General features: G+C 35.0%; 2 protein-coding genes across 3 annotated transcripts; both read right to left on the bottom strand.

Annotated features, from left to right (window-relative positions):
- Positions 1-34,618: 34,618 nt before the first annotated feature.
- On the bottom strand, positions 34,619-58,351 carry LOC121264468 (heavy metal-associated isoprenylated plant protein 3-like). The gene is made up of 5 exons (XM_041167646.1): positions 58,233-58,351; positions 57,955-58,129; positions 57,528-57,790; positions 35,489-35,570; positions 34,619-35,155 (listed from the first exon to the last, which is right to left on the bottom strand). The coding sequence occupies exons 1-5, from the start codon at positions 58,239-58,241 to the stop codon at positions 34,737-34,739; spliced, it is 948 nt and encodes a 315-aa protein (XP_041023580.1). The 5' UTR covers positions 58,242-58,351; the 3' UTR covers positions 34,619-34,736.
- An 11,321-nt stretch (positions 58,352-69,672) lies between these two features.
- LOC121263974 (heavy metal-associated isoprenylated plant protein 3-like) lies at positions 69,673-71,294 on the bottom strand. 2 transcript variants are annotated; one of them, XM_041166984.1, is made up of 7 exons: positions 71,230-71,294; positions 70,972-71,098; positions 70,612-70,817; positions 70,522-70,524; positions 70,285-70,366; positions 69,862-70,163; positions 69,673-69,812 (listed from the first exon to the last, which is right to left on the bottom strand). In XM_041166984.1, exons 1-6 carry the CDS (start codon positions 71,236-71,238, stop codon positions 69,904-69,906), a joined length of 687 nt encoding a protein of 228 aa, XP_041022918.1. In that variant the 5' UTR covers positions 71,239-71,294; the 3' UTR covers positions 69,673-69,812; positions 69,862-69,903. The 2 variants fall into 2 exon arrangements, with proteins under 2 accessions (XP_041022918.1, XP_041022919.1); XM_041166985.1 differs by lacking the exon at positions 70,522-70,524.
- Between the last annotated feature and the right edge of the window lie 795 nt (positions 71,295-72,089).

Here is a 72,089-nt window from a genome sequence, read left to right as displayed (position 1 = left end):
GGAGAGGTCCGGTGTCATATGGGCCGAAGCCCCTGTGTCTAGGTACCAATCACTGGGCTCCTGGCCATGAAGAGAACAAGAGGCGTTAAAGGCCTCAGCGAGATGGGCTGTGTTGCCAACAACATCTCCTCCTCGTGCATACCTCTGGTTGCACTTGTCGGCATAGTGCCCTTCCTGCCGACAAATTTGGCAGCACGGTGGACGGCGTCCCAGCCCATGGTGGGAACGGCCATTGCCATGGTTTGAAGAGGATCCTCGTCCCTGTTGATGGCGAGCAAGATGTCTAGAATTGGAGCGATGGTGACAGCGATTTGTGGCGGTGAAAGCAGTGGGTGAAGAACCAGAAGATTCAAGGGACTTCTGGAAAAGGTCGAAACTTTCAGCCTTGGAGACTAAATCAGTGAAGGAAGGCAGGGGAGTTTGAGCCATTTGGGCGGTGGAAAAGCTGGTGAACTCCGAACCCAGTCCTCGGAGGAACCAGTGAACTTTATCAGTGCCGTCGACAGGTCTTCCGATGGCATGGAGTTGATCACAAAGGGCCTTGAATGCCCGAGCGTATTCGGTTACCGAACGCGTCCCTCGTTTCATCAACTGTAAATCGTCCTTGAGACGAATTTCTCGAGCTTTTGATCTGTGACTGACGGTATTTTCGAGGGCTAGCCAGACTTCCCATGAGGTGGAGAGACCCACAACCTCGGCCATGGCTTCCTCCGTGAGGGAAGAGAGCAAGAGGCTCAAGAGTCGCTGGTCAGTATTCTTCCATGCCAAGTGTTTGATATTTGGTGTTTGAGAGCCAACAGGGTCAAACCGTGGAGGAGGTGCAAGAGTTCCATCCACATGTCTGAGTAGTTCTTGGCTTTCAAGGAGAGGAAGGAGCTGACTTTTCCATAGGAGATAATTGGAGGAGGATATTTTGATGGTTACCATGTGAATCATGGTGTTGAAGGGGAGAAGGGTGGGTGAGATGTTTTCGGCAGCCATGGAAGCAAGAGGGATCGATGGAGGTTAATCCGTGTGGGCTGCTGATACCATGTGAATGTTTGAGCAAAGTCACCACTATAATCGTGGTGAGTATTTCTTCTATATATATTATCAATTGGAGTAATTACAAATCAAGGTATAAAGACGTATTACAATAGAAATGGAAAGAATTGATCTGTATAATTAAATCTCCTAAGATTAAGGACAATTGATCAAGCCGAGGATTATGTTGGTAATGTATCCTTGACAACTATAGCCCATGGGAAACTCAACACTCTCTCACGTCTGGAGCCGCTATAGGTGGACAAAAAAATGCCGCCCAAGCAAGTCTGCATTGACCACCGTCTTTTTCCCTACTTCTTTTCTCCTCCATCCCGCACGATTTGTGTGTAAGCCAAGTTGGTTCTCTCCCTCCTTTGCTTCTCTCTCTCCTTTGCTTCTCTCTCTCAGTTACTCTCTCAAACCCTCTTCTCTTACCCTGGCAGTAGACTAGCTAAACTTCCTTTTTCCATCACTGTGAGCAGGCGAGGCCAACCCAAGCCATTGTACTGGAAGCCACAACTGAACCGGAGAGGAAGATTATGGCATACCATCTTGCCTCTTGGTAACACTGATAGGCCTCGGCATCCAGAGAGAGGCCTAAAGCCAAATCCCAAGTATATGGGAAGAGGTTAAACATGGGAGACGGTTGCATGCATGTAGCGTGGACTGGGTCAATAGCTGTTTTGATCCATTAGAGAGTTTCAAGCTCTACGTTTGCTTTTCTGTTGTTGCATGATTTCCTTTTATGTAGTTAGTGTGTTTATGCTTTATGTTACTAGCTGATAGGACTCTTTTATTTCGGCAATATGTACGTAGGTTTGCTTATTTAAGCAGCCAATGCTTTCGTTAATGGAAGTCAAGTATTTTCATCCAAATTGTGGTTCACTCTCACCCGAAGAGAACTGTTCCTTTGTATTCACTTGCTTAGTCTTTGAGCGAGACCTATCATTGGCATCAGAGCAAGGTGATTTATGGGAACCAATAAAGAACGCATTGAGCAGTTGGAGGCTGGGCTCGATGGAGTGCAAGATGGGTTACACAGGATGGAGCTCGGCATGGTTGACAGGCTTCGTCATTTGGAAGAAACTCTCAACCGCCTCTCTGATGTCTTGCTCGCAAACCAGGAGAACCCCAACCACGGCAACCACCACCGAGAAGGCAACGATGGAGGTCGGCAGATTGTCTCCTCCAAAACGGTGAAGCTGGAATTTCCATAATTTTCAGGGGATGACCCAACAAAATGGGTTCGACCGTGTGAACTAGTTCTTCGAGTACCAGGGCATGGCAGAAGCCCATAAGGTTTCCATGGCAGCATACCATTTGGAAAGAGAGGCAAACCAGCAGTGGCAGTGGATTCACAGACCATTTTGGGAAGAAGGACAAGTGATTTCATGGGGAAAATCTAAAAAAAGAACTCTGGGTTCGCTTCGGACCATCAGAGTGTGAGGACTTTGATGAAGCTCTCTCCCGAGTCAGGCAACTATGGACTTTGCGTAATTATCAGCACAAGTTTGAGAAACTCGGCAACAGGGTTCAAGGATGGACTCAAAAGGTGTTAGTGGGAACATTCATGGGCAGCTTAAAAGCTGAAATCGCTGATGGGATTCAGATGTTTAAATCTCAGTCCCTCAAGGATGCCATTAACTTTGTACGAATACGAGACGATCAACTTACATGACAGCGAAGGTTCGTGCAATCCCCACCTACAAGAGCTCCTTTAGCTCTTCCACAAGCCACTTGTGTAGCTCCTGCTACATTTACGGCCCCTATTCAACATTTATCTTGGGAGGAAATGCAAAAGAGATGAGCACAAGGCCTCTGTTTCAACTATAATGAATGCTTCACAGCTGGGCATAGATGTCAAAAACCGTAATTATTACTCTTGGAGGGGCATGCGGGTAACCTGGTATGTGAAGACATTACTGATCAACAGGTGTTAGAGGAAGACCAAGGTGGAGGATGCCACGTGGGAGAAGAAGTAGTCATTGTTGGACCAGTTTCCTTCTGTGGACCTTGAGGACAAGAGTCCACTTGATGGGAGGGGTATTGATAGGCCTTGGCGTTCAGAGAGAGGCCTAAAGCCAAATCCCAATTATATGGGAAGAGGTTAGACGTGGGAGAAGGTTGCATGCATGTAGCGTGGATTGGGTCAATAGCTGTTTGAAGCTCTATGTTTGGTTTTCTGTTGTTGCATGATTTCCTTTTATGTAGTACGTGTGTTTATGCTTTATGTTACTAGCTGATAGGACTCTTTTATTTCGACAATATGTACGTAAGTTTGCTTATTTAAGTAGCCAATGCTTTCGTTAATGGAAGTCAAGTATTTTCATCCATATTGTGGTTTACTCTCACTCGAAGCGAACTATTCCTCTATATTCACTTGCTTAGTCTTTGAGTGGGACCTATCAAACACCTGTTGCCGATACTTGGTGTTAACTGTAGTTGGTTGACATGCATAAAGGAACAAGTTCCTACACGTTTTTAAAGTTATATATTACGGCCCACGGGTTTAACATTGATTATAGAGAAACTTGGTTACCAGCTAACATGTTATGATGGTATGTTTTATGGGAGATGGTTTACTGGCTGATACGTTGAACCATCAGGAACTTTATGATATAATTTAAATGCCGGACGTGAGGTTACGGGGTATAGATAGGTGTAACGGGCTTGAAGTGATGCTTTGGTACACATGATTTTTGGTTGACATACCAAGAATTACAGATTATTTTCAATAGCCAATTAGGAGGAATGTTAGTCTTTAAATTGAAGGTACATGAGTTGAAATTGATATGGAGTTTCATGTGATGGCATGTATAGGTGCTTATCGACACGCTAATTATTGTTCAAGAGCTGCGAGGAAAGCAGCATAATTATACTTGTATGTATATTGTATGTTAAATGATATCATTCTTGTAAAGTATTATGTATCATGTATGACCGTTCGTTGGAAGCTCCTTTTTACATACCCAAGTCATGAAGAAAATGATTTTGAGTGCCATGATAAATTGTAAATGACATGGTTAATTTTATGCATGTCCTGTTTTATGTTGTGTTACATACTTGTATGTATATTATATGCTTCACAATATGTTATGACGTGCCATAATTCTATGTTGTTTTCATGCATCATAATAAGATGTGATAAGACAAGGTATAATAAGAAAGCATGCAAGTATAATCATGAAATGTATGACAGTTAAGATAAGCAGTAACCTATGTTATGATAAGTATATATGGCGGTACCATAAGGTAATGGTATATTATATTGTTTGGATAGGCACACTAGTAGTGCACGTAGTGATGTAATCCTCATGTATGGGTTCTTAACACATGGCCGTGGGAGGAATTAGGATCTTCAAGATTGCTAACCCTAACTCATGGGGTCATTAGTTAAGATAAGCAATTACCTTTGTTGACAATTCATGTTACATGTTTTATTATATATTTACGAGAATGCACATTTTTCAAGAAAAACTTATGTTTATATTATATTTGTAACATCCCATACCTCTAGAGTTTTTAAAGTTAGAGGAACCAAATATTACTAACCTTAGAAAGTTTACTTTTTCGTGCCAGGTATAAAAGATTTTATAGCATTTATAAAAAATTTAGAGCATTTTATTAAAATAAAAAACCCTCCGTAATAAAGATTGTTAATAACACTTATTAAAGGAGATGAAAACACTCATGTGCTAAAATATACTGAATATGAAAATAATTCGAAAATATCCTCAGTGCCTCAAGCTCTAGTGTCATCCCCTTGAAACGAATCTTGTTCCACAATATCCTCATAACCTTCCTTACTTAGGGTGGAAAAAATATAAAAACATAAAAATGAATCGAATACTCAATACAAACCATGTCATTCAATAAATATTATAGTAGTCTAGGTTTCAATTAACATTAACATTCTCAAGAAAACATCACCTCATATGATACGTAAACGTTAATCGCAAGCATAAAAGAAACATTTATTTCCTTAACCTCATGTTCTTAATGGCTAGTACACATTATTACCCCCGTATGTAAGGGCTAGCGACCCTTGTGATGAATAGTTCTTTTCGTGGCTAGAGGATAAGAACCTAACCTCCTTAGAAATGGGTCATCACTAGATGCACTACTAATGATGCATTCCGGTGTTGTAATCCACCTCGACCTCATCGTATTTCACTGTCATGGCCAGTACATTAACCTCATCAAACACATGCAATCATACATTTTCGTTTTCTTTTCTTTCATCTAACCTTACCTTACTTTACATCGCCTTTCATTCCTTAAAGTAGTTCTAAAATCACATGCAATTACCTTCATCATAGATAGGGTTCATGAAAATGGACTACCAATGAAGGATCGTACATATATATATACATTTATAAACATGTACATTACATATATAGTTGCAAAATAGACCTTTTAGTTTACATAAAATAATGTATGAAAGAACATGATCATAGTCACTTACCTTGATGCTAATGAAATTTAAGATAGCAGTGCATATCACCAATCTTTAAAAAGAATCTATGCATATCCATGCGATGGAATAAGCATCCTTTTCGTTAAACAGTACGGAAAATATGCATAATGCAACTAGACCTAAAGGTAACTCGTTCCGAACGTCAACCCTAGTTTGGACATGACCTTTGACCTAACTCATAGGGTTTTACTGCACTTTCTGACACTTTCTCCCGTGATCCTCTCATGCTAGTACTGTACATTACTATACTCTAAGATTCTAAATTACCCACATGTAAAATCCACATGCTCGTAGTCTACTTACATAACACGCCCACATACAACCACACAATATCATAGTATCCCAACACACCATTTGCTCTTTCCTTGACCATCTGCTACATGGTTTCAACCGGAACACACCCATCACTCAAATACAAATGCAACTCTTGGTCCTATACCCGTGTACCTCCACTCTTAAGCATAACATTCACACCTTCTTTCCCAACTTCACTCTCTCTCTCAAGCCTCTAATCTAGGCTCTTAAAGTCTGCCTAAAGGTCAACATATGAGGGGAAGGAATAACTCAAATCTGAGAACATGGGAGTAAACTTATCGTAGGTGGTGCGTGTGGTTGTGGAATGAAGGTGTGGCGACTTTTCTTCGAACGTTAGGAAAACGTCTGTACGTGTGTTGGTGGCTTCCAACCCTTATCTTGTGGCTTGGCTTGATCGGTGGAGGTGTAAGAGCTATTCAGTGGTGTTGAGGAGGTTTGACAATGGTTAAAGTCTCACTTCCATGGTGATTTCTGGGAAACTAAGGAAAACTCGAAATGATCTGTGTGTGTCACATATGTGTAATGCATAGTAATGCAATGTGTAACACTCCGCCTAAAAAGTACGTTAAGACCTAGCCATTAGCTCCCTTAATCCTAATTAGCTTAAGATTGCATTTTTTATTTTTAGAGTTAATTTTTTTTAGCTTGAGAATCACATTTTGGGTTTAGTTAGAAGTAATGGGAGAATTCTAGTATGTTATTTTTAGAATAATTTCTAAGAAACCAATTGGAGATTGACACTTGGCATCCTTGGTGGGCTAAGCAAAAAGGCTAAGTATGGATGGATTTAGAGGTAAGCCCAATAGCGTTTTATCTTGGGTCCTCAATCAGGATGTGATGGGCTAGGAATAGGCAATAAGCCTAAACCCATTTGGATCTATAAGATTTTAGGCCCCTTTTGAACAACCTTAGAGATTAAATCCAAACACGTAGAAGGCATTAAGCCTTTGGGCCTAACTTGGTGATAGTAGAGGCACTTAGACATGCCATTTTGACCCAATCTTAGTAGGCCTTGGGATGTTGTATGAACTCTCAAATCTAAACATAAGGCCCACTCATTGACCCACACCAAAAGCCCACATTAAAAATTTACAAAAGGCCCTCTCAAGCTCAACAATGCCCAAAAGCCTTGACTTTCATTTTTTTTTTTTACACTTCTATTAGAAGCCTACATACACCATACTACTGGTGTCCCTCAAGCCCATTTAGTACCCCACGCCCTAAGGATTTCTTTGGACCTAAATTAAGTTTGCAACTTGAGTTAAGAGCATTAATTAACTTACACATGATTTGTGATCTCTAAACCATGTTTTAAGCTTAATTTCCTTTGTAATTATTTCTCACCTTTTTTTACCTGAACCCTATTATTTTTATTATTATTTATAATCATTCTTAAACTAAATTAGAAGTTTAGTCTTGATCCAACACATGTCATTAGAGGCAAAGACATGTCATTGCACTATCACCACCAATCGGCTCACATATGCACCTTCATGTGCATTGCACTAAATCAGCCCCCATAGCCCACGCCAATTCCATCTTATTTTTAGTTCTAATTTTAGCAATCACCCCTCATTTCATTCCTTTTGAACCAGCCCAAGCTTTTGACAAAATCCCTTCAAAGAAACCAATCAAAGTCCAACCAACTCCATTGGACACCTAGTTGAACTAAACCGAATGGCCTTGCATTTTTGTTTGAATTTCTGCACCTGGTTGAACTAACACCACATGCCACCTCCCTTCTCCTCCAATCCCCAAAAGCACCTTAAGTCATCATGAGGAGTCTTGACTCAAGCCACCCCAAGTAGAGCCAAATCCAATTGGCTTTTGTGCACAAAAAACATCACTCTGGCAACCACCTCACCCTCTTCCACAGGTTGCACACACATCATCAATTGGCAGCCAATCCCTTCACCATCCACCACCTGAAAAAGGCATCAAGACGTATCATTGTAACTACACAAAATAGCCATGGAGATAGTACAAACGAGTGATGAAAACTGGCCAGCCTTGAAGACCCCTACCCGATGACATCTTGCATGACATCACCTAGCAATCCTTTGCATTTTGTTTTGAAATTCTGAAACAAATCAGCCCCTGCACCCATAGCATCCTTACAACACTTGGTCTGGATGAAATCATGAAGAAATGGAACACTATTCTTCTGCACAAGGATGACACAATCGATTCTTGTTGGCACTCATCACCCACCGCCAACCTCCACCAATCCCACACCTCTCCATCGCCGCGCCTCTCTCTCCTCACCAATCCAATGAACCCTATAAATACCTACCTCACTTCCTCATTTCTACGCACCTCTTCTCCTAGCCTTCTCTTGAGTTCTTGAGAGCTCTTCTCCCCTTAGTGTGCAAGTGAGTGGAAACCTAGTGAGTTGGGTGAAGTTCTTGAGTGAAGTGTGTTTGAGAGCTTTAAGGGCCACGACGTTTGTAAGTATTGTTACTTATTCTCTTGCTAAGTATTATAATAGCATGTTAGGTTTTAATTTGTGGCATAAGAATGAGTTTTTGATTGAGTTTAGTTAAGGTTTAGCATATAGATATCAAATCGGGTTAGATTTGAAGTTTTGTTGAAATAAATTATTTCGGGTGAAATTTTAGCCATGGCATGATTTGTTATTATTTTTATCTGTTGCATAAATGTCTTAGTTTGAGTCTTGAAGGTTTTATTTTGAATTTAGATGCATGCTATGATAGGTTTTAATTCTAATTTGTGTTGATCATTTAGCATGCATCGGTTTTGACTAGTTTGAATTAAATCATGGAAGTTTTTATTTATGTTACCTAGGCTGGAGTAATAAGCATTTAGAAAACCTTGTGATTGGGATAAGAAGGAAAATACATGATTTGATTTAAGTTTTTGAAACATTTCTTGATGAAAAAGACTAAGAGACATCATGTATGCTTAATGGATGATTTAGTGGTGATTAAGGTATTGAGCCATGTTTAAGTGTTAGGATGAACTTGTAGGACCTGAATCTAAGTTTTTAATTCATATTTAAGTTTGTACTTATTCATGGCACTTGATGACTTGAGTACACATGCACCATGGGGGTTAATTAGTTGAAATAACACTTAGGCATCAATGGGATGCATGCCACGGGTTGGATGTGATTAGCATATATAGTTGCACTTTTAATTTTAAAATTAATAGGGCACATATGGTTTTATAATACGGAAAATATGAGGTTGATGAAGTTAGGTTAAATTTGGGGTTTATTTACAAATAGTAAAAATTTAGGGCCTTAGTGGCAATTTGGGCCTTAGTAAAAATTTTGATCGAGGCACGGCTCCTCTTCAATCAGTCAGATCCACTAGTCCATCACGTCCATCCTTGTCGAGTCCTGATATAACTTTTTTCATTCTAAGTAGAATGATAGTGGGTCTACAAGGGGTGAGGTTTACTTGAAATCTCAGTAAGTTAAACAACTAACGTGCTCAAACATAAATTATGCATGATAAATGATAAACCTGAAATGCATGCTATGCAGAAAATCAATATTTGTCTCACATCTAGATTCCTCAACATTTTCAAAAAAACTGATGCACATTTCTTACATAGAACATTTTCAATTTAACTTTCAAAAAACATAACAACTCATCATCATTAAGCGTCATCATTAACCAATCATCTTAATATTAACCATAACATTAACATCATATAGTATGGTATCATCCCAGTTTTCCATATACACTGTGAGTACTTGCTAGTGACTGTAGCACAACTCATTTTGAAACTACGTTGTCTGCAGACTCGTTCTCAATGTATTGGTAACATAACAATTCATAACATCATAACATCATAACATAATAACATATACACCTACCAGCCTTAGGTGGTATAAAATTTGACTTCGCTCTAGCATTTCTTAAAAAGAACTCATTCGAAGCTTATTGACTATTCTTCGTCAACTTAAGAGTTACCACTCCATTTTTAATCACTCCAGAGTGGACAAAGGAATTCCACTAGGATAATCCTCTGTCCTAGCCTTTAGGGTCTTGACAAAAATTAAGTTTCCATACTATGTTTGGAAATATCTTTCATGGCATACATTTGTAAGTATGCTTCTTGTAAAAATGACAAATTTTGTATAACATGCTCAAATGATGAACAATTGCACTTGTCATGTAAGAAAATAGTCATATATTCAATGTATCATATAACATGATGTTTTATGCTTAAAATGACAATTATAACATGAATGTGACATTTATCAATAAATCATATATAACTTATCATTGCATAAGTTAGACAAACTATCCGAGTTTGGAAAACCATAGAGGCTGCAAATAAGGCTATATTAAGTTAGGAATTGAGTTTCTAAAGAGGATGTTCATAATCAAAAAGGTTTTACAAATAAAAAAAATCATATTCCAAAAAACTTTAGCAAGTGTTTGACTTATATCCCTCATTTTGTGTCATATTAATGTTATATTTATTTTATGATATAAAATTAAAATTTATATGTTTTATCAAAATTCAAATGTTATATTAAAAATCATAAGATTAATTTATGTTATATCATAATCAAATGTTATATTAAAATTTATAAGATTAATTTTACGTAATATCAAATGTTATATTAATTTTACTTTGGAAGATTAACAAACATGAATAATAAGATTAAAATTTTATGTTAAATTAATTAGAAATTAGCAAATAATATATAATATAAAAAATCATATAAAAATATTTTTATATAATATAAAAAATTAAATATATATTTATATCTACGGGTCTAGTTTGGTTCGGTTCAAACCAATGTTCTAAATATCAAAATCAGAACCGGTCCATTTTCTAATCGGTTTTGATTATTAGGAACTAGAACCGGACCGAACACACCGGTCCGGTCCAATTTGGTCAGTTTTATCGGTTCATTAGTTTTTTTACAGCCCTAAATTGGAAACTACTAAAACCAATCAAAAATAAGAAGATATATATATCTATATATATATATACACACATATATGTATATGTATATATATAGAGAGAGAGAGAGAGAGAGAGAGATCTGCTGGACGTGCGGGCGTTAATGTGTTACGTTCGGTGTAATTTCTCTAGCAACCGGGTCGAGTTAAGTGAAACAGAGCACAACTTGGGTCACGGTTTGGGCCATTCAAAGGGTCTTGGATCTCAGCCTTGGATACTGAGCTATACCATAACCCAATGTTATATCTAACCCCACTCTAAGCTACAAAAATGTAAACACTAAAATTTCCTAAGGGTCCAAATTTTAGCCCCCTTCTAACTAACTTCACTAGTTACGCATAATATAATATCATCAACCATAACAGACAATCATACAATATTATAATAATATAATAATTTATTTATAAACAATATCGAGAGTTATAATGTTTATTATATGATTGTTGCTTATTGAGTATTCGACTGATTTTAATTGTTTCTATGTTTTAACCATTCTAGCTGATGATCACTATGAGGATGAAACTAGTGAATGATGGTTCAGGGATAGAGGCCTAGACAGTTCATGAAATACTTGGTTTTATATTTTTAGTTCTTAAGTTATTTTGTTGAGCATATAACTCAATAATAAATGCTTCTGTGGTCTTTCTTTTAAATTTTTAGTATTTTACAAAGGGTGATTTTTATTTGTTTGAGTTTATAGAATCTTTTATATCCGAATTTTGAGTAATAACTTTTAAAGGCAAGTAGCATTCTAAATCCCATTGATTTCTAAATATGGCATTACTCTTAACCTTAGGAGGGACAGGGTGTTACATATACAAATCATATGCAAGTTGAAATTATCAAGATGAAAACATCAAGTTCATATGAATCAATGAATAAAAAACTCAATTTATATAGCAAATAATACAATTGATATTTGAAAAAAATAAAATTTAATGCTCTTTTACCACATTGATCTTCAGTTCAATTTCTTTGTAACAAACAAGAAATATAATGTGCTCTCTCATTAGAAGAAAAATGTACCAAAAACTCCTATGGCACTGAACAAGTCAAATGAAAGCATAAAAAAAGAATCATATAACCCTTTTTCTTTTTGTTCTTAGTGGCAATTGATAAAGCCAAAAGTCCAAACAGAACTTTTTCGACTTTCCTTTGCTCATCCTTTGATTGAATACGGGGAACCAATTTATAAGTAAAGAGTTCTTCTATCACTACAACACAATTTGTCTTTTGTAACAGAGGAAACCGTCACAAAAAATTACCAAAACGTCACTAAAGATATTTGGTGACGGTTTGAAACTGTCACTAGGACCCCACCTAATGTGCATCATAGAAAAAAATTGGTGACAGTTTACTGTTGAACCGTCACTAAAAATATTTTTAGTGACGGTTGGAGGTGTTCCGTTTGGTTGAACGTTCGAACGTTCCCTTTTTTTGTGAAGGTTGAGATCTGTCACAGAAAGTAACGTTCAGACGTTCAATTGAACATTCGAACATCAATCTGACCGATCGGCATTCGAATGACAGAAGTTGACGTTCGTTAATTATAGTTCGGACGTATCATATTTACGTTCGAACGTTTATGCATCTGAATGTTAATTACAATAAACATTTGAATTTTCATTTGAACGTTAACGGACCAATGTTGAAACGTAAAGGGTTTAACGTTCGGACGTTATTTCAAATGCAAACGAATGAGCGTTCGAATGTAAGTGGTACATTCAGAGGTTTGTTCGAACGTTAATCATTTAATCATTTGAACGTTTTGTCCGTTTGAGGGTGAGTACGTTCGAACGTTGAGGCCTACGTTCGAATGTTACTGTATAATTTTGTGTTTTCATGTTCGAACGTTGGTTCTAATGTGAACCAATGTTAGAACGTTTTTAATTTACATTTGAACATACAGATCAGAAATACTAATTTCATAAAATTTAAAAACATAACAATTGTATCATATTACATACCATCAATTAACAACTAACAATGTCTTATTAAATTTCAAAATTAGATATTAAAATTAGTTATATACCCTGATAAAATTTATTTATTCTTTTTCTCTCAACCACTGCGATTTTGTTGCAACGACATAACAAGCTCCATTTGCACCATCATCTCCCGCTGCACTTGCTCTTGGACTTCACTGCATATTCTTTCCTCCTGGTCTCTCTGTTGGTCCTGCCAATGCGTCTCTAAATGAGATTGTCATTCTAAGAGAGACTCTAACTCTTGCTGTCTCGACCTAATATACTCATTCTCACGCCGTGCATTTTCTAAATCTTTAGTAAGATTATTAATTTATGAAGTTGATGAGGTTTAGGAGGATGAATATCTATACTTGAAAGATCGTCTCAAACCTCTTGCCATACTAGACTGTGGCCCAAGCACTTGCGTGAATATGTCTATGTCACTAGGAGAGGATTCCCTAGAAGCTGACTGCATCTCCATCATATTTTCTTGCAATTTGAAAGGTAATGATCGTTAATAAGTAATGTATTAAAAGAAATAGAAATAAAAAATAAATTATTTACATGTTGCATAATTTATTTAACAAAATTAACACTGCTTACAGAATTATCTGCTGCGACAGGATTCATCCACTCACTACGCTCATTAATGTGAGCAGCACTATAGACATAAATGATGGAAAAGTTTTTAGGATCATCATGTTTCTAATAAAGCAACATTAGCAATTTTAAAAAGATGATGTTAGTACTTAAATAAAAAAAATCAGAAACATAAATGAATTCAATAATTTTTTAATTACTATTTTTTCAGCAAGACGGTGGAATGACCTTGAACCGGCATGAAGGTGGACAGTTAGAGCGGATCTATTACGTGCATTTCTAGAACTCAAGTGCTACAAAATTAATTAAGAATGTTAATTGTAATATATATACATACAATATATAGAACGAAAATAAATGTAAATAATTAAAAGATATAAATGTAAAATACCTGATAATTTGGAGATGTGAAAAGATTACAACACTTTCTCCAATCATCTAACTTCATCTGCTGGAAAGGAGACTGCGCAGCCTCTTCCAATGTCTCAAACTTCTTGAAGTGGTCATGATATCGACCCTTGTGACGACAGAATAGTGTAGCCATCAACTCATTCATGGTTCTCAAATCCTCACTATGGCCAAAATCGAGGTTGAATTCATCCTAATAAGTGAATCAGGTAAAAAATATGATATACTAATCTAGTGAAAAAAATGTACTTTGAAAGTAAACTTATCAGCACACGACTTCTAATGTGCTCCTTAATCTCATTCGGAATATCTTGCTATGAGTGCACATAAAATGGAGCATAAGCTCAAACTATTGTGCTAATAAAGGAGGAAAGAGCTGCTGCACTATCATCCACTCCTCCAGTAGAATTATCAGGAATGGTGATCTTGAGTTTTCTGTGCCTTCTATTTTTATCAAGAGAGATGTCACGTGTATAGCCATGACCGCGACATGCAGATGCATCAACTATATGATAATAGTATAGTTATAAGTTATATAGTTATTGAGACAAAAGTATTAACTATATAATTGATTATCAATGACAATATTTCCTTACTGGTAGGTGTCGACTAGCTATTGTTCTCTTGCGTGTTAACTTGATCTTTAGGAGCAGATTCCTCAAATGGGGAGTCCTCAATAGGTTCGGGACTTGGACTTGGCGGAGGCACATTTCTTCATTGTTGTTTTGGCGGTATCCTTGAAAATGATTAATTATATCAAAGAAAATTAATTAGAAGAAATTATGAAAAGTATAATATTTTATAGTCACCTATATGAATAAAATATTTAGTACTTTTATTCTTTATCTTTGGATGTATTTTCCATATTTGTTTCAGAATCTACCTCAATAACATTTTCATCATCATCATCAACCTATTCTTTGTCCTCCTTATCCACCTCCTGCCGGGATTCTGATTCGTCTTCATCTTCTGACTTTTCTTATTCTTCTTCCTCTTCACTTACTTGGATTGAATGATCATTTAATGCGGTTGTGTCGAGATTGACGGGTGGGACATCATCTCTACACAAGGGGAGCAACTTGAGTGCACCGAGGTCAACAAACAAGTTAATACCCTCTCCATCTCTTGGTATGCCTCTACAATCAGAGTATCATTTTCATCTCCACTATTCTCGTAATATGCACTCGTTCCTGCTTCATATATATTTCGAGGGACAAATTTTTGTACGACTCGCCAAGTTATTTGTCTACTATCTTCATCAGCACTTTTCATTGGATCAATTAAGTAATAGACTTGGGTAGCTTGATAAGCCAATACGAATTAATCATTTTCGTACCATTTAGATGCAGTATTGACACTCGTAAAGTGATTATCTCTATGTATTGAAATCCGACCACTACCTAGATTCCACTAATCATATTTAAAGACATATGTTACAGACCCACCAAGATATTTCAATCCGATAATATCACGTATGACACCATAATAGTCAATATCATTTATTTCATGACTCCCCTCGACCAACACACCAGAGTTTTGAGTCTTTCAATTACGTTCACTGTCCAGAGTATGGAATCTATATGTGGCGCCCTCGACCCCCACGTATTATTTTTGTGGAGTTCGTGACACCGGGATGATGACCACACGGATCACGCACCCCAACAATCAGTGCTCAAAGTGTGTACAACATGCAATAAATGTACACAATAATATTCGCAGTGGAGAAAATAAAAGGTCTTTCTTAAGTACCAGAATTGTTCAAAAAGCAGTAAAATAACTTTACAAGAATTTTACAGTCTTCCAACAGATAATTTAAAGAAAAAAAATAACATAAGGGAAACAAATCCCAAAACGCTAAACAACATATCAGCAACTTAAGCTTCTGGCGGAGTCGGTCCTTCAGGTTCATACTCGGGCTCTGCGTCAAACTCTACGGCACTATAAAACGGAACCATAGGGTAAAACACCACAATGAAATTATGACATCTCAGCAAGTAATTAACCAAAACAACATCCAAGAGATTTTAAACACATTTATATAACCACGCGTCCCCATACGGACAGAATAACAACCCACATTCAATTTCTCAAAAATACCCTTTTTATACTCACACCAAAAATTCTATTTTTGGTCCCAATCATAATTGTTACGAAATTACGCATGCACCATGGTCTCCCCTATGGACCGTCCGCACACCCTGGCTCTCTTCGTCACATCACGGGTAACGCCTGTGCATGAGACTTCGTAACGAGCGATGCCTAGTTCCGCACTCAGCGCGTACATGGCCAAGCATCCTCTAACCTCGCCAGCCAAAAGGTCACGGAATCGGTACGAGAGCGTTACCGTCTAGTCCGTTCCCGTCGTCACCCTGCGACAACTCAGGGGATGTCACGTCAGTCTGTTACGTTCCCAAGTGACTAGAGGAGCTCCACTGAGATACTACCCCATCTCAGCTTGGGGTCGTGATACACACGCACCCACATATTCAATAACCAATGCAACAGACCACGTAACATCACAACACATTTTAATAAAAACCATAAATATACAATTCAATCATTTAATAGGAATATACAATTAACTTAATTCATTTATAAAATTAATCCTTTATTTACAATTTCACCATTTCACAATACACGTCATAACCTGTCCTCCAAACCAGCCCATGGCCCAATTCTAACAAATCATTACAATTAACAGTTACATAAAAAATGACAGTTTACAAAATACAATTACAACAACTTTATTAATAAAACTGGAAAATTACATATACACGAAGATGGGTATTTTTGAAAGATCAAGCGAAAGAATGTTTGCTCAAGGTGGCGGCTCAGCGGAACGGTGCCCAAAAATTGGCTTTTATCACATGACAACAACAAACACCAACCGATCGATTTTCCCTCAATTAGAACAAAACCAAGCACAACAAAATCTCAAGCTCTCGGTTTTAACACCCAAAACTCACAAATTTCAGAATCAAAAGCACTCGGCAAAGCCACACAACCACTTAGGTTCACTCAAAAATTCATAGACCAAACACTCCAATTACAAAGGGATGAAAAGTTTAAGAGAGACATAGATTGAGGAACTCAGAACCACCAAAAACTTGAGGAACCCGTGGCCTTAAATAGGCCAAGTGTGGCGGTTGGAGGGACCGCGTGTCACACGGGTGGAAGAAAAGAAAACGGCAGCTCAAGCCGTGCGTGGCAGTGCGGGTTGACAGCAGACGAATGATGGACACGAAGAAACCATGGAAGCTCGAGGTGGAAGGTGGTGGTGGCCGTGTGAAGCCACGGCTTGACAGCAAGGCTTCGGAGCCTCCATCGAACGACACAGAGAGGAAGAAGCAAGATGGAGGTGGCGACAAACGGCTGAAATGCGTGAGTAAGGTCCGGTTGGCGTCGGCAGCTGCTGCGTGGAGGAAGAGGAACCCGCTGGAAGGAAGAAGAAGAAGAAAGAAGAAGAAGAAAGGAGGAAGAAGAAGAGTTGCTGCTACACGGTGCAAGAAGAAAAAGGATGAAACCCTAACTCCATCAAAACGGTGCCGTTTGATTTAAGGGAAAGCTGGTTATCAGATGCCTCACGGGCTAGGCTCATTACGGGTTGGATCAAACACAAGGGCTGGGCTTACACTTTGCACGGGCTGGGTTTAATCAAAACACACACACAACCCAAACAAAACACACACACAGCCCAAGAATAAAAACAATAAAATTCACAAGCCCAAACTAAAATAACACAATAACATAATTAAAATAATACACTAAATTTAAAAGTATAAGGAAAAATACACCAAAATAAATTAAAATAAAATAACACAATTAGAATAATTAAAACTTATTAAATTCTGGGATCTCACACTATAACCTCAAACCGTGCATGCAGAGTATCAAAGTGCTTTATTTGAGGGACCACAGGCTAATGCATACAATTCAGGAAAAATTGATTTGGGATCACAACCACGTTGTTCCAAAATTTAACAATTGAAATAGTATATATTTATTAAAAGTTATCCAGAGTTAAAAGTTTCAAAATGTAATATATATATATATATATAATATTTTAGTTCATACACGTTCTTCCAACCATTCGGGAAGTTCTTCCTCGTGTCTTGCCTCTATATTCTCTACGCCTTCCGTCCTAAGTTTGTCCAAGTGCTTACTGTTATAAATAAGTACAAAAGAAGTATATTTTGAGCATAAAAGTTATAGCTAAACTTGAAGAAAACTAGAATTATTCAAATTATGCAACGACATACTTGAGATAGTCATCAATCTCTTGGCAATTATTTAGCATATACCACCGAACTTTACCCAACTCTCTATAAATTAAATCGTAACCGGTTTGTGCACCCAAGGGTCGTACATTCTGAGAAAACACTGATAACTCACGAGGAGGCGGAGCAGCAAGATCAGCATTTCGTTCTTGACAATTAAATCGTGTCTCAATACCACGAAGATATAGAGAGCAAAATGTTAACTATTTATTGTGATATAGGTATCTGCTATTGAACCCTCAACTCTGAATTTATTCCCAACAGTGCGCTTCAGTCGACCAAAATATCTTTCAACTAGATATGTCCAATGGAATTACACCAGTCCACCCAACAGTACCTCTCGTGGTAAATGTATTACTAAATGGACCACGACATCAAAAAATGACGGTAGAAAGATCTGCTTGAGTTTTCATAGTATAGTAGCAATGTCTTTTTTCAATTTCTATAACACATCTCGATTTACTACCCGAGTGCGAAATCCTTAAAAAACATACAGAGTTCGGATATGGCGACGTGTACATTAGATGTCAGCTTCCCACGAATTCTTATAGGTAATAACTTATGCAAAAATACGTGACAACCATGACTTTTCAATCCACTGATTTTCCAGTCATTAGGGCTCACTCATCTACCAATATTTGAAGCATAATCATCTGGCAACTTCACACCTTGCAAACATTTGCAGAACTCAATCCTCTCCTCCCTCGTCATGGTAAAACATGCATACGGCATGACCACCCTATTGCCTTACACCCGCAAATATAGATTATGCTTAATTAATATTCTCTCAGAATCTTTTCTCTTCTTGATCGTGTCCTTCGCCTTTTTGTTAATGCTCATCAATGTATCCAGTATATTATCACAGATATTTTTCTCTATGTGTATTACATCCAAACTATGTCGCAACAAGCTAGACGACAAATACAGCAAGCCAAAAAAATACTACGCATTGTCCAATTCAATTCTGTTGCGCCTATTTTTCTCTTGTTCTTTCCCCGACCTTTGCCAAAATTGTTTGCTCTAACATGTACCAGTTGTTCCACTATCTCTTCCCCAGACAACTCATTTAGTGCAATTTTGTCTTCTACTCTCCCATTAAACTTAGCACATTTTCTTCTCCATGCATGGTTTGTTGGTAGATAGCGTCGATGACCCATGAAACACAACTTCTGAGAATATTTTAACCACTCACTAGCAGTTTCTTTATTACACATCGGATACGCTAACTTCCATTTCGTACTCCAGCCAGAAAGATTCTCATATGCTGAAAATTCATTTATAGTCCACATTACCGCAACATGCATTTGAAAAGATGTCGACGTGGATGCATCATAAGTTCTGAGGCCTGTTTCCCATAACTCTTTTAGCTCTTCAATCAACGGCTACATGAATACGTCAATGTCATTCCCAGGTGATCTCTGGTTGGGGATAAGTAAAGTTAACAAAGAGTTGGGTGCCTTCATGCACCTCCATGGTGGAAGATTGTATGGAATCAACACTATGGGCCAAGTGCTATAACTTGTACTCATATTCCCAAAAGGCTTATCGGTTGTGAGGCCCAAGCACATGTTCCAAGCTTCTATCTCAAACTCTGGGTATTGATTATCGAAAGATTACAGGACATGCTTGTTTCTTCTCGTTCTCCTTTTCAAACAAAACACAATCATTCTTGCATGCATGTATGAACTTGTACTTAAATCCTAATCATTTTCTCAACTAGTTCACTTTATAAAAGTTCTTCGGCAATGCAGACCCTTTGGGAAGCACCTTGTTAAATAAGTCTAATACAATGTTTGTTACTTTCGTCGACATCCCACACAATGACTTAATGTGAAGCAACCGCACAATAAACGACATTTTGGAATGTTTTGTACAACCTAAATAAAGCTCGCGTGTTGCATCTTCCCACATTAAAGCGAAATTTTCACAATCAGTCCCTCGGCCACTTGAGGCTTTGTCGTCAACCTCATCCATAAACATCCCAGATCCAATGTCACCCAACATCTCCTCCATCTCATCCTACTCATAATCACCATCCATGTGCCGCAAATAATTTAGGTGATCGACTAATACATCTGCTGACTGTTCATACGGCTCACCATGCAGTACCCATCGGGTATACTCTAGATCCATACCGTTCACAAATATATGACTTTCAATTTCATCCAACCCTATCACACACAAAATTTTACAGCCATGACATGGACACTTAATGTAACCATGACTATCAGCAGAGGCTCGTGCAAAATCAATGAAGGTTCTTACTGCACGCATAGGGTATGTAATCCTTTCCAAGTCTATCTTCCATAAGCATCCAACTTTTGTCCATTTCTAAAAACATTATCTATTAATAACATGTACATAAAAAATTCACATGTATGTCATGCTCCAATTCTCATTGCTTTTTTGATAAGGTAGTTGGTCATAACCCATTCAAGATTATATTATTCATATTGCACAAATCTCGTCACTCTACTACTTTCCGCGTTAGTAGAAATTTTGACAGCACCTCCCTATAGTTCTCCAAGTATATATGTTTAAATAGAGGGATTGTAATCCTACGAATAATATACCTAAAGAACAGTAGAGGAAGACACCGAAACTTCATATTAAACGTAGACAATAGGCATAACAAAAATGTGCAATACAGATAATATAATCTCAAACTGTCCACACTGGACAATTCATGAATTAGTGGACATATAAATGTGCACTAATTCTCAAACAGGTCTAAGGTTATTTATGCAATGTCACACCATATCTATCAAAAAACACTACAAACAATATTGACATTTTCTGCAGAATTAACAATGTCAAACAAATAGTATTGTATGTTATATTGTTAAACTAGAGATAGATGGAAGAATATATTCACAAGTTTCTTATCATGAGTAGATAACGAGAGATAATGATCTTGAAGAAATTATGATTAAATTTTAGTCTAATTACTTAACTGTCATAGACTCTCTGGCCTTGACAACTCTTAAGGTCGGAGAGTATAATAATCAAGCAATTAGACTAAAATTTAGTCAATCATTTACTATTATTATTCATAAATTATAATTTTAATTGTTATATTAAATTGAGTGAGTGATTTATTTATATAGACAATAAGTATATAATTTCTATATAAGCATTTATTTGATCCTTATTTATTTACTCTCTAGTTTATTTTAAATAAGTATATTTATTTATTCCAACTCTCTACTTATTTTGTAGGTTCAAAACTTTTTTCTTGATGAGTATTTTACTTTCTTTATTTATATATATATATATTTAATAATATAATGGTTTGGAACCTCACAATGGTAAGAATATTTAATAAGTAATTATTAATTATAGTTATTATATATATATATTATACTTTATATATAGTTAAGTTATATACTTTTATTTTATTTTATTCAAAATTAAGTTTTCTATTATACTTATAATTTGAATAATAATCATATTCTAACTAAATTAGTATAAATATATTATATATACTTATTAAATATTAAATATTAATTCTCATATTAAACGTATATTAAATTCTTTTAATCTTTACTTAAATTAAGTTCCTAAAGTTATAAAATTTTCTTGTTAAAGAACAAATTAAAAAAAAACCAAGAAATATTATATAAAAAAAGTCAGATAAATCCACAAACTAAACACAATATATTTCTAACCATATAAACATATTCAATAAAAATTGACAAACAATAATCACAATATTTCAAATCCATATGACAACATATTTACAATATTCCCACATCAATATTTCTACACATATTAATTCACAAACTATTCACAAAATTCACAAACAATAATTACAATATTTCAAGAGTAAGCATAAAATCACAACAACATGTATAAACATATTTCTAAAATCACAACAAAATGTATAAACATATTTCTAAAATCACAACAAAATGTATAAACATATTGGTAAAGTTTAAAAATATACTTAGCATTCACAATATCCTCTTACAAATCAAAAGCTTCCAACTTGTCAAAACAACCAATCTTTCAAAAAATACAACACTAACTTATTAGTAGCAAATATATAAAAAAAACACAAGACAAATATCATAAAATTGCAAAAAAATACAAAAGAAAAATATTTTTCCCTACCAAAATCAATGGAACTAGAGTTTCAAAATATTAATTAACACTCTCTCACTCAACTCTCTCTCACGCTAACACTCTCTCTAACCCACGGCCCTCTCTCACACAACTCTCTCTCACTCTAAACCTCTCTCTCTCTAACCCACGACAACCCTCTCTCACTGTCTTTCTCTCTAGGTATATGTGCGCACACTGGAGAAGCAGCAGAAATGAGTCTGCTGCCTTTGTGCCTGTATTCATTCAAAAACTAAATCTTTAGAGGTAATGTTCGAACGTTTAAGTTGTACGTTCGAATGTCAAAATATCCCGCCCAAATTTTAGATGACGTTCAAAAGTTAAAAAATTCAGGTAAATTTTCTGCAGATATCTTTCGGATGTTGGTTATTCACGTTTGAACGTATTAAGTTATGACAGAGCCTAAAATCTAGCAGGAAATTTCCCTTACTTTTATTTTCATGTTCGAACTTAAGAAATTTGACGTTCGAACGTTTATAAATTCTCAGTAAATTTTATCGACTAACGTCAGAACGTAAAATTTTAACATCCAAACGTTTCAGATCATCACATAGGTGCCAAAATTGAGCGGAAAATTTCCCGCATTTTTCTTCTTGTGTTCGGACGTATTATAATTGTACATTCGAATGTCAATCGATTTCCTCTCATATATCTTCATTCATGTTCAAATGTTAAATTGAAACGTTCGAACGTGGAAAGATCATCACAGATATGAGGAAATCGAGTGGGAATATATTATTAACGTTCGAACGTAAAAAGTGTACGTTCGAACGTTACTTTAGCACTTTGTTCAATACTTAGTATTATTAATATAATAGTTATATATATATATATGTATTTTTTCTAGATACTCATAAAATTTCTCTTCAATATAATCTCTTTTTATTTTTGAAAAATTGAGAAAAATATTAACCTTTTGTGACTATTTTTTTCTTTCATATAATCATGTTGCAGATATTTTTTGTTACTTTTAAATTCTTCGACACTCATGGTGTATATTTGAGCATCATCTCCAATTATTTGTGAATATGTTGGAGAAAAATATTCATTTTCAGGATTATGAGAGGTGGATGCCATGGTAAGTAATCTTGAGAAGGAGATGCGACATTTGAAAGGTAATGATCCCACCAGCCTTTTAGTTGGCCAACTTGTAACAATAATATGTGATATAACAATAAATGTTTGACGTGGATGCTGCTATATAGTATGTGATATATATACATAACTTATATATATATAATACACTATATATATATGGTATTATATATATATATATAATATCTATATATTTAGACAAAGTTCATTGTCCTTACTCTTCTGAAGAGATAATATTTCTGGACAATTTCCATCTATCATGCTGACTAACTGAGAAAGTAATAATTTTCTGGAATCACATCATCTGAGAGTCATAATTTGTTAATTCCAAATCGAACAGGTCTTGGGAATCCATCAGAGGTACTGGATTGAGTATTTCTTTGATTGAATTTAATGGCTTCAAAAGGAGGATATTCTTCATAAACAATTTGATTATTTTCTTATTTAATCCATTGATTAGTAGTCCTGTTTATAGTTGATAATTGATTTGATTTATAAATTTCAAACTATGTAAAGAAATGTATATTAATATGTATTCATTCTAAGTACTCGTAATATTTTTCTTGAATATAATCTCTTTCTATTTTTGTAAAAGTCGAGAAAAATATTAATCTTTTGTGACTATTTTCTTCTTTCATATAATCTTATTTAAGATATTCTTATTTAATTTTAAATTATTCTTTACTCAATGTGTATTTTTGTGAATCATCTCAATATCACTTGTGAATATTTTGGAGAAGAATGTTCATTTTCAGGATTATGATAGGTGAATGCCTTACCCAAATGATTAACAGTATATACTAGTGTATTAATAATATTTTTAGGAATAATTTTCCAAATCTGTGTGTCTTGATTCTGGTATTTGTTGTTAAAATCTTGAGATTTATTTCGAGAAATTAATGTAATAACAGATCGTCTGGGTGTATAATAACTAGAAGGTGTTGGAGAAAAATAATATGATCTATGTATTATTTGGACTGTTCTGTCTATTTTTTGATCTATGTATTCAAGATTGTCTTTAGAATTATTTTCTATCTTTGGTAATGAAGTAATATTTTCTAATTGTCATTCATGAGGGAGAGTAATTTGATTCCAATTAATCTGTTTAGGAATTTGCCCACTAGAATCTTGTGTACTAGATTGTAATAATAAAGTATATCCTTGTGCGCTAGTAATAAGAGTTTGTGGTTCTAATATTATTTTCATTAGTTTATAATGGATCCTATATATAGTATACGTTATATATTATATTATAATATTATAATATAATATTAGATATATATTATGCTATATGTTATAGTATACATTATAATATATAACATATATTAATAATATAATATATTATAGTCAATGTTTTAGAAAATCAATCGACAAACGTTCGAACATACTAAGAATTACGTTGGAACGTTTCGTGTATATAAGTATAAAACCGAACGGCGAAACATTATTTTCACTGTTTTATACTCATTCTCGTTTGCACACCACTACTCCTCCGTCGCCGCCACAACCGTCACTAAAAGGTAGACATCCATCTTTTAACCTCTAACATGTATTTTATTTGAGATTTGACTTCGATTTTGTTTAAAACGAGCCAAATGGTGGCCATATTTTCAACTCCATTTTCCAGCCACCAAGGGTTGCCATTGGCTAAATAGTCACCGTAGAAAATTTTCTTGAAGTGTGTACTTCATTTCTATGGTGACATTTTAGCATTTAGAACCTTGTAACTTGATTTTCGAGATTTCAATAATGGTTGAGTCGACTCAGCCATTCTGTGTCGTAACGTTCAAACATTTTACCAAGACGTTCGAACATACGACGTTTCAATTACATAGTTGTTATGTCTTTTACATTCGAACGTATATTTTTTGACATTTGGAGGTTACTTTTCGTAACATTTATGTCAAAACGCTTAATTATAACGTCCAGACGTACTACTTTTTAAATTTATTTATGCTTCAACATTCGGACGTGTATCCTTTACATTCACACGTAAAACCCTTACGTCCGAACGTATAACATAAACATCCGAATGTACGTCATTTAAATTTATTTACAACTTACGTTCGAACGTGTATGTTATACGTTCGCATGTATGTGTTTTACGTGCGAAGATAAAGGATACACATCCGAATGTTTTATCTGAACGTTCGACCGTTTGTTTTACTATGTTCGAACGTTAATATAGAGCAACTTAAAATTAACACGAAAAATGCATCAATGTAAATAATTTTTTTTCCTTTTCTATTTTCAAGATATGACTCATCCTTTCCATACTAGAAAATGAGGGAGGGAATGAGCCACTCAAGACACTGCTCGTATCGGGGCTCGTACTATTATGGTGGAGCGAGAGGTCCTGATCAATGAGTTCGACGAACTCAAATGGGAGCAGATGAACCTCAGAGATGTCTTCGTCAGTAGAAGCTAGGGAAATATATGTGCATTGAGGGGAAATGTATACCTCTCAATGGTTCAAGAGTTCTATATAGGGATGTGTGACATGCCTCAGGACACATCCTCTCACACCGTGACTGTAGCGGTGTTTCCATTTGAGATTTCACAGGATGTCATCGCCGAGCACCTCAGGATTCTTCGAGGAGTTGAGACATCAACTACGGCTTACTCTCTAGGCATGGTTCGCACATCTACATCTGCACATGGCACACCATGTGAGGATGTAGGCACTTATGCATCATCTACTGGCCCATTTGAGCCAGCATCAGCTAGAGATATAGACTGGTCAGAGGCCGATGATACTGGCCTTGAGGCTGGGGATGATGACCAAGATGTGGATTTCTACATCCTTATCGGGAGAGACCGCACGCAGATCAAGAGGAAGAACGCTTTCAACCAAAACCATCTGCTACATTTCCTTCGCATGTTGCAACTTATTGTTGCAACAAATGTGATCTTGTGGCATATAAAATCACATTTAGTTGGCTTCGGGTACGGTTTTTTATACAGGTGATATGTGCAGATCCTATAGATTTGCCACTGCACATCTTTGAGAGGATCCGTTATGAGACGAGCATCGTCTCTACGGACAATCTCCCATACGGTGTCCTGATCAGCCTGCTATTACTTGCTCGGAGAGTGCCAACCCAACCGGAGGAGTAGGTCAAAGATCAAATGAGCCCCCTCAACATGACCATGCATTGACGTAGCATTGGAAAGGCGAGGGGACATCAGCCACCCCTATAGAGGATCTAGTTCCTCCAAGGTAGCCTGAGCAAGGTGTGAGGAGTAGTCATCAGCAGCCAACGAGTACAGCCCATCGTGTAGGTATCCTCAACGACAAGGTTGATACCTTGACTGAGGAGATACAGAGTGCGAATTTTGCAAACAACAATATCATTTGAGTGTTGTTTACAAAATTCTATCATATTTTGTAACTTTCCTCTTTCTCCCCTACGCCACACCCCCTCCTTGATCCCTTCTCCCCCTCTGCAAATCCATGTCTCTATAGTCCATCCCCTTGCTATCGCCACCACCGTCTACATCCCACCATCTCCTGTCCTCGGTAAGCCCTCTTCTTACCTATCGATCTAGCTCTCCCTCCCTCTAATTTCTCTCCCTTTCTCACACTATCTTCTCTTTGTGTTGCTATCGTTTCCATAGCTGTCGTTGATCAGCTCGGAGGAGCACCATGCCGAGCCACTCAGATTTGTGGTTTCTCTTCTCGATCTCCTCCACCACGCCTAAGAGGTGGCGGTTTGAGACAGACGATAGCTTACCACTTAGATCTGCCATGGATCTAGACCTGCCACTCAAATCTGTCGTTGCATGGCGTCCTCCTCACCCACGCCACTATGTCATCAATTTCTTTTCCCAAATTCATCACCCTTGTATCTTTCAGTAGTTCTCTCTCTTTATTCTCTTCGTCTCTGCCACCCATGGTTAGTCACTACCTCAATATGCCGTAATCGAGCACCCTTGTGTCGAGCACTGCCCCTTGCCATCCTAAAATACAACTCCCACAATGTTTCATCTTGGCCTCTACCCTGTCTTCACTTTTGTCCTTGCGCCATTGTGAGCACCACCCCTATCCTTTCCCATCCTCTGTGTTCATTAGATCTGCTACCCACAGTTGCCAGTTGCCAACCACAAGCCACCATCACTGTTACAACCAGCCTCCACTATCACACTCGACTAAAGCATCTCCGTACACTTCACTACAGTCTTGGTACTTCGTATGACATGTGCGCACATGCTCATGAGATACCTTTGGCAACGCATTTTATCATTAAGAAATTTGTCGTCCCGCATTGTAAGTAATACCCTAGACTGACCCTTAGAATACTTACATTGGAAAATTGTGTTTTTTTTACAGTCTGGTTGTGGTTGGTTGAGTGGCTGAGAGCCTATGGAGCGTTTGGTATTAACTGTAGTTGGTGATCAACTATTGGTTGAGGGCCGGGTGAAGCGTTGGGAATCATGTGTAGTCGTGAAACTGTGAATATGTGAACCTGTGTGTTGTTTGGCCATTGGTTGATGTATTATTTACATGTCATCCAATATTTGGCTATTCACACATTTGCATTATTATTATTGTTAATTATCTTTATGTTTTGTAGTTGTACTGTGAAACTGGAAAACTGTGTTCTTAGCATCATTTATTAAAAACGGATTTTGTGGGTGGGTGTGTATCACGACCCCAAGCCGAGATGAGGCATTATCTCATTGGAGCTTCTTTGGTTACTTGGAAACATGTAAAACTGAGTAACGTCTCATGGGTTATCGTCGGGCGACAATAGGCCCGGATGAAACAGTAATGCTCTTGTGCCAACTCTATTGCCTCTCTGCTGGCAAAGGCTAGAGAATGCCTAGTCAAGTATGTGCTGGGCATGGAGCTGGACATCACTCATTATGAAATCACATGCACGGTCGTTACTTGTGGTGTGGTGAAGGGAGTCAGGATGTGTGGATGGTCTATAGGGGAGACCATGGTGCATGTGTAATTAAATAGATGCTTTAAAATATGGAAATGTAGATTTTTGGTGTGCATGGCATCTTTTGTAAATTCCTGAGAAGGTTATTGGTTTCGTGCACTGTTGAAAGATCTAAATTTTCAAATGTTGTGATATGTCTACTTTTTCTGTGTTTGTATTTTTGGGTTTCATTCTACTGGCTTTACTTATTAAGATTGCAAAATCTCATTATGAAATCGTAGATTTTGATGCAGAGGAAGATTATGAGTTTGGAGAACCGGTTCTGCCTGAGGAGTGAAAACTTGGGTACCTTTCCCCTTATGCAGTGTTGTTTTGTGTTTCTTTTTTAATTAGTCAGATGACTGTATAAACTTTTATGTTGGGAATGGGAGATTGGTGGCTTATGGATTATTTTGTTGGAGTTGTAATTTGAATTTCTGGTACTGTTGATCGATTGCCCCTTTTTATTTTTCCATTGCAAATTCACTGTACGCATCTATTGAGCATGCAAGCACATACTATTCTTTCATATTATGCGATAGGTGTGTGATCCAAGTAGCCAATATCCTGGCATTGCGACTCCTGCCTGAGCCCAAGTTGGGACGAGGACGCCACAGGTATACCATCTTGATTACATCATGAGTTCAAAAGGTTTGTCATCATAAGAGTATTAGAGACCGAGCTCCTTAAGTACAAGTAGGAACTAAAGCAACTACTATGCTAATCCATTGAGTAGCTCGCGCAACTCAGTCAAGGATGCCATAATACTAATGATAAATTAGAGCATTGAGGCTATGAGCTTCACGTCATGCCGTTGTTGTCTAATCGACCGTCTCCAGTCGGTCGACCGCTGATGCACCTGTTGATCCTGACACATGGTCTACCAGTCCAGGGAGAATAGTAGTTGGGACTACCACAGTGACATTTAATTACAAATATCAGCAAATTAACAAATAACTTAACGTATAACTCAAAGATGCATGCATGATAGTAGAAGTAGGAATGCATACATGATCATCAATAAGCTTGACATGACTTGACATTTAACATAGCATGAACTGACATGACTTGAACTTGAGCAGAGACTAAACTAAAACTAAACTTAACATGACATGAACTTAAATATGAACTAAATTGGACATGAATTTAAACATGAATGTGAACATAAATTGAACTTGAATTGTAACTGAATATGAACTTAACGTAAATTGAAACATTGACTGAACGTGAACTTGAAATATGACTGAACATGAACTTCAAACATAAGTTGAACGTGTACTTGAGCTTGAATAACATGCACTTGAATTTAACATGACATGAGCTTGAACTTGAATAATAATTATAATATGAACTTGAACTACGTAACATGAACTTGAACCGAAACGTGAACTGAACTTGAAATTTGATATGACATGAGCTTAATCTGAATAACATAAACTTGGAATCTTGTTCAATAAACTGGACTTGAGCATGAACTTAAACATGAACGTGAACGTGAACTCTGAAAATCAAAATGATTTCGCCAGTTGTTTCCTCATGAATGGTCAATAATCAGAATGATCTTGCCCAATATATTCCGTCAAAAATACTCAGACAATCAGAATGTTTACACCATGAGTATTTTAAATGAAATATCCTAAAAATCAGAATGATTACACCAGGAATACCTAATAATATTCTGACAATCAGAATGATTATACCAAGAGCATTTGAGTAGAGGTATTCTAACAATCAAAATGATTAAGCTGGAAGTACCTAACGTGAATTATAAAGGGAGATGCTCAGACAATGATATTGATTACATCATGAGTATCCCCAGCAAGATTGATTGAGAAAATACTGTTTTAGAGACATACTATGTACTCGAGACATCACAGGAAGTGGAACGAAATGACAGATGACATGACATACGTAACGTGACATATACATGAGATGCATAACTTGACATAACATGAAACAGATAAACAATCTGTAACATGGCATAACATGTAACATATAACATTATGCAACATGACATAACTTGTAAAAGACAATATTATGTGACGTGACATAACGTGACATGGAATAATTTGTAACATATAGTATTACGTGATAGGGCATAACGTGTAACAGATCACTATTTCGTGATAGAATATAATACGTGTAACAAATGAATATTTCATCACAGAATATAATATATATAACAGATAAACGTGTAGAGACATGGCATATATGATAATATAAGTACATAACTAATAGTTCCCTTACCAACACACATAAATACAATAATATGACAGTAAGTTAGAAGTTAACTTACAGTGATCATCACGTTATGAGAATTAAGCACAAAACATGAGAAACTGTAAGTAGGAGTTCTAAAAGTTAGAAACTTTATCATTAACAATTAGAAACATGAAAAATGCCAACTTAGAATAAAATTATCATTTTACCCTCTACATGTGGGAAAATGATCATTTTATCTCTAACTTAAGGATTTCACATCCTAACTCCAAAATCCTAAATTCAAATATCAACTTAGAAAAATTTTAAACCAAAAACAACTATGAAAAACTTCATAGGGCCGAAAATTCCAAAGGCCATATCTCTTTATTTTTTGTTGAAATTTCTTTCAACTCCAAAACTCATGATCAAACCGAAATATTGCAACAAAGATCCTCATATCGTAAGTTTAAAAACATGCTTAAAACATCCAACAAAAATATACTTTTCATAGACAGAAAACGTTTTAGTAAAAAGATCCAAACGTTTTAACTAAAATACAAACCCTTGAATCTCAAGGTTTGACCCATTTCAAAACATCTCCAAGAACTCAAAAAATCCAAAACTTTCATCTAACATGTTCATAATACATTCTTAAGAACTAACATGCTTTGAATCAATACATAAAAGTCATCAAAAATCACAAAATCTCACTTGAAGTACTCGGTCCAACACTTAGTCAAAAGCATAATTTTATTCTCAATCTTGCTTGAATCAAACACTTGATCCGAGGCATACCATGATGGGATCTACAAATAAAAAAATCATACGATTTAAAAATTTGTCCTAAAGTAGATCCAAACATTAAACTTAAAATCAGATGGTTAGAAATAAACCAAAACATGGAGATAGCCGAAATCATTAAACTTTTGACCCAACTGAGTATTTTCTTGAATAAAAATTCATATATTTGAAACTAACACAAAAAAATATTCAAAATAACATCTTAACATGTAGATAAAAGTCTTAGGATCATAAAATAAAAATATAAAAGCCATTGGAGTAAGAAACCACAAAAGATCCAAACTTTCTTAAAAGAGAAACTATTTTTCCTCTTATAGTTTTTAAGTTTCTAGATTTGAGAAAATATTTCATCAAAAGTGTTAATCATGCAACTAATCTCCAACAAACATTCATATAAATATTTTGAAAATACTCCATAAACATTTCAAACTAGGATTTGTCCATTAACTTGGTCAAAAACTCCAAAATACAGCACACTATCCAGATTATCACCCATATTGACCTTGCCACGATTAAAACAACTGTTTATAGACCAAAAGATCATGAAAGCAAACAAAAAATATACCCATGGAAACTAGACTCAAATTGGTACAACTTTGATGAAGGCATCATAATAATAAGATACTTACAACAGTTTAAAAAATGGAATGTAAAATGCATCTGTAATCTGTCCGAGAGAGCTTCTAAGGGTTTCTTTCCAAGAGTAGGGGTAAAAAGTGGTGAAGTGTGAGAAGTGGTGACCTGCACGCCTCAATTTCTTCTGGAAAGGGAGTTATGACCTTGTATGACATCTTGAGGTATGGTGGTTACGTTACAAAACGGTAAAAATAGTGAAGGGGAATGGCTGCTACTGCTGCAGTGTAGAATGGAGGTGATGAGGTGGAATTTCCTCTCACATCAAGGGACTATTTGGGGCTGTTGAGGGCAGAGGCTGATTTGCCATGTGTGGGTGGAAGCTTCCTCAAGAAGTTTTGCCAAGATGACCAAAATTTGTGGGGCTTAATAGGCCTTAAATAAGTGAGCTTCATTATTTGGAGTTTAAACAAGGTTTGGTTAGAGTTTAAGATGCTATCAAACCTAAATCCAATTTTTCTTGGCTCAACCAAATTTTCAAGGTTTAAAGGGTTGGATAATGATGTTATAACATGAATTTGAGGAATTAATAGCATGTGAAAGTGATTTAATCAAGTGATTAAACACAATGCTAGAAATTGGATCAAATAGGGCTTGGAGGCCAACATTAGGGTTTGGGAAAAATGTTTAGGGTTTTGGTTTCAACCAAACTTTAGGGATTTTAATTGGATTCTAAGTATTTAGGATTTCACTAGGGTTGAAACCTTCTTTGTTTTGGCACAATTTGGATGGTTGGATGGAATTGGTTTTGCTTAGGTGGTATGATCTCACACTTTAATTTCCTTCACAATCCATCTCAGGGTTCCTCTTAGTGCTAAATTTCCTTCACAATCCGTCTTAGGGTTCCTCTTGGTGCTAAGTGAACAATACTACTCACCAAATGTTACTAAAATTTTTTCAAGTGTCCAAATAAAAATACTCTAAACTAATTTGGATATTCTACACTGTGATTTTGAAAACACTGCACTTAGTGCTACTATTGAGGTTACTATTCACTTCAGGAAAGTGAAAAATTAACTTTACACCGAAAAATCCTAAACATACATACTAAACTAACTCTGCAATTCGTTTATCGAAATTTAACTCCGAAATGCCTCAAAATAAACAAAACGCGTTTTCGAACAAGCGTTTTATCCAAAAATTGAAAATGAGATTATTGTGCTATAAAGTCTTAAATAATCAACTGAGTCTAATGGCACCGTAGTGAGTGGTAATACTGACTATGCTAAAAGACTAAAACCTACGCCATTGGTTGATTCGTGAAAACTTACAGAGTTTTCGCGATATTCCTAAAGCCTAGAGAAATTCCACCAATGAATTTCTGACGAGCTGTTACAAAGGGTGGCAATTTAGGTGCATAAAACCCTTGAAAGCGCAAGGGTATACGGTTTGTGTCATTTTTTCTTTTCTTAGGTGAATAGTGATGATTTTGGCTTGGCTTATGGTATCGTCTTTGGCCAACTCTTAGGTTTGGTTTTAGGTGACATAATGAGGCTTGAATGGTGCAGAAAATATTTATGAAATCTTGTGGAAGAGGCATGGCTTTGGTAGCTTGTTGAAGGGTTGCATGGTTTTGCACCAAGGGTGCCGATTGGTGGGTTATAGTGGCATTGACATGTCATAGCCTCAAATGACATGGGTTAGATTAATTCTAACCTTCAAGGGTTGCCTAAGAGTGATGCAAAATTAGTGTAAAAGACAAAAATCTCAAATCTTATGTTATGAAGAAAAGGGTATCAAGAAAACTATGCAAGTCAAGATGCTTTGAGTTACTATTTATAGGTGAGATGAATAATAATTCTTAACTCAAGTTAGAAGCCTAACTATGGTTGGAAGAGAACCCTAAGGGCATGTGATTGTGGCTTGGTTAAGATTAGAACCAATGGTATGGTGTATGTTGGTCCCATTTGGAAGAGTGAAATTTAATAAAAGGCTTGTGCTTTTCAAGTGTTGGGATCTTTATTGAGCCATATGAAGAAGCCTTTGTTGTGGGCCTAGAAGTGGACCTTTGCTTGGCCTTATGTCCAGACTTATTGGGCCTTCCCTTGACCTCAATAGTCCACTAAGTTGGGTCCCAACTTTGGGTCTTTCCTAAATTGGGCCTATAGCATTGGATCTTGCTAAGTTGGGTTGGGCCCAATAGTCTTTATGTTTACTAAGTTGGGCTTAGTATCTTGTGTCTATCAAGTTGGGCTTAAATTCTTAGGGTCTGTCCTTAGCGTAAACTAGCTAGGGCCTTTATTTAAACCATTCATGGGCCTTCTCTAAATCCATCTAATACTTAGCCAAAACACTTAGCCCATTAATGTAAGAAATTTCCAATATGCCACTTGTCATTTTATCATTAGCCTCTTGGTACATTTCTTGAAAATTAATAAAGCACTAAAAATTCTTCAAAATAATATTACTAAACCGATCAAGTCCTAAAAATTTATTTTTTCTTAAATATATCAACTTCTACTTAGCTAGGGTCATGGCTATTAGGGTCAAGGCCGAAACTGTTTTTAAGTGGGGTGTTACAATTGTGACATCCACTATTTCTTCATGTCTATTTACGTATTTTCAAAGATCATATGTGATATATATAGTTTCTATTTTCACATATAAAAAATCATGTTATTCTCTATCAAAAGAGGAAATGACGGTACCGTATGTTTATTGCCACTACTGTTATATTCTTCTACGTCTGCTTCCTGCTACAAATTAAACCATTACTCTCCAACCAGTCTTGTTTTTCAAACATTGCTCTTATACCACTGTGTTGGTATAATTCATTTAAATGCACTTCTCACTCTTCTAGGAGTAGGTAAAAACAAACAAAATGAAGAATATTCGAGGTGGGATCAGGATCTCCCTTTCTGCCTACCTTGAATTTCTATTTTTGATGTTCTACATCACTTAACCTTCAAAATGCAATATCAACCATATAATTGTCAAGAATTCATTCAACAAAAAGCCATGCAGGAAAAACACCAGAAAAGATATAACGAAACAAGACATTAAATATAACTTTCAGCATAAACTTCAACGTGATCTTCCTTATTTCAGGGATGTAACTGTCATAATGCAGTCTGATTTTCGAAACCACCGTACTTTGGAACCACTGCACATTGGCTTCTTTCTCTTTCTTCTCACCATCTCCAGTACCGCCTTCACGGGCGGGTTCTTTGTCTTTCTTGTCATGATCACCTCCGTTAGCTTCTTTTGGTTTTTTATCTCTGTCTTCTTCTTTGTTGGGCAGGACGACCTCGACGCTCGTCTTCAGCTTCTCTTCAAGGTAGGGAACTAGCCCCTTCACATCCACAGTGCCCTTTACTGTCACCAGATCTTTGGCCGCATGTACATCCACCTTAGCAACTCCTGCATCCAGATTGGTCTAAAATAAGGTTCCAGAATATCTGGCCCCCCAAAAGTTAACTAGAGAAATATTAAATAAATTGTAAAATTAAAGACAAGGAATTTGATGCGTTTGCATCAATCATGAAAATACACTATAAGAAAATTATTTATTTGTGGCCAGTTAATTTCAATGAAATGATTATTTACAGTTAAAATGAGTCTGTTTTGATCATAAATAATCTTTTCGTTGTAATTAAATAATCACAAAAGTCTGTTTTTTTTATAGTGACAGTTTGATTCAAAACATTATTGAATAATTAAAAGATTATGAAAATGAAATAAGAGAATGGTTACCTTTAAATCTCAATATGGTCTTCCGTATCTTATGGATGCAATCATTACAATGAAGTTCGATCTTCAGAACCGTCGTACTGATCTGGACCCATAAAAAATTGCTCAAAATTTAGTTTGAATAACGCATTAAAACTCAAATTTTACAATTCCAAATAACCTCCTCACAAATGCAAAAGTTTGTCCTGCATATGTCAGGTTGTAAATATACGAGGCTTACTTGATAAGCCACTCAAGATTGTCTTACGTTTGGGTATTAAGAATACCTCAAGTATTCTTATTACTATTCTTTACTTTATTATTACTTTTCACCTATTTTTTTACTATTCATTACTTTTTACCTACTATTCATTATTCTATTATTATTTTTCACTACTTTTTCACTACTATTCATAAATATTTTCAACACTTCTCAAGTATTCTCACTATCCAAACGTAGCCTGAGTTAAGCTGATCTAGTCCGACTAGGCTTGTTCAATAAACGAGACGATTATAAACAAAAAAATCTGATCAATTATTTAACGATACAATTAATATAAAATTTGACTTTTTTGTTTGGATTAAAAAATCATCACAACTCATATTATCTAATCATTATAATTTTTTTAAACTTTTAAACAAAATATAATAAACAATTTAACGTTTTCAAATTTTAAAATAAAAATAATATTAAAAATTATATTATAATAATATTTTATTTAACTTTTTAACTCTCATCTCATCTTATATCAACTCCTGAACTCACTATCCAAACCTCTCCTAAACATGTATAAAATAAAACAACTTCATATTTTTTATAATACTATCTTTAGCTTTATAATGAGCATGTATCAATTATTTAAAAAATAATAATAGAGTAATGTTATTTACTACAATCTTATCTCATATCCATCCCAATACGTAGTAAATGCAGCACTTTCTATCACCTTTAGATCATTCCTTATTCTCTTACAAACCAATCCAAAGGTTGATGAATAATGTCACCCCATCATAGTGGGATAAGAGTTGGATGAGGGCATAGAATGCAAAACTTTCCTAGCAAAAATCAAAGTTTGTTTAGCAAAATCTATAGATAAATTTGAGATATAATATAAATTGTTTTTGCAAAACTTAAGGAGTTTGAAACAATCCTAAACTTAGTTAAATGTTAGATGAATTGTATGCACGTGAACATAAATATAACTCGATGATAAAGTCCAGTTCAACAGCTCATATTCAAATAAAAACTTGCAAACAAAATTTGACAACCCCTACTACTCGCTAGCTCTTGTTTCAACATTTTCTAAATTTTTTCATGTATTGTCTTTGTCTTATATAATTGTTGGAATGATAAAATATTTGTGAACACTATATTTTTATTTTTAGTTTTAAACGGTTCTTGACATGACATGATCCGAATAAATAAATAGTTAAATTAGATTATGTCGGGTCAACTCATTAAATAATGTTGTCGGATTCAAGTCAAGGTTTTTGACTCCCTTAGTTATTCATATCGAGTTCTGGTTAACACAAAGTTTACCCAAACTCGAATGACCCAACACGAACCTAACACAACCCGACACATTTGAAAGCCTTATCTTGAACACTTCTTGGAACCCTAGTAATATTTAGAAAATAATTTATTTTGTTATTATTTTGTATTATTTTTTATGTTAGCATTATTTTATATGTGATTTTAAATCATTATTTTATAATTAGTCCATTGGTTAGGTATTTACGATCATTTAATATAGTACTTTTTAGAAAGTCTAGCACTCAAGTTTGGATAATAATTTATACTATTGAGAATATTTGAAGACAGGATAGAGATAGACAAATGTTTTGGTCTAGGAACTGATATTAAACCCAAGACCTAAAGCCCATATGAGAAGCAACTAAGACCCATGACCCATTGGAAGACGCAAGACCCGTTACCCTAAGACTTCACCTAATTTGAATATACGTGTGGTAGACCCGCATTTCACCCCATGCACGTAGCAACATTGATATTGCCCTATAAGTTCTGACCATTGAAACAACCTTGAACCTCCTCCATTCTGTTTCCCTTGCCACCACGAGCCTCTTTAAACACTGTCTTGAACCATTGCTAAGGTCCTCACAGTTGCATACCAACGCGCACACGTACTGCACTGGAACCTTGGTTTTAGTGTTATGATTATGAGGTTTAAAGGTTTAACCATATTCGTATCCAACAATCCTAGGGTTTTGGATCAATGGCTAGGTGTTTAACAATTGGTATCAAAGTTACGTCCAAGTCACGAGTTAAAGTCACAGAGGGGACAACCTACAAACTGAATTAAAATGCATTGGTACTATATGTGCGCATAGTGTTAAGTTATTGAATATTGATAGATGAGTGAAGCCTCCAATAGGGAAAGGGCTATCATCGGGTCAGTGTTGATAGAGTGGGCTACCGTGGATGTTAGATTCAGAAGTGTAATGGAATATTATGATCGTAAGGGTTAAAAGTTTAACCAAATTAGTATCCAATAGTACTAGGACATTGGATCAATGGTTGGGTATTTAATAATCGGTTGTAACCATAACGAAAGTCAGTTTAATCACCACCTAACCTCCTCAATCTCATCGAGCAATCCATTTCGGTGGTGGGGCAATGGAAACCATGAGAGGCAAGCTACCTGAACATATATACGGGCTCTAAAGGGCCGCACAAATCACACTAGAGACATTGCCATTCTCAACCACCACCAACCAGCCGTGAACGCCTCAATCGTTGGGTGAGCCCAGTATCCTCCAAACCTACAGCCTAGTCCCTAACTTCCATCGTGGTCAATTTCCTTACCTGAGGTATACACTATGTTTTTGTTAACCAAACCAGGGGAGAGGTCTCGGTTTTAATTCTAAGCCATGCTCATTGCCACAACTGTGACTTGTTTTCTCTAGCTATAGGTCTCTTCCTTGTCCCTTATATGTGTGTTTAGACTTATAATCGTCGACCAAAGGGAGCAGACAATGCATGTAAAGTGTTGTGTGTGGGTTGATGTATAGTGGTTGGAATCATGAGGCATACAACAATGCATACATGTTAGGGTTGTCAAGTTAGTGCAATAGTACCACGGATGGGAACGATGTATAAAAGACAGGCATTGAGGTCTCATGATGGGTATAAGTCGGTTGGGCATGAATCATACATGTGCGTGTGTGTGTGTGAGTGCATGTTCGGGTTTGAGGATGCAAGGAATATGGGATGCCGTGTGTACATATAATTAATCCAAAAATTATGTGTGCTCTCGATGCCCCAAAGAAAAGCATTAAGAGGTATGACTCAAGTACAAATAGGCCTAGGATGGAAGTGTTTGAAAATGTATAAAAAAAAAAATAAAAAAAAAAAAGGTGAATTGCCCTACGTGTGGTAATGTAACTCAGGTTGATCATTATTTTATGTATCTAGGAATGTATTTTCTAGTTTGAGGTTTATGAGTCTTGGTTGAGTTACCTATGGAAGTGCTTCGTTAAGGATTAAACCCACTTGAGTATTTCAGGCTATAAGTTGCATAATGATGGAGAGTGGTATTTTGGAGTCTATTACATCATGTGGAGTATTTTTAGGTTAAGTAATGGGGATTGGTAATATTTTTGTATGATTTTATAGTAGAATTAAAATAGAGCAATCACAAATAAATGAGGTATTAAATGTCGTGCCTATAATTAGGGTTAAGATGCGATAATTTTAGATGTCAAGGGAAGTCGTTAGGCATAGCTACATGTTTCATATCTGAATTTTAGTTAATGTAAGGAAATGCTTATTTATCTATATGAATTATCATAGGCCAGGTTCCACTTGACGGCTTTGTGACACATGCATTTAAGCTTATTTTGCACAAGAATTGAGGTAATTTGCGGCTATTATCATATTTTCCCTACATCATTTTACGTAAATTGAGATGTTATTTTATAATTTTATAATATAGTAAATTGTATAAAGCTATACGTGTCTATGAGCCATCTTAGCTAACCCCTATTTGAACCCTTACCTATTATGAAGATAAATGCATGTGATTGTGAGATTGCATGAATGGCGAAGTGATTGAATACTATATGGTATGAATATGTATACTAAATGAATGAAAGGTAAGGTAAGGTAGGGCAAGGCAAAAACAAAGGAAAGAAAATGAAAAAGTATGGTTGCATGTGACTATTGAGGTAAATGATCTGGCCATAATAGTGCAGACAATACCATGAAGTTAGGAGGATTACAACGCCAGAATGCATCAACAATGGTGTAACTAGTTCACTAGCCATAGAACGAGCTACGATCGCAAGGGTGGTTAATCTAGCATACAGGACTAACAATGTGTAACGATCATTAGGGATATGAGGTTAAGGAATATATGTTTCTTTTTTTTGCTTTCAGATTAATGTTATGTATGCTATGAGGTTGATGTTACTTAAGAATGTTAATGTTTGATTGTAAACCTAAACTACTATTATGTTTACTGCTTGATGTAGTTCTTACTAAGTATTTGACTTATTTTTGTCTTATGTGTTCATGTTTTCCTAACCCAGGAGAGGAGGATATTGAAGAACATGATTTTGTTAAAGGGGATGATATCGAGGTTTAAAGCATTCAGGAGGAATTTCATTTATTTATAGTTACATAGTAATTTTGTAGCACATAGCTATTTTATTTCTTTTCAATTAGTGCTAGTTTATTTTTAGAGATTTTCATTAATAAAATACTCTTATTCTCATTGATGTTTATGGGATCTTTTATATTTGGCGCTATGGTGTAAATTTTTTAAGGTTAAGGTTAGTAGCATTTATTTCCTCTAGATTTTAAACCCTAGAGGGATAGTGTGTTGTTGTTGGTATCAGAGCTCAGGTTTTAAATGATTCTGTACACTTTTCCAAACAAGAGAAAAATAATATTTTCAAACAAAAAGCAAAAAATAATTCAAATATTTTCAAATCCCAAAATAAAAATAACATTAAAAATTTATACTCTAACAATATTTTAATTTTATAATATTTTTTATTCAATTTTTTTCTCTCTCTTTCTCAAAATCTCATAAAATATTAACTCAAACTATCTCACTATTATTCACAAACCATCTTACTACTATTCACAAAATTTTCATCTCATCTTATTCCCTAAGCATCCCCTATGTTAACACTTGTATGTCAAATCTCTCCTAGCACTAGGACTAACTTAAATACCCTTGAGGACCCTAATGGGCAAGATGAGAGTCGTGAGGTGCTTGTCGCTACAACAATAAAGTTCTTCTAGAACATGGTGGAGGGACATTGTAATAGCCCGTAATAAATTCAATAGATAAATTTATTTAAGCTTTAGGATCATCATGAAACCTCTGGAAAAGTCTCATGAATCGAGCAATCATGTAGGCTTGAATCTGTAAGCATATTCAGTTTCTGGCCCACTCAGTTGTCAAAAATGTAATTTATCTGATGTAGTTAGGAATGTGGGAATGACGAATAGTTTGCGACATTAGTCTTATATGAATATTTATAATTTTATAGTGCAATAAAATGATTTTCATTTTCTGGACAATGGCTGTTCGAAAACTCGTTTTGATTTCTTTAAGACACTTAGGAGTTGAATTTCGCAAAATGAAATATGCTCCTAGTTTCGTAAAATTATTTATGATTTTGTAGTGCAAGTTTATTTTCACTACTTTTGGAGTGAATGGTAACTCCTATGTTAACGCCACGTGGCACACAATCCAGTTGTTTCAAATCAAAATTTGGAATGTCCAAATCAGTCTAGAGAAGTTTCATTTAGACACTTGACATCAAGAGAAACTATGAGATGGAAATGCAAAGGAAAGGAATGAAAAATCATGCTTTGTGATCATGCCACAAGCAAAGACTCCATTTCATCCAACCATCCATTTTTGTGCAAAACAAAATAGGGTTTCAACCCTAGTAAAATCTCAAATACTTGGAATCCAATTGAAACCCACAATGCCCTATGGAAGCCAAAATCCTAATGGTTTCCCTAACCTTAAATGAAACCGGTTTTGAGCTTAGTGTTTAATCATTTCATTAAATCACTTCCATGTGCTATTAACCATTCAAACTCATGTCATTACACCCTTATCCATTCTTTTATGCCATATTATTTTCATTAGACCAAGACAGATTGGGTTTGAGCTTGAAAGAAGCTAAAACTCCAAACCAAACCCTATTATCTTCATTAGGCTCATTAAGGCCACCGAGTTGCACCACCTATGCATGGCTTCTCGGAGAATTTTTTCCACCACCATGAGTGTACTTCTTTTGCCCACGTTAAGCCCAAATAGTGGTTGATGGGAAGGCAAAAAGCCACCTCACTACCACTCTAACACAGCAGCAACAGCAGAGCACAAAATTGTGTGTTGTGGCCCCTAGTTTTGGGCATGGTTTTGGTTGACAACCCATCACCAAAAAGTCACCCTCACATCCATTCTCAACCCCTCCAGCAGTATAACTACCGTCCATGGTCATTCCCTTAGTCTTTTGTCACTTTTGAAACCCTTTATTGGGAGAGCTCAAGGAGAAGCTTTAGAAAACTTTTCTAGCCTTTTTTGCTTGAGTTTATCGAGACCTTTGTAAATAGATTCTAAGGAAATTCTCTTCACATAAGTTGTTTCTACTTGAGGCTAGTTTCCATTTTTATATTTTTTGTGATTTTGCATGGAGTTTGGGTTAGTGAAAATTCTATTTAAGCATGCAAATGTCATACTAGACGATAAACTGAACAGTGTGTGATTCTTTATTTTTTCTTATGATGTTCTTGACAAAATATTGGTTTTATATTTTTATGGTTTAGAGTTATCATATTATCATCCAATTTAGATTTAAATTTGGTTCATATTGAGAGTTTTTACATAGAGTTTGTGATTTTGCATGATATGAGAATGTTTGAAACTGGAGGTGTAAAAATGATTTCTGTTTTGAATAAGTTTGGATCTTTTGCTTTCAAAACATGCTCCTATGGTCTTGATATTCACATATGTTATTCTTTAAAATTTAATATATGTGTAATGTTATTTTCAAGATTTATGGTGTTGACCTTTAGGATATGAATTTTTATGCATGTTAAGTTCTGATTAGGTCTTATACTTAAGGCTCAAGGATGTATATGTGTTTCTATGCAAATTTTGCCATGTGATCTTAGGTTTGATGCTTAGATATGTTTTATAACTTAAATATGAAGTATATGATGTTGTTCTTTGATGATTTACTTCATGAAAAATTTGGATCTAGTGGTTTGATTGTAAACCAAAACATATATTACTCAGTTTTAGAGTATACGTTCAAACCGATTGTGTTGAATGTTATTTTGTGACTTATGTGATTGTGGTTTAATTATTTAAGCATGATCATCCTTAAGATTGTTTTATGAATATATTTAGAATTTGTCTGGGGGCATCACAGGCATGGTGGGACCCATAGGACCATTGGTGGGGTATACACTATAGTTCACCTGCCACGTCCACGTACCTTCGATAGAAGAACCAAAGTTATGGATGTAGAAAACTAGATTAAGAGGATCGAAATATCTTTAGGCCACTTTTCTATACCCATAAATAGGAGATGTAGTTTGTAACCAACACACTAATGGACATGACAAACAAATGGTGAAGAGGTACTAGGGGACTCCACTAGTAGGAACACAGGGAGGGAGTTCTTATTCCTTGGGAGTGCTTTAATAAGACATTTCTTGAGAACGTCTCTCTAAGTACACTTCGAGAGACCAAGGCAAGATAGTTTGTTGACCTAGCACAAGGTAACATGACTATGGGCAAGTACACCAATAGATTGTTGGTTTTCCATTTTTATGAGTATTTGATTCCTAACGAGGAAAAGCAAGCAAATAAGTTCAAGCTTGGTTTGAACCCAAGGATCCGTATCAGTTTGATACTCCTTAGCATCTAACACTTTTATAAGCTGGTCACTAGGGCCACTATGCTAGAGGTGGACATTAGTGAGAGTATTATGGCTAGCAATTAGAGGAAGTGTCAACAACAATAGTAGTCGGGACAGAAACTTCCTTAGAGCAAGAGGCCCTTCGAGGGCAATGCATAGAACTGTAGTTAGGGTGCCACCAGAGAATGGGAAAAGTAACTGCCCACTTTGTCAAAATTGTGGCAAGATGCATAAGGGTAGGTGTATATTTGGATCTGACACAAGTTCCAAGTGTTGGAAGCCTAGATGCATATCACGAGACTGCCCCTAACTCTACAATATTACAGCTCAAGCTACTATCATGAAATAGAAGAAGGACATTGCCCATGTTGGAGTATTTGCACTGACTCAGAATGAAACTAATGCATCTAATGATCTGTTCATAGGTATCCTTTCACTATTCTCTGGTATAGCTTTGGTGTTATATGATTCAAGTGCCACACAATTTTTTAATTCACTTGCATATGCTTGTGACTGTGATAGAACTTTTGAACCCCTCAATTGTATGTTATCTGATTCTACATTATTGGGAGATCATGTAGTATGTTGGTTCTCAAGGGCTTTGAAGTTGGAATTAAGGGATGATGCCTCCCTACAGATTTTTTGATCCTTGATATCACAGGGTTAGATGTGATTCTGGATATGGTTTGGTTGGGTCGATACTATGCTTGTTTGAAGCGTAATAGGAAAGAGTTGATGTTCAGACCTCTAGGAGGGGAGGAATTTTGTTTTAGTGAGTACGTAGAAATCCCCAGTATTACTTTAAACACTACAGGATTCTAAAATGATGCGAAAAGGCTGCATGAGATTTCTAGCAAGTGTAGTTGCAAGTCAAAATGATGGCCTAAGTTGGAAGATATCTCAGTGGTGAAAGAGTTTCGAGACATATTTTTAGAGGACACACTAGGGCTACCTCTAGATCGAGATTCACATTGATATTTTTCCTAGTACAACCCCTATCTCCTACGCTCCATAGGGTGCACATAGGCTCCATATTTTACATCCATTCTAGTGTTTCCACTTAGGGTGCATTGGTGTTGTTTATGAAGAAGGATTGATCAATGAGGCTCTGTATAGATTATAGGGAATTGAATAGGGTAACAATTAATAACAAGTATCCATTGCCTAGGAATGAAGACCTATTCAACCAGTTACAAGGAGCTCAAGTCTTCTTCAAAATTGCTCTACATTCAGGATACCACTAGTTGAAGATCAAGGGAGAAGGCGTACCCAAGGCAACTTTTAGAACTCGTTACGAACAATGAGTTTTTGGTGATGTCTTTTGGTTTGACTAATACCCAGTTGCATTTATAGACAACATTCTCATTACTCCAAGAGCATTGAGAAACTTGAGGAGCACTTGATAATTTTTCTATAGACCTTAAGGAAGTAGAAATTTTATTCCAAGTTCAAAAAGTGTCAGTTCTAGCTTCATGAGATCTCTTTTCTTGGACATGTTGTATATGAAAATGGGATTTTAGTTGACCTAACCAAAGTGAAAGTAGTTTCCAGTTGGCCCAAGCCCACTAATGTACACGAAGTCATAAGCTTTTTGGCACTTGGTGGATACTACAAGATATTTGTATAAAGGTTTTTTAGTATTGCAACACCGATGGCCAAGTTGATCCAAAAGTATGAAAGGTTTATCTGGACAAGGGAGTGCGATGATTGTTTTTAGGAGTCAAAGAAGAGACTTGTGATGGCACCAATGCTCACCATTCCCGCAAATATCGATGGTTTTGTTATTTATAGTGATGTTTTACTTAAGGGCTTGGATTGTGTCTTTATGCAGCATGGGAAAGTAGTGGCATATGCCTCACGACAACTTAAGAATTATGACCAAAATTATCAAACCCATAATTTGGAACTTGTAATAGTCTTTGCACTTAGTATGTGGAGGCATTGCCTTTAACGGGTACACTATGAGGTATTTATCAATCGCAAGAGCATGAAGTATTGCTTCACCTAGAAAGTCTTGAACATGGGGCATAGAAGATGGTTGGAGTTGTTGAAGGATTATGATTGCAATATCAACAACCATTAGGGGTAATATGAATGTGGTTGCAGAAGCCTTTAGTAGAAAGTCATCTCACATACTTTGGATACTATGATTACACCTCATAGGCATATGCTATTAGATATGGAACATGATGGCATTGAGATGGTCAGGGAGGCGTAGACACAGCTGAGTAGCCTTGTCCTTGGTTCAGTAGTGTTGGATCAGATCTAGAGTTCCCGAGTAGGTGATTTAGGCCTAAAGAAGATGGTGGATCAAGTACGAGAAGGGAATAAGCCAAAATTCAAAATGACAGAGGATTGTACTTTATGATATGGTAACAAGACTAGTGTGCCTGATAAAACTGATATTCATGAGTTGATTTTGAAAGAAGCACACTGGTCCTTGTATACAGCTCACCCAAGGAGTGCCAAGATTTACTCAGATTTGGGCAGCATTATCAGTTGAGTGGTATGAAGAGGGATGTGGCGACCTATCTAGCTTAGTGTTTGAAAAGTTAGCAGGTCAAGGTCGAGCATCGGAGGCATTCAGGGACACAACAGCCAATCCTGATACCAGTGTGGACATGGCATGAGATTAGGTTGGATTATGTATTAGGATTTTCGAGTGCACCAAAAGGTTAGGATTAGGCATGGGAGATTGAAGTTAAACTGTCAAAGTCTGATGACGTATCCTACAGAGAGGTTGTTAGAGTGCTACATCAAAGAGATTGTTAGACTCCATGATGTTTTGTCCAAGATAGTGTCTGACAGAGATGTCCGATTCACCTTGGCATTTTGGAGTGTATAAAGGGAGTTGGGAACTAAATTGACTTACAACACAGCTTTTCATATGCAAACAGATGGTCAGTCTGAGAGGACCATATAGATTCTGGAAGATATGCTCTGAGATGGTGTGTTGGGTTTCAAAGGAAGTTGGGTCAAATACTCTCAACTTATCGATTGTATACAACAACTTATCGAGGTTGTACTGTCTAAAGTTTTGTATGGGTGCAAGTGTTGATCCCCTCTGAATTGGGATGAGGAAAGAGATGAGGATGACGGGTTGAGAGTTAATTTAGAACAAGTATGACAGGGTAGCAGTGATCCAGTAGAGATTGGCAGTAGGTCAAGAGAGACAGAAAAAGTATGTAGACTATAGACACAAGGAGCTACAATTATATTCAATGGACAAGGTATTTCTCAGGGTTGTCCTAATGAAGGGTGTTATGAGGTTTAGGAGATAGGGCAAGCTGAGCCTAATATATACCATTTAAGATATTAGAGAGAGATGGAGTTGTGGCTTACAGACTAGCATTAATACCTCATTTATCTGTTATGCATGATGAATTCCATGTCTCAATGTTGTGGCTTTGAGATATTTTTTATGTTTCGCATGCACTAGAGAATGTGCCAGTTTAGGTTCAAAAGGGTTTCACTTTGGGGAGTGACATATAGAGATCTTGGAGTGGAGAGAGCAGATACCTTGCAAACAGACTATCCCAATGGTGACATTGTGATGGAACAAACACTCAAAGAGAGGCCACATGGAGCAGAAGGAGTACATGAGGGACAAGTACCCATCTATTTTGCTTGAGGTATGTGCAAATCTCGAGGATGAGATTGTAACCCCAAAATGATTTAGAAAATAATTTATTTTATTATTATCTTGTACTATTGTTTATTATGCCTGCTAGCATTATTTTATGTGTGATTTTAAATATTATTTATTATTAGTCAATTGATTAGGTATTTACAATCATTTTATGTAGGGTATTTTTCTAGGAAGCCTAGCTCAGGTTTTGATAGATTATTAGGTTATAATTTATTCTATTATGGATATTTGGAAACATATTAGAGATAGACCCTATAGGTATTTTAGGACTTGTGTTAGTGGGTTTAGAAGTTTATTGAGATGGGTTAACTTTGGGGTAGTGACTCAAGCCCATGACCCATTGGAAAACCCAACCCTAAGACTCAAATCAATTTGTATTTAAGTGTAGTAGACCCGCGTTTCACCCCATGCACGTAGCAATACTGTTGTTGCCCTAGGAGGTTCTGACCACTTAAGCAGCCACAAATCTCTTCCACTATGTTCCCCTTGCCACCACTAGCCTCTTCGAGCGCCGCCTTGAGTTACCGATAAGGTCCTTACCATTGCACACCTAGGCACACACACAACGTATAGGGACCTCGGTTTCGTCTGTAGCCACCACAAAAACCTATCTAACCACCACCTAACCTCCTCAGCGCCACTAAGAAATGCCTTGCAACAAAACCCATGGAGACAAATCAAGAACCAAGAGAGACAAATTGCATGAAGGTTGATGTGACTAAATACTAAATAGCATTAATATGTATGTAAAATGAATGAGAGATAAGGTAAGGCTAAAGAAAGGAAAGAAAAGGAAAGGTATGATTTCATATGATTATTGAGGTAAATGATTTGTCCATGACAGTGAAGATAGTACCATGAGGTTAGGGGTCGATTACAGTGCCGAAATGCATCATTGGATGTGTACTTAGTGATGACCCATTCGGAGGAGGTTAGGTTCTTATTCACTAGCCACAAAAAGAGCCATGACTGCAAGGGTCGCTAATCGTTTTTAAAGTTCATGATTAAAGATATGATGATAAGGAATGAATGTTTCTCTTTTATGCTTTGAGGTTAATGTGATGTATGCTATGAGGTTGATGTTACTAGATAATGTTAATGTTTAACTAAAAACCTAGATTGTTATTATGTTTACTACATGATGTAGTTCTTACTAAGCATTTGACTTTTTTTTTTCATCTATTTCTAACCTAGGTGAGAAGGATTATGGGAGTGCTATAGAATAGGATAAGGTTTAGGGTAAGGCAGAGCAAAAGTCCAAAAATCCGACTCCGAATGCGACTCCACTCCAATTCTGCTTTGAATCCAACAAAACAAAGTCATTGGATTTTTTTATTTAATTTTTCAATCGGAGTCAGAGGTGTTGCAGACTCCGACTCCAAGCCGATCCAACTCCAACTTTCCTCGACTTCAATATTGTACATTTTTTATAAAAATATGAATCTATCAATATATTTATCATATATATTGGCATAGTTATGTACTTATATAACTTGAACTTATACAGTTAAGTTCAATAATATACTAGGATGAGCTACTTATTATAAAAAAATATACTTATACTACAATATAAATAGACTACTAAGAGTTTAGTATATGTAAACATTATAGTATTACTACCATACATAATCAAGTATAGAAATAAGTTAGATACTAGTTTTGAAATAAGTCTAGTATAATAAGTTAATAATACATAATCCTAATTTACTAAAGTATAATAACATGTAACTAAACATTAAAAAGTCTACTATGTAATTAAGTTAGAAATAAGTTAGACATTAGTATAATAACATTTAATACTAATTTATAATAAATTAGACACTATAGTATAAGTCTTGTATAACATGTAATTAGATACTAGAAATAAGTCTAGTATAGAAATAAGTTATAAATAAGTTAGACACTAGTATAATATAATAACATGTAATTAGACACTATAGTATAAGTTTAGTACAGAAGTAAGTCTAATATAATAAGTTAATAACACATAATACTATAGTATAATAACATGTAATTAGACACTAGGGCACTCCCCTCGCCACAGCCCATCCAGGCAACAAGAGCCCCTAAGCGAGATTCGGACCATATCAGGAGGGTTTACTAGAGGCGAAGCATCATCATCCACTAGGAAGGCTCACTACTAGAGGGCTAGGTTTGAAGAGGTCAAACGATCAAACGACCCCCGAAGTTAGCTAGAATGGGGGAAGTGCCAATATCTTTCGGCAACAAACATTGTGAGGGCATATTGTACCCACATGGTGGCACCATGGTCGTCTCTTTGCTCACCACTAACTACACCTACAGGATTTTGATTGATAATGGGAGTTTGGCAGATTACCTATATTGGGTGTGGTAACCCTATCAAAGCTAGGTTCATATTCTTATTTATTTTATTTTCTGATTCGATCCCAATGAACTTAAGCTTGGTGATTGGAGAAGGTTAAGGGTGTAATATTGAATTAGGCCATATTTTGTGGATGTAATCAGCACCCAAGCCAAAGGAAAGAGGCCCAACACTTACTCATTTCGACACTTTAAGGTGTAGGGTTTGGGAAAAAAACCTAATTAGGGTTTTGAGTAAGGAGAAAGTGGCACTCCATTTGCATAAGAAACACTTGAGTTTCCCTAAGCCATAATCATTAGGCTCCTAGAGAAAGGGAGTATCATCTTCTTTAAGAAGCATCCACCACTAGTTCCTCATGCATTGAAGCCCTAAAGCTTCTAGAAGAAGCCAAGTGAAGGAAGAAAGCCTTAGGTTTTTAGTACACCTAGGGCACATGCCAACCTCACCCTCCACCATGCCACTTGGCAATCATGCAACTTCACTCTATGGATTCATTGTAGCTGGACTCAAAAGTGAGACAAGGGAAGAAGAGAAATGGATTTTGGAAATCAAATGGACACACACACACCACCCTCACTATGTTTACCACATGGAATTCATGCTTAAGCACCTTAGAATCTCTAGAAGATGCAATCCATGAGGAAGTGCAAAAGACACGTGGGGATTTTTAGACTTGGGATTAGGGTTCCAAAAATCCTAGTGAATTTGAACACTTGGCAAGCATGCAAAATGAGTTATGAACTCTCTATAGTACTTTAGGATTTCGACCACAAGGTGTACACGCCAATCATGTGTAGCTTCTAAAAGAATCTTTGAGGATTCTAGGGATGGCAAGAGCCACATGTCCACTCCATGCCAATTGGCAATCATGCATTGATTAACTTTAGATTCATTGCATCTTGACACAAAAAGGGTTGGAAGAAGGTGCGACATGTTCTCCATGCAAGGGAAACCCTTAGGTTCCCAAAGGAAAACAATGAGGAGGATATGAAGGGGCATTCGGCTAGGGCTAGAAGAAGAACCCACACGGTGCCCATGCAAGAGATTTCTGAAGACTTTTCACTTTTCTAGAAGATAGGAGAGAGAATGAGTGGGGGAATAAAAAACATTTATAAAGGGACATTGAATGACAAGCACCCTTTACCCTTGCTAGAGGAAAACCAAGAGTCATTTGTTGCATTTCAGATCTTTCCCTCCCCTCACCTCTCTATCTCGCCTACTCTAGAAGAAAAAATCTCAAACACTATTTTCCTTTCAACCAAACTCCATTTTCTTACATCGAAGGATTGGAGATTCAAGAATACCTTGTGGGAAAGGATTGCACAGTAAGAACTCTGAAGCTTCTATCACAAGTCTTTGTCATGAACACACACACTCTTATGAGGGTTTGAGTTGAAGAGGCTCAACTTAAGGGAGTAAAGAATGTGAGTTTTGTCCTTGTAATATAGTCCCATGGGATAAATGAAGTTTTTGGTTCAACTACAAGAAGGCAACCATGCATAACCTCAATTGGTATGGTTTGTCTAGGGTTCCTCTTCTAAAAAACCCGAGCTTGATGGCAAGATGGGAAAAAGGGAGTGAAGATGTTCGGCCATTAGGGTTTTTTCAAGTGTAACCACCCTTATCTCACACTTACACCACACACTTCTATTCTTCAAATCGTGTGTGTATAAGTTATGAGAGTCACAAAGGGGCATGTAGCCAATTAGGGTTAAGATCATAAAATCCTGGTACACGCCACCCATGTTTGGTTTAATGTTTGATTCCAAAGTCTAATGGTTTGAAAACATACAATTTAAGCTTGCTTGATCGTTGCCATTTTCTTTACATCGAGATAATGTTAGCCTCTAACCTACTCTTGGATAATGTATTTATTTTGTGTGTAAACTCTGCATCTTGATTGTTCAAATTGGATTATGGAATTGCTAATTGTTACATGTTGTGATTCATATCTCTTATGTGCATGCTATGCTTAAATGTTGCTTGTGAATGGTTGGTTCGTATGACATGTTTGGATTTGGAGAATTGGTATTTGATTTGTTGAACTCTCGCATGTGGTATGCAAGTATATTTTTCAGCATGTTCTAATTCCTTCAAGTTGTACAAGTGATGCATGCACTCTTTTGCATATGGCACAAGTACCTGACATTATTTCTTGAAAGTTACATGGTTACATGTCTCATATTTTCGGGTTGTACATTGAAAATCAATGCTAGGATGGGAAAATATTCTAGTGGAACTCTATTATCAACTCTAGAATGATTAAATTAGAGTAGTGACCCTTGGGTTGATGAAGTATAGTCAACAAACTTCAAAGGGGTCATTTTTAAAGGATTCTGGAGCGAAATAGCAACGCCTAACGCTACTTTGTGAAATACATTGAAAATGCGGTGAAGGTGAATTGAAAACTATCGTATCATATGAACTTTGATGTATTCACACCTAGTCAAGAGGGCCAGCAATGTGATTTAGCAATTAGAAGGAAGCCCACGGTTCCTGAGAGTAGGTGTGAGGTATCCACCCACATTTTCATATGGTTTAATGATTACAAATGATTGACTTGAATTGAAATTGTGATATTTCTCTACATGGTCATTTTGTTAGTCTGTTACATGGGTCAATGATTTTAAAAACAATATGTACAAGAAATAAGTGAGTGTCAGTCAAGTTCTTGACCATGCTCATGCATTCATACTCATGGTGTGCCTTATACAAGTTTATGTTATCTTTCTCTATGTTATTAGTTTAACTTGATGAGATTTTTTGAAATCTCATTGTAGTAGTTTTTACTACCATTCCCCCGAGAATGATAGAAGTTGTGACAGGACCCAAAGACACTACACAAGATGGATGAGTTGCCTGACCTAATTGACGACGAGTTCACTATAAAGGCTCGATACCATGTGGCTATTTCATGTTTAAAAGATACCTCACATTTTTCTAAAGGAGATTGAGGACATTCTAAATGTATATTACACCCCACAATGGGCTCCCGAGCTTAAGGAAGCTCTCACCCTAGAGAACCATTTGGATTATGTGAATGACTATATCATTAAGGCAAGAGAATTTATATTGGAAGCTCAAGAGTTCACGCGAAGTTTTGATTTACAACTTTCCGGACCCCATGTCTTAGAAAAGGATATTTTATTTTGATGGATTTTGTAAGCCACAAGGGTTGTATTTTGGAACCTTTATTTTGTATTGGGAGATATTTTGGGATTAATAATTACTTTTATCTGGTACCATATTTTATTGCTCAAAACTTCATTTAGATATGAGATTTTTCCGCTGCAATTATTACATACTGTTAAAAACATGTTAGGTGCATTGCATGTTAACTATCATGAACGATGGGTGTCTAACTTTAAGTTGCATGTCCCGATACTTCAGTCTTCGTCCAATCCCTTTCAGGGTATGGGGGTGTGGATATGTTTAAAAGAATGTAAGTTCAAGAGGGCAGGCTATAGCCAACACCTACACCATTGAAAGGAAATAGTGCAATCTATTTGGCACCATCAATCTACCCATCACAGAGGGAAACTGGCCCTACACTACAACCATGATGGCAAACTTTCTAGTGGTGAGAGCCTGCTCAACACATAATGCAATCATTGGTCACCAAACCTGAATAAGATAAGGTGATCACCTCAACCTACCACTTAAAGATGAATTTCCTAATAGAGGTGGAAGTCTAGGAGGTTCGAGGCAAACAAGTGCTAGCAAGAGAATGTTATTCCCAAGAACTATTAAATGAAGGGAAGGTTTGCACCGCGCTAAAGCTGAAAAAGTGAATGGAGATCTGATTTCCCCACCGCCCAAGCTCATTAAGCAGTTAATAGAGACATGAGGTGAGAAGGAGTTGAAGCAAGTGAAGTAGCCGAGCCTTTGGAGTTGGTCGCCTTGTATCCCAAGCGGCCAAATGCTACTGCAAGAATAGGAATGCACATTGCGCTTGAGCTTGGAGTTACGATCGAGAACATGTCGGTGATAGACACATAACTAATAGAGCATTGCCTATTAGGGGTGTAACCGGTCCGGTCCGGTTCGGTGTAACCGGTCCGGTCCGGTTCGGTTTTGGACAAAATCTAAGACCAAACCGGTATGTACCGGTTTTGTATTTTCCAAAACCGATTACGCACCGGTTACTCTCCTAAACCGGTACTTCCGATTTTACCTGTTTCCAGTCCGATTTTTCAGTTTTTTTAAAATGTAAATTTCACAGTTTGTCATTAAAAATTTGTTTATAAAAAAAAATGATTTAAAAAAATTTGTTTTATACTTTTATTAAAAAAAATATGTTTTAACTTAATTGATAAACATTTGTTTATCAACCCCAATTGATAAACATTAATTTCAGGCCACACTACACAGATATTATTCAAGTAGAAAAATTACAAAACCATATCAATGTAATTTACTAATTTCACAAACCTAATTTCGGATTTAAAAAATCCTAATATCACAAATATTATCTATCATAATTTCAAACTAATTTCACAAACCCAATCACAAAATCCTAATATCACAAACACAATAATCAACACAATCACAAAAAATCCTAAATTTCGGATTCAAAAACCCTAATATCACAAAACTGAAAATCCAATCAAGATTCACAAAAATCCCAATATCACAAAACCCAATCACAGAAACCCTAATATCACAAAATCCAATCACAAAAATCTTAATATAATAATATGTAATTTCAAAAAAAAAGAAAACTTACCGAGGGGCAGATTCGACAGAGAGACGGGCCGACTTCGAGAGAGTTGAGAGAAGAAAGAGTAAGAGACGACAGACGAGCGAGTTGAGAGATGAGAGAGTGAGACATGGGAGAGTTGAGAGTGAGAGACGGGAGAGTTGGGAGACAAGAGAGTGACTCAGTGAGAGACGGGAGAGTTAAGAGTGAGAGACGAGAGAGTGAGAGACGACTCAGATGAGAGAGTTGAGAACTTGAGAGACGAAAGAGTGAGAGACGGCCAGACGGGAGAGTTGAGAGAGCGACTGAGCAAGAGACGAGAGCGTGAGCTGCGTGAGAGATGACAGACGAGGGACTGGAGGCTGGAGCAAACGAGGGACAATTTAAGTGTTTAACCGTTTAATTGTCATGAAAACGGCGCCGTTTGGCTTTTCTATTTAATTAATATTTGATTATTTTCAATGTGTTTTTTTTAAATGATATTATTTTCAATGTAATACATTTAATAATTTAATATAACTATATATAAATATTTGTAATACATTTAATATACTATAGTCAAATATATTATATATTAGACTATATAATATATATATTTATAATACATTTAATATACTATAGTCTAATAGTATTAATATTAGTCTATTAGTATAGTTATATATTAGTATTAGTTATAGTGATTTAGTATAACTATATTAGTATAAGTATGACTATAGTCTATATTAAATTATTAGTATTAGTTAAATAGTTATATACTTATATATTAGTATAGGTATATAATATATTAGACTAGTCTAATAGTATTAATATTAGCCTACTAGTATAGTTATATATTAGTATTAGTTATAATGATTTAGTATAACTATATTAGTATAACTATAACTATAGTCTATATTAAACTATTAATATTAGTTAAATAGTTATAGACTTATATATTAATATAGCTATATAATATATTAGACTATATAATAGATTAATAGTATTAATATTAATCCGTTAGTATAGTTATATTATATATATTAGTATTAGTTATAGTGATTTAGTATAACTATATTAGTATAAGTATAACTATAGTCTATATTAAACTATTAGTATTAGACTATTAGTTAAATAGTTATAGACTTGTATATTAGTATAGCTATATAATATATTAGACTATATAATAGTATTAATATTTGCCTATTAGTATAGTTATATATTAGTATTAGTTATAAACTTTTAGTGATTTAGTATAGCTATATTAGTATAAGTATAACTATAGTCTATATTAGACTATTAGTATTAGATTATTAGTTAGACTATATAATAGTATTAATATTATACTATTAGTATAGCTATTTATTAGTATAGCTATATAATATAACTATAGTCTATATTAGACTATAAGTATAACTATAGCTATAGTGAGTTTGTTAATTGTTATATTAGTATTTGTTAATTGTTACAGTGAGTTTAATTTCTTATAACTATATTATTGATAGTATTATCGTGATAGTATTAGTATAGTAATTTATTATAGTGATAGTATTAGTATAGTAATTTAGTATTAGTAATTAGTATTAATTAATTACTATATCATTATTTTATATGTGATTATTTAGTATAGTATTTATTTAGCTATATATAATATATCAATATAATTAGTTATATATTAGTATAGCTATAAATAAAATGTTATTAATAATTTAAATATATATTTTATGTTTAAAGTATATGATAAATTAAATTTTCACATTTAAGATTAAAATTTTATTTTATAAATTATAATAATATTATCTTATATATAATTATATTAATAACATATGATCAAACAAATTACAAATGTTCATATTTAAGATTAACATTTTATGTTATAATTTTTAAATTATAATATGAAATTATTTCATATATAATTATATATTATATATAAAATTTATATATAAGAAATATTTTGTATAATATTAATTTTGTATAAAACTTATATATATATATATAATTTTTATCTTTTTATTTTTTTTCCAACCGGGTCGGTCCGGTCCGGTCCAGTCTTGGAAACCATGGAACCGGAAGCGGACCGGGTCCAGCCTGTTTTACGGTTACAAGAACCGGTCTCGGACCGGACCGGTTCAAAACCGGTCCAATCGGTCCGGTCCGGTTTTCCGGTCCAAACTTACACCCCTATTGCCTATGTGTCGACCCCACAATAAAGAAAGTGAGGCAAATGTGAAGAAGCTATAAGGCTGATTAGAAGTATGCGGCAATAGAAAATGAAGTAGAATGCTTGCTATAAGGCTGGGTTTGAGAGAGTCTCATTATCTAGAATGGCTATCAAACGGTAGTGCTGGTGAAGAAAGGAATCCAGAACAGTATTTTGCTCCTACCTTATTTCCTTTGATCTTGTTGGTCATGTTATTTTTAACAATTTGTGTTATCGTGGTTTTGTTGGTTAGAGTTTGGAACTGTATTTAACTTCTCTTTTTCTATAATCTTGGTATAAATTTAGGACTGTGCTATGTGTACTTAAGGATTTTAATCATGTATTGTGGCAGTGGCGTTGTGTTTTTTATATGCAATTTATTAAGCAGTGGATGGCAGGTTGATGGACCATGCATGGTGGCTCATAGCTGCTAGTACTTACCATTTGGGGCATTGGGAGTTAGCTTGGCTAGATGGTTAAACAATATTATGCACTATTTGTTGGGGCAGCAGAACGAGTAGTCATTTTAGTAATCATTTTACTGTTTTTTTTTTTTGGTCCGCATAGCCTTGGGACTATATGCTATGACGCATATGAAGTTTTAGTAATATTTTAATTTTTGCATATATGAAGGCTGTCTTTTCTTGTAATATTTTTAGTAAACTCAAAAGCACGCAAAAAATATTCTAGTAATATGAAAATTTTGATTTAGAAATTGGATGAATATGGAGCCTACTGTAGGAGTGCAAAGGCATTAATTAAGAAGTAATGCTATTTATCATCATAATTTTCATCATATTTTTATCATCTCATAATGTGATATTAGATGATTGTGGACTATTTATTATATTTTATTTGTAAACTTATTACCTAATGTTATATTATAGAATGATGAGAAGATAATATAAAAAATGATGATGAATAAATTTTTTCTTAATTAAGATATTAATTTTCGTGAGATTTAAAAGTATTACCTATAACGCTTTAATAGAAAGACCAAAAAGTCTCTGGCCCCAAAAAAAAAAAAAAAAAACCCAAATCAGACGTATGCTCCGGTATCCATTAAATTTTAATAGATTTCGAGTGGAGTGGAGTTTAGGTTGTTCGGAGTCGAAGTCCGACCAAATCGAGATCGGAATCCGATTTTTGGATGCCGCCTCCGACAACGTCAGTGCACTGCCCTAGGCTAGCCATATGTGTAAGTTACTGCAAAGTCATTGCCGTCAACGGCAGATGCTAACGAGAGAAAGATTGTGGAACGCAAGTTAAGAGTGTACGTAGTACCTCTTTGGGCTTTTCATCGTCTTCTTTGGTCTTATGATCCCCACCGCCTTCTTTCTTCAGCCTCGGAGAGATGAGCTCCCCCTTCTTCTTCGTCTTCCCCTCCAGCTTCTTATCTCCACCGTCATCTTTCTTCGGCCTCGGAGAGACAAGCTCCACGATCTTCTTCGTCTTCTTCTCCAGCTTCTCCTTGATCAGCGCTGGGTCCACTTTCCCCGTTACTGTCAATTTGTTAGCCGCGAAATCTGCCTTCACGTCTTCAACACCTATATTCATAGATCATCAATAACGATGCTATTAGGAACGTGCTTATGCATAGAATTGGGAAAAAAAAAAAAAAAAATCATCCTGTATTTTTGGAGAATAGATTCTCCGTTTCAATTCTGTGCTGAAACTTGTCGCTAAAAGTGTCGTGGATTTTCAAGTATACCATCGAGACTGCTAACGAATCTAACGACTTTCTTGGTGCAGCCGTCGCAATGAAAGTCCATCTTAAAAACGGCGGTGCCGTGGTCTTTCTTGTCGTCGGGCTTCTTCTGATCCGCCTCATGATTCTTCTCGCGTTGATCTTTCTGATTCACACAAACAAAGAGAAAAACTAAAAACTAAAAAACAAAACAAAAAAGAAAGCAAATTATGTTAGCAGCTAGCGCATAATCGAAGAGCTGAAGCTGCTATATGTAGATAGAAATGAGAGTTATGACTGACCACACCCATCGGCGACAATCGCAGCGACTGTGAATGACGAAGAGAATTGTTGGAAGGATTAACAATGGCAGACAAAGCTGGCTGTATTATTGTATTGATATTCGTTTAATTAATAGGATGGTATTGTCACTATGGCAACAGATCATGTGGAAATAGAGTGGAATATTATTGAATTGAGAATTAGTTAAGAGATTAATGAAGAAAAATGATTAATTAATTGTTAGTGCTGGCGTGTCAATTTAAAACAATTAGACAGTATTAAAGTAAGATATTGACGTAAAAGACCACGTACTTTCGTCGTAAGAGACGCGAAAATCTTGGGTTCCATTAAAAGCAAGGAAAGTCTTGGGTTCCACGTACTTTTTATTTAAATATGTTAAATATTTAAATATATATTTTAAAAAAATATATTTAAATATGTTAAAAATAATTAATAAATAAAATACAAATACAAATTTATGTTTGGCGTCAGCCTAACATGACTCAAAATAAAAAGCAGGACCGAAAAGGAGGGGCAAAGTCAGAAACGGCTGGAACAAAAAGGCATAGGCTTTTTCCTTTCTTCTACATGTCTTCTCTCATCTCTGAAACCCTAATTTCTTAGTAATGCATTTTCTTATTTCGGTGGGGCCAAACGGTTGGAACAAAAAGTCTTTGGCTTTTTCATCCTCCTATTGTGGTTCTTCAAGGAGTACTTACAAAAAGCGGAAGAGGTCCATTTCATTTCGTCTGGAAGAGGGAGCTGAAGTTGAAGGGGAAGAACAAAGGTGGACGTGGGCCATATTGCGCACTTTCCTTTTTTTAACAAAAATGGATGTGCAAGTGTTGGTTTGTTAAGCCCTTCAAAGATCTACCGAATATATCAATGAATGAAAGCTATACCGATTGAAAAAAAAAAAACGAAAAGTACCTACAAAAAATATCAAGGAATGAAAGCTCCAATTTATCAACTCCAGTAGTAAGCCTTTTAATGATTTCTTCTTTTACGGCTGCAGCACCTTTTTGATCTTGTGTTCTACCTGAAAGCTGAAGCTGGAAAGAGAAATGGGAGAATGATAGGAACCTCTTGGCTTTGCAAATCCAAAGGGAGGAGTAGAGAAGAAAAACAAGTGTTGAACTAAGTGAAGATCTACAAAGTGCACTGAGTGGAGGAGCATGGAACTGGGAACAGCGTCGTTGGAAGGGATCACGAAGCACTACGTTTTGAAGAATAAACTGATGCGTGTTTGCTGAAGATTGGCTGTCGTTTAAGAGCTATACGCAGCGCTTAATTGAGTCTTTAGTGTCTGCATGTCGTTTGGATATGTTGTAATACACATCGTTTTGGGATTAAAAAAACCAAACGGTGCATTTTATTTTACTGTCATTTGCAAGTATATGTCAGGTTAGTTTATCAACTGCTAGTAGTTAATTACAGATTCGCAAGTCATGGATATATGAGAAAGGGAGAGGAAACTGTAGGGGTATCTGAAAATTGTCAAGGGTTTTGAAATCTGTAAGGAGGTTGGGAATCTCTCAAAACATTCCTTTTTATCAATAGAATTTGTGACTCTCTTTAGCATTTTCACAAACACCATATATCTCTGATTTCCATTAATACAGCATCGATCGTTACATTTCCGTTTCCTTTCCTAGTTACATCACAACAATTTACAACAGGGTTCATAACAGGTCACAGGTATTAAAGCCACAAATGCTATGGGTTGCGCAAGATCGTATGTGTTACGGGTCATGCTTTGAGTATTTCGGGACGTTGCATGTGGGACATGGGTTGGCACGTATTTTTTAGGCTAAGGTGCTTATACGTGGCGTACGTTTATAAACATGTGAGTACGGGTCAAGAGATTATGGGTACTCAGTATGAACGGTGAGGTTGCGGATAACCTATTTAATGGTCTAATTATTTTATGATGATGTGTTTGTTTATATAAAAAAATTGACAGAAATTAACTTTATTAGATTAAGGTTGTATTTATATATGTAACATTATGTCCCATAAGGTTAGGATTAATGTTAATTTTAGAAATTAACAGTTGGACCGGAAGGCTACTAGCCATTAAACATTTTCTTTATAATGAATCAACAGGTATAAAAGATTCAATTGCATAAAAATAAATTGTACTTTATAACATTAAAAGAGAGTGCAAAATCTCTTACCAAAATAAATCTATTAAATCATAAACTAAAACCTCATGTGTACATGATTTAGGCCTATGCATCTTCTTCTTGAGCCAAACCCCTACCTGCAACTCAATCCTCATAGTAATCATCCCCTGAAGTATTTAAAACATAAATACATATGAAAATTAGTCGATACTCAATAGGCAACATGACATCATACAGGATACATAATATAAACATAGTATTTTCTTGAAAAACGTGTAAACTTATAAATACATGACTAAAGATATATACATGAACAGTGCAAAATGTCTTAACTTGTGCTTCACTTTCCTTATTAGCCGGTACCTACAATTGACCCCTTGAGTTAGGGTTGGTGATCTTGACGATTCTTATTCTACCCATGGCCACGGATTAAGAATCCATATATGCCCTTATCTCATAAGAGTGTGGCTATACATCAATTGCACTCTCCGCACACATCACATGATTTTATTTTTTTTTTAAATCAGCACATGAGGTGTGCTGCGACTATAGGCTGATGTAAATAATTACACATCTCATAATGCACTTATCTTATGATGATCTTTGAAGGAGTTAATATTGGTTGACCCAAACTAGGGCCCAAGGCCCATCTTGCATAAAGGATATCTACTCAAATGAGTTGTGTTGCTTAACAAAGACCCTAACCATCTTGGTTATTGAGAAGGAGTAAACATCACATTATGAATATGGATAACGTGGTGATTAGATAATTCCGATACATCAGGGATAAGCCTTCTAATAGCTAAGCATTGTGCAAAGTTAATCAGTTTATAGTACTCATCTAATATTCTTCATGCCTAGATATAGGGTCAACAGGTAACTTTCAAATCATTTGATTGAGCATTCTTGAATTATTATCTCTCATTTTTCTCTAACTTAAGCATCGGATGGGTCATAGGCATACCGTGCCGCCCACTTAACGATTTGCAGGTTAATGATCACAACCGATAGTGAGACACGTCCTTTATAGTGACGTTATCTGTGGGATCTTGTAATCTGTGATTTCAGTTTTTCATTGGACTTCAATGTGGTTTCTTCATGTCGATCGTGACACGTTCTCAAGCAACGCATGAACTAGAAGCAAAGCTTACAGATATGGAAACATGATTAGAAGCAATTGAATAAAAGCTGAAGATAGTATTAGACCAGGACCAGCTCTCCCATAAGGTGAGTTAGGCGGTTGCCTAAGGCCCCACAGTGGAAGAAGGCCTTAGAAAATACTAAATAAAAAAAACTAATAAAAAAATTAAATTATCTAAACTAAACAAAGAGACGTTAGTATTGAAAATTAAAAAAATCAATTCTCAACTCCACGGTAAAAAAACAAATGCTAACAATTATAAAAAATATATATAAATTTTTATTTAATTACATAGACTCTACAAATTCTCTTAGGAAAGTCAAAAGTCACAATAATAACTGTAAATTCAATAGTTTCAATCTATCTCTACAAAGTCCAAAAAAATGCAAAGGAACTTCTCAAAAACTCTAATTTTATACTTGAAATCGAAAAATCTTATTTAATCGCTTTTGTACTCCACTCTCCATTCTCTAATTTCCCTCTTGTGCATCCATCTTGCTCGTATTTGGCACTAGCAGTCTCTTCATTGTCTCTAATCACACCTGCAGACGACAGACGTTGAGTAGCTGTTGCAGCTCTGCTATGTTTTGGTGACAAAGGTAAGTAAAGCTAAAAGCTAATTAATCTGAGAGTCTGAGCTACAGATTCTACATAAAGTGAACTTTTTTTTGTTTTATATATATATATACAGTGAATTAAGCACTAAAGGTTTGTGCAATAAAATAGCCACAAGATTCCGTGAATGACTTGTTTAGAACATCCTTGTCCCTTGGTTGTGTTTTGCCTTCTTCTTCAGGACTTAGTTGACCATTGCTTTCACAATTCACATGGCTCATGGCCATGGGCACCTATTCTTCGACTATTTTTTAAATTTTGTTTCTTTCTCTTTCAATTCTTCTAATCTATAATTTATTTCTTGATTTTAGATATTAACATTAAAATATTTTATTTTATTATGCAGATTAACAATTTTATATAAAAGTGACAGTCATTTGTTATATAAAAGTGAATCTCATTTGCTAAATCAAGTTCTATTTTTTTTATATTAATATTCATCTTATTCTAAAATATTCATAAGCATAGTAAGATTTTATATAGTGGATATTGTTCTTTTCTCCTAGAAAATATGTCTAATAGAAAATATGCATCTAGATATGAAAAACTTAAAAAAAAAAAAAAAAAAAAAAAAAAAAGAATAGAAAAATTGATTGAATCACAAAAAGGATCTTTAAATAAATTTGTTATTACCAATAAACAACATGTACTGCTACAATTATTGCTGGAGAATTTGGAAAAAAATATAGAGAAAAATAAAAATACTGAGGACATATATGATTCTATTCCTTCAAATATTTATGACACTACTCAATGGAAATATGTTGACACAAAATTAAGATATTTATTAGTAGAAAATAGTCCAATTAGATATAGCGATATAAATTTTCTTAAGGATGAGAACTCTAGACATTTTTTCACTACATATTATATACGAAACTTATCAAATGAGGAGAAACATGATAGAAAATGGCTAATGTATTCAAAAGATTTGAATAGAGTATTCTGCTTTTGTTGCAAGTTGTTTAATTCAAAACTTAGTATAATCCAACTAGCTAATGAAGGAACCGATGACTAGAAAAATCTTAGTGCTAAGCTTAAAAGTCATGAAACAACCAATTAGCATATTACTAACATTACTGCTTGGCTTGATTTTGAAATGAGATTGTTAAGAAATAACACAATTGACAAAAAAATCATCAAATTAACAAAGAAAAAGATCATTGGAAAAAAAATGTTATTGAGAATTGTTGTTGTAGTAAAAACCCATGGTAAAAATAATTTGTCATTTTGAGGACAAAATAAAAGGATCTACCAAGAAAATAATGGAAAATTTTAAGTCTAATTGAGATGATTCGTGAGTTTGATCCACTAATGCAAGAACACATTCGACGTATTCTTGGGCATAATATACAAAATGAATTAATACACTTGCTAGCAACTAAAATTAAAAACCATATTATTGACAAAATAAAGGAAGCAAAAGATTTTTCGATTATACTTGATTGTGTCCCAGATGCAAGTCATCAAGAACAAATGTCTCTCATACTAAGATGTATTAATATTTCAACAAACCCAATAAAAATATAAGAACATTTTTTAGAATTCATTAAAGTAGATGATACAAGTGGAAAATGTATTCTCAGTGAATTATTAGATGCAATAAAAAGTCTTGAAGTTGATATTAATAATGTTCGAGGACAAGGTTATGATAATGGGTCTAATATGAAAGAAAAAGAGCAAGGGGTACAAAGAAGATTGTTTGATATAAACCCCAAAGCATTTTACATGCCCTATGGTTATCATAATCTTAATCTTGTTATATGTGACATGGCTAATTCTTGTCCTAAAGCTATATCATTTTTTGGAATAATCCAACGTATTTATTCTTTATTTTCTTTATCAACAAAGCAATGAAATATTTTGCAAGATAATGTGTTGATCCTTACTCTTAAGCCACTCTCACAAACATGTTGGGAAAGTCAAATTGAAAGTACCAAAGTAATAAAATTCCAAACTCTACAAATAAGAGAAGTTTTATTGCAACTAGCAAAAATAACTAAAGATCCTGAAACAAAGAGTGAAGCTAATTGTTTAGTAGCATATGAAATTGAAAACTTTGAATTCATATTAGGCATGACCATATGATATGATATATTTATTATTTGCAGTCAATACTATAAGTAAAAGTCTGTAATCCAAATATATGCATATAGATGTTGCCATTGATTGGTTAAAATGTCTTATTCCTTTTTTCAAGATTATAGAAAAAATGAATTTAAATCTGCTATGATTTCATCGAAAGATATTGCAATTAGTATGGAAATAGAACCTGTATTTAGAGTAAAATGAATAATTCATAGAAAAAAACAGTTTGATGAAAATGTCAATGAAGAGACAACACAATCTGCTGAAGAATTTGTTAGAATTGATTATTTCTTATTTACAGTAGATCAAGCAATTTCTTCAATTCAAAACAGGTTTGAATAGTTTCAAATGTTTGAAAATATTTTTGGTTTTCTATTTAATATCAAGAAATTGAAACCATTTGACGATGGTAGCTTGCAAAAAAACTGTCGTAGTCTTGAAAGCTTTTTGAAATATGATATTAATGGTTTAGATTTATTTTCTTAACTAAAAGTTTTAAAAGAAATTTTACCAGTAATAGAAAGCACTCCTATTGATATATTAAATTATATAAAAAGACTTTGATTCTTTTCCAAATACATGTATCGCTTACAGAATTATATTGACAATACCTACTACTATTGCTTCTGTAGAAACAAGTTTTCAAAATTACAATTGATAAAATCTTATCTAAGATCAACAATGTCGCAATAAAGATTAAATGAACTAGTCATATTATCAATTGAGAAGAAGATATTAGAAGAACTTGAATATAAAAATTTAATTAGTAACTTTGCATCTCAAAAAGCAAGAAAAATAATTTTTAAATAAAAATATATTTAAATATAACCTAGTTAATTTGATATAAGAAAAATACCCCGTTTTAACTTATCGCATTAGGCCTCAAAATCTATTGAGTCGGCCCTGCGTTAGACGTCACGGAAAACCTAAGGAAAGAGAAAGAGGAACTAAAGTGCCGCAACATTGAGCTCAGTGATGCTACCATTCCCAACCATTGAGAACTGGGAGAAGGAGAAGCACATAGTAATGGAGGAGTGAACGTGGAGGATGTGGAAAAGAAGAAGTTGCATGATGAGCTATGCAGCCTTGCCAGCAAGAACGAGGAGATGGTGAAGATGGGAAGATCTTCCTTAGTGGAAGAACTGTTGAGCCTCACGAATTTGCCTTATAGCGATGTATGATGGGTCCAAGGATTTAGTAGATCACTTGGAGAACTTCAAGACACATATCACATTCCATGGTTTCCCAAAGAGAAATCGCATGCCAATATTTTCCCCTAAGGGGAATGACGAGAAGATGATTTGGAACGCTCCAACCGGAGTAGATCGATAGCTTTGAAGAGCTAGTTAGGTAATTCTTAACACAATTTATGTCCAGTAGGAGTCTGAGAGAGAGAGATGCATAGAAAAAGAGAACAAGATATCAGCCTACGAAGGTGCAATATATCGTTCTATTTCATTAAAATAAATTTCAATTTAACAAACTTATCCTTTATTTTTATAATTTTATAAAAGAAATTATAAGAAATTTATTTTCCTTGCAATAATGTCTCGTTTGGATACTAAATTGAGTTGAGATGAGCTGAATTCTTTACGAATAATAATGAGTTAAGATAGTAGAATGAGTTTTGTAGGATCCACCTAAGATAAGTTTAAATATGTTTGGATGTTAAGATGAGTTCAGATGTATTTATAGAAAATTTAAAAAGGTTGTGAGTCCTGTATATAAAGAGGTGTTGAGTTGAAAAATATTGTGGGTCTCACATATAAAGAGGTTTTGAATTGAGATAAGTTTAGTAATTTGAAAGTTAAGTATTTAAATATTAGACTCAACTTAAAATTAGACTGAACTGAACTAAATCCAAGTTCTAAACTACCCCTAAATCGTTTGATTGACGTATGAGTTCAATTTCGGGATTTTGCTACCGGGATAGTTTGGATTCAGAGATGAGTTGAGATAGTTTGTAAATAGTAGAATAAAATATTGTTAGAATATTATTTTTTTAATATTATTCTTATTCTGAAATTTGAAAAAGTTTAATTGTTTATTATATTTTATATAAAAATTTAAAAAAATTATAATGATAAGATGAAATGATTTGAGATGAATTAAAGTGAGTTTTGTTCTAATTTTGGACCCATATCCGATGGCTTGCTAGGTACATAATTAAGCAAGTGTAATGATATACACAATATATTGTACAACACATTACACAAAAATATTATAAAATAGAATATTTTTGTAAAATTATATTATTTTTATAAGATATTTTATAAAAATATCATTCATTCAAAATATAATTTTGTAAAATATTGTAAAAAATATTATATATAAATTATTTTTCAAATAAGCAATGGAATCGAAAATATCTTTAATCACATTTGGAAGTCTTGTCCACACATCATATTTTCATGTTTCTTTATGTTTCCCGAGCAAAAACTTGACCAACAGGAAAGAGACGGCATAAGAGCCAAAAATAACAAAAAGTGGTAATGGGCGCTTTCTGGTTAAGATTTTGTTTTAATTTTTTAGTTTTCGTCAAAGCAATGAACAACTATTTTGTAACATAGATGAAAGATAGTTTTGTAAAATTTTCATTTAATTTATTCATTTACTGTTTAGATAGAGAATTAAAATGAGATAATTTATGAATATTAATGAAGTTATTAATTAAGATGAGATGAGATGAGATGAAATAACCTCTATTCAAATAACACATATTTTATCTTTTGTCATCCCTTGACGGGTATTAATTTAACTCCAAACTATTCAATGAATGTAATTTATTTACTCAAGTATGAACGCTATTATTAAAGGTCACATTTTATCTAGCTTGTCGACCTTCGCATGCTACACGTAAGTGGTTGGTGACCAAACCTACCATTCTTTTGCAAGTGTATTAAAAGTTTCACTACCTGTGTAAGCACAACTACTCTTCTTAGCTTATATATTTGTGGCCTTTAGTATTTGCCACGTAAATGTTTCCTCATGGGGTTGTTTGTTTTGTGCAAGGTTGTGAGATTACATCAATTGCCAGCAGTTACTGTAAGAAAATTAGATATTTGTGATTATTTTTTATTACAAAAAAGATTATTTACAATAAAATTAGATTTATTTTAATTAAAAATAATCATTTCTATAAATATAACTGGCCACAAATAAATAATTTTCTTATAGTATTACGTGTGCCCATGTTATGTGTTTGGATTGCTCTCAAAACAATTTCCGAATGCTTGCTAGACGTACAAAGAGAATAAAAATCTTCGCCTCTTCAAGTCTGCTGAATGGTTTCCTTGTAAATAAATAAATAAATAAACCTGCTGAATGGTAGAGGAAAGGATAGTGTTACCCGGACATAGAGATTTAATCAAGAAAAACGACCGATAAGTCTAAATGCACATTTTTTTCCTTTTTTCGTTTTCTTTCAATCATTTTTTATACATTTTAAAATATTTTAAAAAAATAAAAAAAAATATATGAATTGACTAATATTCATTTTCTTAACTATTAATTAAAAAAATTAAAATTCAATCGATTACTTTTGTCAATTGATCAACGATTATTTTTCTTAAGAAAATAGCAATTGCTTAGATGATAGTTTTCTTTTTCAGAAGCAATATTTCATTTCCGATGCAATGATAGTAAATAAATATACATTTTAACCAAAAAGCATAAATTACTTTGTTTCAGCCTTCAGGACATGATCTTTATGATCCATTGCTTTCATGATATATCCTTTTGCAGCAATGGAGTTCAGTGGTTCACCAGAGGGTGGAACTAAAGTAGCATCTCCAGTGGACAATTAAAAATTGGAAAATGTGCTTCCCTAATCAAACAATTAATCATTTTCAGGTATATATTCTCAGAGATTTTTTAAATATTTCATTCTTAAACATAATTTAAACATAAAATATTTTTTAATTTCAAATTTTTAATTCTTTATCTAATTATTATAACTTTCATAAACTTTTAAACAAAACACAAAAAATAATTTTTTTAAAAATTTTGAAATAAAAATTATATTAAAAAAATATTTAAATAATTTCAAATTTTACTGTTTACAGATATTTTGAAATATTATAAAAATAAATATGTTTTAACTATAAAAAAATTATATAAAAGTAAATCGTAAACTGCTGTAATATGATGTGATTTATCATATTTTAAAATTATTTTTCATTCAAATAAATCTAACAAAATATATGAAATACATCAATTTACAAACCAGCTCTAAATGTGCGACGGTCCATCCCAATATCGCAGCTTAATTCCTCCAACTGTAAATTCTTGAGCATTTAAAAACGTGAGTCCCCCTGACGGTTTTTCGATCCCCGTGTCCTCCGACGATCAAGTACATCCTAAATTCCTAATGTGCTGGGCCATGTTTCGCTGGACAACTTGAGATATTACAAAATATTGCTATTTTCAGTTATTAATTAATAATATAATATTAATTAATTGATTTTTTAATTAATTTTGTAAGTAATTATTAATATTACTATATCTAATTATTAATTAACATATAGTTAATTTAGTTAGAAAATATGAAAAAAAATGTTTAAAAAATATTATTATTAAAAATATTATATTATATTAATATTTTGACTAATATATCATAATCTAATGTGAGATTATATATTGAATAGTTTTGACTTTAAATAAAATATGTAATTATAGACAAATTTTGACTTAAGTTTGGATTTTTTTAAAGAAGATGATAGTATCTTAATTTTATTAATAACCATAACTTATAACAGAAGAATACAATGATTATAACTGGAAACTTAGAATTACGTATAATCATAAAATCCGAATCCAATTATCAAAATAAAATATACAATAACTCTTTTTTTTTAAACATCACAATCTAAAATACGACAAACCCAAATAATCCATTCTCGATAAACCTCTCACCGCCAACGGCAACTCCATTGCCATCCATACGTAGCAAATAATCCGTCGGACTCTGCCAATACAAATAGTAAAAGAATTGGGCTATTCTGCCGTCCAAAATAATCCCTCAAAATTACCTCCCTTTTATATTTTGGATTTTTTTTATCATTTTTCTTTTCACTTTTTTTTAATATTTTAAAAATATATATATATATCAATACATTTAAAATTATTTGTTTAATCATTAAATAAAAAAAAATTTTGCAAACGGTGAAATAGAGCGACTCAAATGGTGCAGCAGACAGTCTATTTCCATACTAAAATGTCTTCACTTCCAAAACGTACAACGAATACCGTATTTCTATTTGTTTTTTGACAGGAAGGTAAAAAAAAAAAAAAAAAAAAAAATCTCCTTCAATCATTTTTCGAATTGTCCTATTAAAAAAGTGGAAGTGGAAAGAAAAAAAACACTCTGCACACATCCCGAGATGGTAGAGAGTCAATGGCGGCTGCGGAATGTGTGGAAGGAGTTGCTTGAACAAAATCTCATAAAGCTTTATGAAAAGAAAATTAAGAACATATGACATAGGGTGCGTGAGACGGTAAATAGAATTATTCGTATTCAAAATCAAAACATATATATTCATACGCAGTCACTCAAAACATATTTAATAAAACATCTCTCAAAACTTTGATCTTTTCAAACACAAACAAAGGTTTCATAAACTCCAGAAAACCTCTTATCTTCTTTCAAAAAAAAAAAAAACAGAAAAAAGAAAAGAAAACCTCTTATCTCAAACATCCATACATTAATATAAAACTTAACAGTTAGTAGTACAACAACCGCTTCTTCTGCATCAACACTAGTAATGCCACAACTTCCGTCACGCAAAAACGACCATCTTTCTTTTTCTCATCGCCATCGGATATATTTGCTCTCTCATCTCCGCCTTCGTGATTCTTGGGCTCAACGATCTCGACGCTCCTCCTCAGCTTCTCTTTGAGGTAGGCAGCCAGCTCCTTAACGACCATGGTGCCCTTCACCGTCACCAGATCCTTGCCGGCGGCTACATCCACCTTCTCAACTCCTGCAGCCACACCCATCCAAATTGGATCATTCTAACCAAACAAAACAATTTGATTACAAATATTGGATAATTAAGGAGGACTAAAATGAAAAATGAGGGGGGTAATTAGGTGATATCTTGCCTTTGAACTTCCCCACGATCTTCTTTAGTTCATTGACGCAACCGTACTCACAGTGCAGTCTGATCTTCAGAACTACCTTACTCTGGATTCATAAAATAAAAATCACTCATAAATTAGTTCGCAATACAGATTGAATAATAAATTTAAACTCAAAACTCCCCTTCTGGTATCGAATCAATTCATCTTTCTAGATAACCTCCTGATCGATCACGAGGGCTAAAAGTGCGCGTTGTTTGCGATCTGCGAAGTCATAGATGGCAACGCCGCATCGTGCATATATGTTTACGATCGAGAGGACGGTCGTAAAGAGCAGGTTAGAGTGTGTACCTCTTTGGGCTTCTCATATTCTTCTTCCGTCTCCGACTTCTCCTCCGGCTTCTCATCCCCACAGTCGTCTTCCCTCGGCTGCGAAGAGACGAGCTGCACTATCTTCTTCGTCTTCTTCTCCAGCATCTCCTTCATCACCGTTGGGTCCTCTTTCCCCGTTACCGTCAATTTGTTTGCCGCACAATCTAGCTTCACTTCTTCAAAACCTATATTCATGGATCAACAACAACAAAGCTCTCAAGAACAAGCTTATGCCAAGAATTGGAAAAGGAAAAAATGATGCCGAATTAATGGGAATCGATTTATTCTTTCAATTCAGCATTAAAATTTGTTGCTTAAAGAAGTGATTTCCATGAATACCTCCGAGACTGCGAGCGGCTTTCTTGACTTTCTTGGCGCAGCCCTCGCAATGGAAGTCCATCTTGAAAACGGCGGTGACTTTGCCATTGGCCTTCTTCTCCCACTCATTCTTCCCGCCCTGATATTTCTGCTTCCCACAGAAACAAAAAGAGAAAAAAGGAAGAAAAACAAAAACAAGAACAACGCAAGTTAATCATACGGAATGTATGTTAGACGGGGATAATCGAAGAGCTGAAGCTAGAGAGACTTGAGACTGACCACATCCATCGGCTCAGAGATTTGCTAGAAGGATTGTTAGGAACTTTGAAGATTAGAAGGCAAAGTTTTGAATCGTGTATATTTATTAGGTTAATTTATAATGGGAATTGGATAGCGACCGAGTCAGAGGCGTGGGCGTGAAGCTTTGATCGTCTTAATTGGAAGTGGAGTAATGACGACATGGTCAGCAGGTGTGGAATATTGTGTTCAATATACTCAGATATATAATTTGATAAGAGCCGCCTGGCGAATCTTCTTAAAATCATTCAATAGTAAAAGCCTCTACCGACTTGTGAATAGTACAGTTTATTTGATGGTTTAAATTACTGTCTTACCCTTGGATCCAGTTTTATGAGTTTGCTCTGGTTGTTAATTGGCCATTCGGTGCTCCATATTTGGCATATGCAGCGTGGTAATATGGATGGGGGGAGGAAGGGCAGGGAGCGGCAGGAGGAAGGGGTCGGCATGGATTAGGTGCTGGCGGTAATGTTGGGTTATGGGGTCATGTCTGTCTGTTGCCGATTTAGCAGTTAACTCTTGATTTTGACTTAACCAAGTTATAATTTATGAAGGAAAGTTAGAAACTCAATGAATGTGAGAGAAAAAAGAATGCACTAATTGCCCAAGTTACACTATATAAAATCTTATTCCATCATCCAAGATGCACTATGCCATAAAAAGTGAGAGACTTGCCCTGGTTGCATACAGCATAACAAAATCCAATTATTCCAGCGGCTCCTGCTAGTTTATTTTAATTTTTTTTAACATGTATTTTTTTTAACTTTTAAATATTTTTATATATAAAAAATTACAATATTATTAAAAAATATTTACTTAATCATTAAATAAAAATAAAAATA

Source organism: Juglans microcarpa x Juglans regia, chromosome 5D, assembly GCF_004785595.1.
Source record: "Juglans microcarpa x Juglans regia isolate MS1-56 chromosome 5D, Jm3101_v1.0, whole genome shotgun sequence".
Classification (NCBI taxonomy): Eukaryota; Viridiplantae; Streptophyta; class Magnoliopsida; order Fagales; family Juglandaceae; genus Juglans; species Juglans microcarpa x Juglans regia.
The sequence above is the reverse complement of the archived record's forward strand: the minus strand, read 5'-3'. Positions and strand labels throughout refer to the sequence as shown.

What these genes read in the sequence shown, in the direction of transcription:
- LOC121264468 (XM_041167646.1), bottom strand. An exon ending in ACGATGAAAAGCCCAAAGAG is followed by an intron (nt 35,571 to 57,527) that starts GTACTACGTACA and finishes TTATGGGTCCAG; the next exon opens with ATCAGTACGACGGTTCTGAA. An exon ending in GACCATATTGAGATTTAAAG is followed by an intron (nt 35,156 to 35,488) that starts GTAACCATTCTC and finishes ATCTGGATGCAG; the next exon opens with GAGTTGCTAAGGTGGATGTA.
- LOC121263974 (XM_041166984.1), bottom strand. An exon ending in AGCCGCTCGCAGTCTCGGAG is followed by an intron (nt 70,818 to 70,971) that starts GTATTCATGGAA and finishes CCATGAATATAG; the next exon opens with GTTTTGAAGAAGTGAAGCTA. An exon ending in GATCGTGGGGAAGTTCAAAG is followed by an intron (nt 70,164 to 70,284) that starts GCAAGATATCAC and finishes GTGTGGCTGCAG; the next exon opens with GAGTTGAGAAGGTGGATGTA.